We start from the raw sequence: 62,998 nt of genomic DNA on the forward strand, positions 1-62,998 counted from the left end.
TCTGTTGCGGGGTCTCAGTGAAGGCAACCCTTTTTCTTTGCTGTTACAGGCTGATTTAAAGCTGGGGCTCTCACCCTGGTCCTTGCCTGAGCTGTGCCACAGCCAAGCACCCCACTGATTCAGGTCCTGGCCAACTTCCCAATGTGGCTGTAGACCTGCCTCACCACCGTACACTTGGCTGGCAATCACTGATCCTGGTCACTACGTCCAAACCTGATTATGATCTATGATCCTGACTCAGTTTCCCAGCTTGACTTCAAACCTACTCTTTTCACTACAGACTTGCTTGGTGGTCTGGTTCCTGGGCTGAACCCAGCTACCTCATGGCACTGTCTGCCTCATTTGGTCCATTGCTGGAAAAGCCATGGCTTCTGCTGGCCTCCCTTCCCTGAGGGAACAGCTTTGCCCTTGCTGCACATTGGGATTGAGCTACAACAGTTGAAGTTAGCAACAAGCATTAGAAGAAAAACAAAACATGATGCTAGAGCTTTTTAAAAGTTCCTCATTTTTAGGGACTGGAATGCTGAAGTTGTGCAAACTTTGAAGTGCAAACTGCCACATCTACACCACTGACATGGATTTGCTGAAGTTTCCCCTCGTTTAGTGCTACCTACTCCCAGATAGGATACCTGAGTTACTCAGTCTAAAACCTCAGTCCACAGTAATATTGTTTCTCTCTTTCTGCTACAGACTGCTCAGAAGTTCACACATCAACGCTAGAAGATCTGCTGAGGTGTATTTTCCTTGACATCTTTGTCATTGCTCATTGATTTGCATACAATTAGCTGACTAGTGTTTAGTAAATTAATAACCATCATAATGCACAAAGAGGAACATTGTGTAGATCTGTGCATACAGTCCAGTTCCATTTGCAGTCCCCAGCACAGATCACCCTCAATCTCCTGCTGTAACGCCAAATGCCACCCTTTAGATCCCAGCAGTTCTCTCCTTGCAAAGCACCCTGTCACCCAGAAACCCAGTACCAGGGCAGTTTTGAGCATAAGGATAAATTCTACCCCCTTTAAATTTTGTCCTTGTCCTACATTTTCACTAAGGTAGGAGTCTGAAGTATGGGATAACTGAATTATGCTTACTTGACAAAGCTAAACAAGAATTTACAACCAGCAAAAAGTTTGCATTGAAACAGAGAAAGCTCTGTGTTCTTCAAGCACTCTCATGTATTTGTTTTGAAGGATCCTACTGTCTCCAGAACACGCAGTTTTTCCCCTATGATTCTGCATCGTTGAAGAGAAGTACCATCACTAGACATGAGAGTTAGCTAAAACCCAGAACTCAACAGGAAAACATATTTGAGACACCACATTTCACTTCCTTCTGCAGGCATGACATTCTTTTTTATAGAAAATAAAAACCAACCATTTTTATTGACTGTACTGTAGATATCTGTACAGAGTGTAAACTTTAATATTTCACCAGATATGTGAATACTTCTGGAGAAAGAGTTATCAAGCACCTTCCTTTCAACAAATTTTTGATATTTACAGTAAGACATACCTGATTAAGTGTATGAATAGAATGAATTAAAAGTTATGAGAAGTTATACAAAAAGATCTTTAAAATGTTTATATGTTTTGTTATTTTATGATAAATATACAATTAAAGAGGAGGATGTCACACAGTTAAGACTCAGAACTGGCTCTGTTTTAAACTGTCACTGTTGTGTCCGAAAAGGGAGTGAGGAAATGGGGATGTAGCTTACTGCTCTGATCATGACACAGTGAAATGTGCTTTGGCAGGAGCCTCACAAGCCCTGTTTTCTCTGCTACAGGTTGGTTTGCAGGCAAGCTTCTTTCCCAACACACAGTGGGGAAACCAAACTTCACTCCCAGATTTGTACTGCTAATTTGACACATGAGTATGCGTTTAGATTTTCCCTCTCCAAACTTACTGGTGATGATAAAAATATCAACTTCGCTTTGATTTTCTGAACACCTTTTTGCTGTTACTGAACACTGGCACATAAATAGGGCATCACTATCTTTTATTCTTTTAAGCACCAAACCAGAGGTGAGCTTTCTGAAAATCAGATTTTTAACTGCCATGGTATCTTTGGTCTACAAAAAGTCATGGCATGTTTTGCTAAAGAAGAAGGGTTGCTAAGAGAGAGTTCAGTGACCACTCTGAGGCTTATAGAATCAAATGTAGAAATACTATTTTAAAACCTCTCAGAAAACAAATGTGACTGTATCTCTTTAAAATCACTTGTCTCCCAATCAATCAACATCCATTCCTTGATGAACTATCAGCAATTGTTCAAAATATCTAATTCTTTTTAGTGAATTTTAGGGAACTACTCAGGAATCCACCTCAAACAGAAGAGAAAAAAATCTCTTAAAACCTAACAAAAGCTTCAAATATATCCACTAAGTAGTGTTGATTATCTATAACAAATTATGTGCTGTAGGAAAGGATCACATGAGCCAGGGTGAGAATGATAATCCTTACAACACATGGATAAAGTACTTCTGTAATACAAAAGTCAAAAGCTGAGATTCAAGTTTTTGAAGTGAAAGGACTGGTAGTGAGAAGGATGTGGCTGGGCATTAAATATGTGTTATTATTGGGTATTCCCCCTCATCTGTTCATCCTTTGGACCCCCTGATTTTTTCAGGGGGGCTAAGCACACCACTTCGGCAGATAACTGCAGAACTGCAGATAGCTGCATACTCCAAGGTACAACTCAGTATCAGGATTTGAGTAGTTCCACTCTCTTTACTCTGTTCTGTGTTTGTGACTTCAGTTTTGCCAAGAGACACATCCTCCTTCGCCTGGGCAGATGCAACTAAGGCCTCCACATTTACCTTTAAAAGCAAAGAGATAATATTACAAGGAATAACATGAAGCTGGACCCAACCTGTCTTGCTTAACTGCTACAAAACAGCCTCTGCCTCTGTGTGTGTGTGTGTGTGTCTGCATATGTGCGTTGTGGCTTGCTGTCAGCAGCATGGAGCACTTATCTTTAGGGCCTGATTGCATTGATAGGAGTGAATTGTTTACAGCACATTTCCAAAAGATGTCTGCTGCTCTAAAGCTTATTTTAATGTTCAGTTTCTTTCTATACAATCTACTCCAACCGTGTTGTCAGGGCAGCGGCAAGTACGGCCTCCTGGGGTAGCCAAGCAGAGGTGAGTACAACCACCATTATTCACTGTACAGTAGTTATGTCCTGGAAAAAAACAGAGATGCAAAACCTTAGAGAAAAATAAATGCAAACCCACAATAAAATCTGAAACAGACACATACAAGAGATGTTAAGATTTATGGCTACACTAGGGAAACAAGCCATAATGAGATTAGGAGTAAAAGAAAACTATGCTTTGGGGAGATAAGAGTCACCATATCCCTTGTGTCAACTTGACATTCACATCAAAGAAAGATTAAGATATCAGGACAGAATGAAAGAGGCAACATGAATCAACTGGGCTGTTCCTGAAATACCCTTTGTAAACTGGCCACATGGTCACAGATATTAGAATGAAGAAACAGTGAATGAGTAAATAGAGAAGTGCAACATGTGGGGACAAAGTCCAAAATGCTACAGAACATCATCCTCAGATACCAACCATACAAAAACAGAGGAATGATCCATGAAAACAAAAAAAAAAAAAATCAGGTGGTTGGAGAAATTTTAACATTAAAGAGTAAAATGAAAGAGAAGTCAGTGCCAAAAGTGGGGGTTCAGAGAGGAAAGGCATCCATCCAGAAAACCACTTGAAACAGACATATGACAAGAAAGAAATGACACCAAGGTTCTGAATATTATAGGTATAAGCATCTACTCAGAGCACACAATGTTGTTTAATTTTACACTGCCTACCAAAATGGATATGTGAATCAACTAGTAATAACAACATAACTGATTTCTTAATTATGACATTTGTATGTATTTTCAAACTCTGAGACAAAACTTCCACTAAATTAGTTTTTATTACATATATTAAGTAATTTGAAGAGAAACTATCCTAAGGAGGTTTTTTAGTCCTAAAGTAAAAATAGCACAACTCCTATGATTCCAGCCATGTTGTAATAAAAAACAGAAAATGCTTCTCCTGTGATTTGCTAAGAACAACACAACTGCACAATGATACTGCTTCAAAAAACTGAATTATATTTCAAGGGTATCAGCTTTCTCTCTCCTCTTTTCAATAGCGTATCTGAAAAACTTAACATTCAGCAGAGCAGAATGGCCAGCTCAGTCCAGCCACTCTACCACCTGCTGTTTTCTGAACATTCCATTTTGAAAAACACTGGATCTCATTAAGGACATCTGGAAGACCGTAGTATTTCTGTAGTTTAAACTTAGTAAGTGAATAAGGCCCTAGCCATAAATACAGCATTCCATTTAGAAGACGATATATTAGCATTTTTGACAGGTCAGATGCTCGTCCTAATCATACACGTGTCCTTTCACAAAGGACAGAAACGGTCCCTTCTCCCCCTCCAATTCTGGTTTCATGTGGCAACTACAACTGCTTTCATGAAAAAGAAATTAGGCAGCTTTTAATTTCTTACTAAACAGAAATCTAAGCACTAACCAGTTCTTCACTATCTAAACCAGTTGGCAGCTTATAAATGGGAGGTGCTACTAAGTTCATTTGGACAGCAAGGTGTTACACAGTTGTAAAAACTTGAGAATCATCTGGATTACCTCCTGGGCACTGAGCAAAGGCTGTGGTGATTCCATAGAGTCGTGAGCGCTTGTGAGGCTGGAAGTTATCATTTTCTAATGAAATTGTGCGATCCACTGCTACAACAGCATCCCTGCCATATGCAGAAGAAAATATACAGAAGTGAGATGAAGGTGAAAGTACTGGAGAAAACGAAACAGCACAACAAAAAACTCAAAAAAAAACCCAACAAAAAAACCAACCAACCAGTCAAAAAACCAAACAAAACCAAAAGCAGAGAAAATCTGAAGTTGCTTCTTTTTTACAATTAGGAAGAGATACCAGAAGTAAAATCCTCCAAGACATCACCTTTCCTGGGCAAACCTAGTATGTTACGACTTTCACTCTAGGAAGCTAAGAAATTTATCAGGGAGACACCTTAATAATTTCGAAGATACTTCCAGTGCAGGACAATGTCCCTGTACAGGAGGGATGCATGTGTTAGTAGTTTTGGCACATTTTTCACATTCTTCCCCTCTAACAAGTAATGTGGTATAGCAGACATTGCACCTATTAAGCATAACAATTATGGACAATGATGTGTTTCAGGTGGAGCCTGATCTCCAGAAGGAATACAGCTAGTCATAAACAATCCTTCCTTCCAAAGTATAAAAGGGCAGTCAAGTGACAGGCCTGTAGCACGCTGTTCCCCAACCTTGTTCTAGAATACCACTTCCCACTTGTTAGTTTCTAACTTGGAAATCCTCACACACAGTAATAGCTACTCCTGCTGCAATTGCTAGAGGCATTTGGGTAAGAGTTTGCTGACAGAGCCCACACAACCACTTACATCAAGGAACAATACTTATTTTAAAATGCAGGGACTGGGTTTTTTCCCTGAAGTTAAAGTAAACCTCAAAGTCTTGTTCGTATGGCAAGGTTTTAGAGAATTTGCAGTAAAGAAAGTGTCATCAAGATAGTGAACACTTTTTTTTTTCCTCATTTTTGATTGAGCATTCATATAATATAGGACACAGAGAGCCAAGAATGATGAATGTCTGCTCTCTACAATACAGCAGCTGCAAGAGAAACAAGTTACTGCCCACTCCTTCCCCAAAAATGTTCAGTGCTAAAAGTATTTTCTTCAAGGACAAATCACTGTGCTAAAAAATGAAAACTCAGTTAACTGGCAGCACCAATAGGTCAACTCTACATATCCACCCTGCATCAGCTATTGCCAGGAAAGCAACAAAACAGGAATGTGTGAGAGGTCAGGCATGAGAAATGCAGTATATACTTTGGTTTCTACCAGGGGAAAAAAAAAGAGTGAAGTACTCCACAATTTCTTTAGCAGATAATGTACCTTCTCCAGTCTGTATAGTATAAATTCTTCCCATAACTTGTAACACCAAAAGGATACTGAATCCCTTCAACAATCTTTCGTCGACCAAGCTGATTAGTGTTCATGCATTCCAGCCTCTTGGTACCTGGATGTAGTGAAACAATTAAGCCTTTGAATCAGAACAAGAGAGCTCTCATCAGGGATGAAAGACAAGCACAAGTATACAAGCATGAACAGGGTAGAAAGTCCTGGAAATCTTTCAGTGTGCTGTTTAATCAAAGCCTTCCTCCATGTCACATGTATGCATGTGCCAAAAATTGAATGGATAAGTACTCCGGTGCTAGTGCTACTCAGCACACCACTGAAGTTAAAGAAACACAGATGTCCCATGCAACCATGGCCAGTGCTCACAAGCTGAGATTCCTGCTACGGATACCAGCATCCCCAGGTTGCTGCGGAAGCTGACAGAAGGCCTCCTCCACTCTGGAGGGACACTGCAGCCTTTAACTAGTTCCACCTCCCCTGGAGGGGATTTTTTCAAAGTTTGCTTGGTGAGCATGTTCCCAAAATGTTTGCTAAGTTGGGCCATGAAGGTGACGCTGCAGGAAGAACATCCAACTCATAAATGCAGATAGGGTGCAAAAAGGTCTGGCAAAACTACTGCAGGCTGGGAAGACTGCTAACAAATGTAAACACCTGTAGGTTTCTCCTAAGTAATGGGTTTCAGAATTAGACAAAAAAGGAGAAGATGCAAATGTGAGAACAAGAAAGGAAGAGAGTGAAAGTAACTAGGGATAGCAGAAGGAGATACATTTGAAAGCTGGAGAAATTGTTTTACAGTGAAAAAGGGAGCTTGACCATTTTAGTTTATCCAAAACTTGAAAGGTGACTTGAAGTGTAAAAGCACCTCCACAGGAAGACATCTCTGTGAGTCTACAGGGTGAAAGACAGCAAGATGCCAAAAAAGATAAAAGTTACATGAGAATTAAAAGTATACTTCCCCTCCACGCTCTGGTAAGACACTGTCACAAAACTAACAATGGGCTTGTGGCAGAACTTTCATCTCTTTATCTTTTGGGTGCATTGCTTTTTCAAGACTTGCTTCAGTCAAATATAAGCCAGATTTTGCCTCAGGCCTTAGAACGATAGTGCCAGGATGGCATTCTGTAAGGCAGATTAGATAAATCTGTGGTTTTCCCCTAGTCTTAAATGAAGAACTTCTACAAAGCCCTAAGCACTACCTAAAAAAATAGCCACATACAAGTCATGCAGACATAGATCTGTTGCATTCCTAGAAAGTTTTGTGATCAGAACTGAAACCCTTCAGCTTGCACACAGTCACATGTGAATAGCAATGAATAAATCATTGAAGCCAAAAGCTATGGTTGTGCATAATTTCAGGACTGGACATGCTTACACTACTACTATTATGAAGAAACATTTTAGCCCCTCTTTACCTGCATCTACCCAGCACAGCATTGAGGAATAAGGATCAAATGTCAGTCCATTTGGTAACCCAAGATCATCTTTAACAAGAATTCTTCTGTTTGTGCCATCCATGTATGAAGTTTCAATTTTAGGAGCTTCTCTGTTCCAGTCAGTCCAGTACAAATTTCTTAGGAAGAAGAAAAAGGCAAGAGTTAAGACAGGGACTAATCTCAAAAGATTGTTGTAATTAAGAAAATGCTAAGAACACAAAAGTAACACACAGCCACTAAGTCATTTAAATAAATAAGAAGGGCCATATTACACTTCAATACAGAAGTCAAAAAAGTGTAGTAAAAATGTAACAAATATACTTCCATTAAAAACAATAGGAGCTAGCACAGACATGAGAAGAAATGCTTTCTCTGCATTGTTTAGCTTATGAACAAGATGCCAGCCAAAAAGACCTATATTGCAACAGTTCTGAGAGCCATTCAAAATGTACATCTACATTTTGAGTTCTGCATCTCCCCTCCCATCATGCCTGCTCAAGCTAAAGCAAGAGCATTTGGCATACATTTGAGATCCATTCAAAACAATATTTTTCTGTTTGGTGTACCAAATAAGCAACACACAATGGAATCAGAGTAGTTTATCCTCAGGGGAGATCCCCAGAGAGAGCCATTAACTCTCTGATGTTTTACTATTAATAGCCATTTTTTAGTGGTGGGTTTTTTTTTCCTTGGATGTACATTCTGTGCCTGAGAATTTGCATGGCCCCTCAATGGCACCTTTGTTGTTTACTCCTTAACATGCACACGATTTACTGTAAATGGAAGTCCCTCAGAGGAGTTCTGCATGGAGCACAGGTCTCTCCTCAGTCTGTTAAATAATCAAATAAATAAAATCGAGCTTTGCACATATCTCTTGCCAACAAATCCATACCCTCTCACAGGATCCACGACAATTGCTCTGGGGTTCACCAAACCAGTGTCAAAAAGGATGCGACGCTGGCGCCCATCCAGCCTGGCCACTTCTATTCTATCCAGCTGCGAGTCAGTCCAGAAGATGTTGCGACCTAGGTGATCTACAGCTATCCCTTCAGGGCTTCCCAAGTCTGCAGGAGAACAGAGAAAAACATTCCTAGGCACTATATTTATTCCCAGTACACTGTATCAACCTCATAAGGGTAACCTTTAACTAAAATAAGTTTTCTTCAATATTCTGGCTGAGGTTCAACAAAAGCTACTTTATACCACTTGGAAGAGGAACATGCATTTTACCTCAAAGTTTAAATACACAAAACTCTCACAAAGACATAGAATGAAAAGTTCCATACGGAACAAACTTGCCACACACAGAAACTCTACTCGAAGGGGCAGACATAGAAAGAGCTGATAACAGAGAAATGAACAGCAGATAGTGTCAGAATCTTATTCTACCCTCCTTAGAAGGCCATAAAATGGATTTTATAACCCTTAATATTTCTCCCTCTTTAGTACTGGCATACATGGCACCCCTCTGAAAACTGAATTTATGCTAAGTTTACCTGATGCAGCAATTAAACAAAATCAAACTCTAAACACTAGAGACAATGACATTAACTGATACAATCTAGATCTAGTTCTTTGTTTTTGCAGAGCAATTCTTCTTGGAACACATTTTAGTACTGTATGCGCACAGTTCTTCTTGGACAGTTAGTTGTTCCAAAAGCAACAGGAAATAGCAGATAATGACCTTAGTGCTTCAGCATTAGTAATTTCTAACTTGGATGCAAGATGCAGAAAAAATTTATAAAGTCTAATTCAGTCACTATGAGAATCTGCTCTGTTTTTTTCAAGGTTCCATTGAAAAAGAGCAGGCAGGCCATGGAATGTAAGGAAGCCAAAGACAAGTAAAAAAAAAAAAAAAAAAATTCAAATTCTGTTCAATTTCAGCTCCAAAAGAAAAGGAAAGAATTGTACATGGTCACTCCATGAAAGAGGCGAAGTGACCCTTTATACCACCCAGCTGTTGAAAAAAAGCACCTTTCAAATGCTGATCCACACACTGATGGAATGTGGCCTGTCAGCCTTCTTTTAATTCTTAAGTTTATTCACTGACAGCCATTAAACAAACAGTATGTGACACAAGCAACCTTCCTGGAGAAAAGGCATTTGGCCCAGAACATCGGGTAGGACTCTCTAAAATTTGCTCCTGTGATGTTGCTGTGAATAAGAGTTGCACAATAGTGTAAGCATCCTCTGCTCTCCCACTCAAGTGGATTACATTTACCAGTTAATCTCCACACATGACATTTTAGATTTATATTAATTGCTGAAGAGGTGGAAAGGAACAAACAAGATGTATCTCATTGTTTCTGACTCACAGCTCATGGTCAGAGGGGAGGGGCGGTGGCCAAGAAAGTAAGTGTTAATCAGGCATTTCTTTACTCCTCCTGAGCGCTCTTGGGCCCACTTTGACTCAGTTATACTGATTTCACATTACCAGCTTTATTCCTCTAAGTGCCTCTGTAGAGCTAAACCTGTTGTCTGCAAGAAACCACCTCACATATACTTGAGATCTTCAAGTGTTCCTACTCTTCTTGCTGATGGCAGAGTCTGCTGAGGGTGGCCTCATTTTGAGGTGGTGGTGGCAACAGTCCCCAGTCTCTGGGATCAGAAGATTACTGACTAAATGGTAATGGAGGAGCTCCCAGACTCTTTTAGGAAAAGAAGACAGTAGCAGGCAAAAGATTGGCTGTCACTGATTCCCAGGAGCCCCTGCTCCCTGACCAGTTTCCTTGTTTCAATTACCTTATGTCTGCTATGTTAGGAGATTTATAGAAGCCTAAAGCAAATGTCCCTTCTGTGTGGTTGATAATGAGCCAGAAAAAACTATTCCACATGGAGGGAGGGGTAAGAGAATGTTTAAAGGCTTCATTAATCACCCATCTTTCCAGAGGCACAAATATGTTTCTGCTGTATTGTCATCAGGCCTGATACAGTCACAGGCTCTGTCCCTGAGGGCAGATTTGTACAGCCATGCACAGCTGATAGGACTTTAAGCAAGTACAACAGAGGAAAGCTCTCCTTCCTAACCTGCTGCCACAGCTGCAGAGCCAAGAAAGCCTCCACAGCCTATACAGCTGCAGGGATAAAGGAGAACTGGATGGGACTCCTTAACTAAACAGCGTTTCTGCAAAGCAGCACAACTTGGATCACAAGAGCTTTAAAAAAACTCAACCAAAAATGCAGTACATTCCACAAAAATACACATGAACTGAAGAAAGCAGCTGGAGCTCACAGGAGGAAGAAGGCAAAGATCAAAACAAAACATGAGTCTTCTGATGGGGAGATATTTTCCTATTTCATGAAATTTAAAAGTTTCAATTTTGGCATGCCTAGCAGATATCCATTTGAATGCTGAATATTCAATATTATTTTGGTCTGAATCCTTATTGAAATGCCCATTAACCTAAAAAAATGAAGTGCAACATCTCTCCCAGTCTCTTCAGGAAAAGCATTCAGATCCTATGCAAACAACAGAACAGAATTCATGAGATATCTTCATATATACAATGTTTTTCATAGCAGATAAAACCCATAAGGTTTCCATGTGGCATTGAAGCATCTTGAATTATCTTAAATAATCAAAGTTAGCTGAAAGCCTTCACAAAAAATTTTCCAACATTTGATACGTTGCAAGAATTTTAATGCCTACACACTCTCATTAGACAGATTTATATCCATATAAAGTTTAAAATATAAAGTTTTTAGCAATAGTAATTTCCCCCATTTTTAAAAGTGCAGATTCTGAAAAAATTCACTAATAGTGCAAAGCAAAAATCTTTTTCCTGAAGAGTTTCTAAGTTGCATAGGCACGTGCTTGCACTACAGATTAGAGTCCCTTTCACATTAAATATTTTGGGATGAAAAAAGCCTTAAAAATTACCTCAGCCATCAAGTGGTACAGAAATATGAAGCTCCATAATTGCTGGAATGGTTAGGGATGGCCTTAAGCTGTCCCTTTTTCCTTCCTAGGACAATGGTAGGATCTAAGTCACCCCCATCTATCTGCTGTCCCTAAGAGCCTGAATGGAATATCCACAAACTGACTATTCCTAACCACAAAATCCAGGCAGTGATTCTCTACACACCCAAAGAAAACTAAACCAAAGTTATTGTAGAGTTTTATAACAGGTCGATCATTTTTCTAAAGTAATTTAATAAGTTTTTGTAACAATGGATGCAAAGGATTCAAGGCAAAGGTGATCTCTTCCAGTATCTTGACTTCAACGGTGTTCTAGGATCCTGAGGGCACAAGCAACTTGTGCCTCCAGCTATTTTTGCTGTTGTTTTTTTTTAATGACACCTCCCCCAACCATTCACTTTGTTCTCTAAACTTGTCTTCCCCTTAGCCCTTTCCACTCAATAAAAGGTTTTAATATCCAAGATGCGCGGGCTTGCACTTAACCCTTCTAATGAAAATGAACATGGACTGCAGTGATCAGCAGTCTTGAAGGAAAGAGTGTAAGAACAAGATATAAATGGTATAAGCACTAACTCCACAATACACTCTAGTCTAATTCTCAAATCCTTGAACAACTACAAAGGGTAAAAACCAAACAAGGTGGCTTTACTTTCCATGTTACAACTTGAGTGGAAGTCATGGAAAAGTCACAGCTGAAATGGTTTCTAACAACTTCTCAGCTGTTTGATCTCCAAGCCAAGGAAGAGAGAGCAGGAGTTCTCTCCAACCTCCATGCTCACCAGTCCCTTCTCAGTAAAGCAGGCAGCTGACAGGCAGAGATTAGGAGAAAAAAATACTGCATATAACTGTGGAATACTCACAGCTTTTTACCGGCTAGGCTCGTAGTTCAATGCCTTAGAAAGCCTCGGGCAGCCTAGAGAGGTAGCACGGGCAATCTGGCATTTCAGTAGCTCTGAAAGTGGCAAATGGTAGCTGCAAAGCTGATACCACCAGCAGAAGCAAAGAGGGAGAAATACAGCCTTCGGTTTGCCTAATTCCTGCAATTAGAAGCTTTCAAACAGAGACAGACTCACAGATGTTCGCAGCAGGATTGCAAAGCCAAAGAGGGCAGGTCCCCTCTTGGGTCCTTCTTCTATTTGGAGAAGGGAAAAGGGGAGGACTGGGGGCGGACCGGGGGTGACCGGCCAATCAGACACTGCTGCTAAAGAGTTTGAGTTACATTTGGTTTTGCCCGCGCTTGGAACAAAGGAGTTCAGAGCATACGGCAGAGGCAAGTCCTGGCTTGTCTTGGGGAGGGGGAAGGGAAGCTCGGAACAGGCAGCAACATGTAACAAATTCTCAGCTATCCAGCACCTACCTTGCTTGCCAGAACAAAAATCAGACACCCTCTGATGGTATTCCATGTTAATATATAAACACAACTCTTAGTCAGCTCAGGCAACACCTAGGAAGTACATATTACTAAATTCAAGTCTAATACCAATCCTAGGGAGTAGCAAGAGAAAGAATTTTGTGCTGTTACCTGTTTTGATTATGGTTGTTGGCTCCCCGCCATGCAGGCTGGCCCTGCTGATCGAAGGGCCACTGATGTCTGTCCAATATACCATCTTGTCCACACAGTCATAAGCAACTCCAATAACGACTTTGTCCTGTTGGACAACAAGCAAGTTAGATCAGCTTAGGATAAACAACAATTATTCATCAGCAGCACTAATTTATGGTTTTAAGTCTCAAGCCTGAAAAAACCAAAATTCTTGAGGAAAGGTGGGAAATGGGGAAGAGAGGCTGAGGAGATCATTGAGTGACAGTCACTGTCAAATATCTTAGAAAAATACTTTTAGTTTAAAGTCCCTTTTAACTAGCAGACATCATTCACCATTATTTCAAAGAAGCATTGGAAGTACTAGTACTGAATAGTTTGTCTGACTTCTACGACTTCACCTTACTGTGTTACCCCTTCACGTGCTTTTTTCCTGTCATTCTTTCCCTTTAAGGGGGAATAATGACTTCTATCAAATCTGACTTGCACTGACATTCAAGTCATGCATTATGGCTGCACTTCCTATGTAGCACCATTTGACTCAAGTTCCAGCAAAGGAAGGTTTTAAAAGAAAAGTTAGCTTAAACAAGTGCTACATAAATCACTCTGGTGGAAAGAATATTCTCAGCAACAAGAAACATTTATATGCAATTTTTCAGGCGGAAAGAAGATAGGACTGGAGTTTGAGTTTAGAGTTCAAACTCCCTCCTCCAGGCAAATCAACAAGATTTTCAGGGTAAAGCAATTGGTGTACATGGATTCCCAAGTTTATCACTGTTGCTGCTTTTGCAACACAACTTCTTAGGTGTTCCAAACCTGTGAATTAAAACAGATGGACTTATTCATCAGTGTACATTAGTTCTGTAGGTTGCAAAACAATTTAAACACCTCTAGTGTCACTTTGCAAATATACAACACAGACAACACAAAGCTAACACTGTTAGCAGAGACTGAAAGTTTCATTTTAATTGAAAGTTTCAAGGAAAAATTGCACCTTATCTCTTGGAAGTTCTTTCCTGAAGATACTTTTAATTAATTAATTGAAGCTAGATCAAGTAAATAATAAGACTAGGTGACAACTATTCAGAATAATGTCTCTTTCAGTCTTATTACACCATTTTTTACACAGCATTTTACTTTTTTTACATTATTGCAGCAGCACTTTACATAAGGGACAAAACCTTGATTTTGCCCTTACATCACAGCAATTTATGGTACTATTTACTGAAATGAATCTGTGTAATTTAGCCAGTATTTGATTTACTAAATACTCAGTATAATACACATTAAAAAAAAAAGAGGTCAGCACGCTACTTGATATTGCCATCTATTATAAATACAGTAACACTGGAATGAAAACAGAAACCCTAGGCCTCAGGCAAAACAAATGAATGTGATGAAACTGCCAGTGAAAAGGGCTGGCATGTAACACAGGTGGTGGAAAAGAGAGGTTCTCAGCACCAGGGATTCATTTTCTAGGGAAAAAGATCCTCAAGACGGTAGTAAGAAGCATGGGAAAAAGATCTACCACCCACCGGGCCTACACACGGGGAAAGAAGCAAAAAAAAAAAGAAAGAAAAATATATGTGTAGCCAAGAAATGCAGACAACTGACTGAAAAAAACCATGAATAGATTAAGATTTAGGAAAAAACTTTGAGGGACCAGGAATGGAAAAAATGGCCTCTCGGAATACTGCTATTGTAGGTCTCCTAAAATTTTATACCAGAGTCAGAAAGTCAGTAGAAGTGTGAATAGAGAGGAGTTTATATTAAGAGCTGCTGGAGGCATGTGAGATTAGATTTTGTGTTGCGAGCTATTGTGAGCCATTCTCTAAAGGGAAATAATTATTTTTTCTACAGGTTAGGTTTAAGATTTTTGACTAGTCAGGTCAGGAATTTCCAGTGACAAATTGATGGCATACTGAAATTTTAATGAAGAGTAAAAATTGAGTTTTCAACTTAAATTATCAACGTGTGTAGACAAACAGTGGTGTTCACTTTTGTCAGGAATCTTCTAAAAAATAAGGACTGAGTATACTAAGTTACTTACTGGGATATGCAAGAGTGCTTTTGCACCGTTTTTCTTCATATTGTTTCCCTCTAGTGGAACATGTTCGATTTTACCACTTTGGGCAAAGAGCAAGTGCGTTCCTGGCGGCAGAGGTACCGTATCTGGTCGAACAGAGGGCCCAATAACAACAGGAGGAGCAGCTGTGCTCAGACCTGGTTAACGGAGAAGGAAACAGATGGGGAAAAAATTAGCTATTACAGCACAACAAGGCTCTTTATTATTTGCAGAGACAATTACAGTCAGACTTCTTAGAAGGAAACAGCCCTATAAGCAGACACTAATAACTATAATCAGATGCAGAAAGCTTCTGAAATTTTCCCCTTGTCTGACAGAGAAGGAGCAATTGACATAATAGGTCTTTTCATGTTTGGCTCTGTAATTGCTCTTTCCTTCAATGTTTAGAAAAATCTGTCTTATTTTGCAGCTGAAGTGAGGAAGATGTAGGAAGGAACATCCTTCATTTCCTGAGGCAAGTCAGCTATTACAGCTCCCAGAGGGAGAGACTATCTGGGCTTCTCACTGTTTCAAGGCAAGGAAGAAACTAGAAGACATTCTCCTTATTCAGAAGCTTACCACAGCTGTCCAGATGCCCTGGCTGAAGGAAAAGTGTGTGTTGGAGTCACTGAAGGGCATGAGACATACTGCCACTGGGACAGCAGAAATCTTCACTGCTCCAAGTCAGTGCTGTATCTTAGGGAAGGACTAAGCCCCATATTTGGGAGACAGTGCACTCGGGTAGAGAGATACCCACAAGAAATATCTGCTTCAGCCACTTACATGGTGGTTGAACTCCTGGACCGCTTCTGGTGCCATCAATCTCATTTCCATCCCTATCCACACACCAACAATATCCATTGCTAGAATGGCACTGAGTGGGTAGGTAATTCCCATGCTCATCACACTGGGGAATGAAGTGACCAACTCTCACATCCCTTGGGAAGAAAGCACCTCCACTGCCAAGAGCTACTTCTCGTTCATGCTGGCATTTGGTCTTTTCTACTTCTGGGGAAAAAAACCAAGAGAACAAAACAAACCCCAGTGAATATTTCTGTCTTAGCTAATAACTACAGTCCATTAACAGTTAACATATGCTGACCACCTACACACAAGAATTCTTACCTCTAGTGGAACATGACACTGTTACAAACCTTGAAGGCATATGACTTCAGAACAGCTGCAATGAGTCTGCCCAATGTAAGTGTGATGCATTTGCCTTAAACTTATTTTATCTTTCACTGTCTAGTTTAAAAGAGAACAAACAGGTCCTCTGCATCTTCCTTCATTGAAGGGTCATAAACAGAAGCTGGAAAACACAGTTGTTCTCCTTGAGGCAGATGAACAAGAACATTCTGTCTGACTTTTGAACCTGATGTCTACTCATTGGCAATTATCCATGGGCCTTAAAATGTGACAAATTAGACAGACCCTACAGTGGCTGAAGGTTTTTTTGTAATGCTAAAAAATCGAGATTCCCTTCAAAGCCACAAGAGAATACCACAACATGAGGCAGAGGCCAAATTTCCTACAGATCTTAGGAAGTGAAGCAGCTCATTGCTATGATGTATATTAGGTTTTTAAAGTTCAGTTATGAAGTTTGAGCACTCATTTGATTCTTGTCTATCTAAGAAAGGAATTGCAGGGACAAGTTGTCTACTCCCTGGTGAAGCACAGAGAAACACAACGTGCACATTGGCTACACCACATGCATATATACTACTGTAGGAACAGTAATATATATATATTCTTTCCTACAGAAGAAAGAAACTTTTCAGATTATCAGGATATTCAGGGATCTGTCTCTTTATGTTTCAATTTTACAAATATACACCTTCTTACTATATTATCTATTATGCAGTAGGGAAAGTCATCTGGACCAATATATCTTCTAGAAGCCAAACAACATTATGAAATTGAAAGAATACAATAAAAATAATGTATTTCCTTCTCCAGACAAAGAAATCTGGCTTGGTTTTACCATACACTTGAGATCCCTGGGAGAGAAAGCTGTAATTATAGGAGAGTATGTTTTCCCTGTCAATGATTTCTACAGACATTTAGAAATATTTAGCACAAACTGTCTGCTGAAGAGTCTTTAACATTACACTTCCATTTAGTCCTTTCCTTGTTTTTACATTGCCTGGTGGACAGCATTAGTTTTGTGTGGCTCAGACTAGACCAACCCCAGCCAAGCAAAAAGATAATCCCATGCATCTACAGACTGTTGTGGTGTAAATCACACAAAATCAAAAAATAAATAATTTTATTATTATCTAAACTAGTTATGCAAGCAAAAGCTTTGGACAAGTTTCCTGCACCTGGACATAATTAGAGGAATATAAATGACTGGAGAACAGCTCTATGAACAACTGGAATACTTGGCATCAGTTTTAATGTGGGTGGTGGAGAGCCTTGAATCAACCTACAAAATCAGGCCCTGTGGGAAAGCTTCCATTATCTGTGTCAAATTTTTTTTCATGTATTCAGTGTACTGTGCAGTATGCAGGTAAAAGAAATGTTGGTTCCAGGAAACAGATGGTTTCGCCACAGATTTTTTTTTGATTTCTAAACTCTCATTGTGTGCACTGCTCACGGGAGAAAGCAGGGGGAACACAGAGTATTGGTAAACTACCCCTGCCCCCCCATTTTTGTCCAGTGGAGAAAAAAATTCATAATTGTATTCCTATCAGCTTTGAGAGACACTATTAACTCCTCAGTACGATATAAAAAACAAAGCTAGAAGCTGATCCTGTTCTTCTTCCCAACTCATAAAATTAGGGTATATACCAACAGGTTACAATTTTTCAATCAATATTCTATATGAATTATGGAAAAGAGGGTGTATACACTCCCAGATAGGACCCAGTGATTACACATAAAATATATTAGTGTTATTGGTAACTTGAAATAACAGTATCTGTTCTAATTTCAAGACAATGTTCACATTAATATCTTCAGATTTTATACAGGAATTCTGATTGTATTTTTGAAGAGAACTTATCTCGCAATGATCAAGACCAATCTCACAAATGGTCTGCTTATGCAGTCAGCAACACTAAAGTCAAGAGACTTGTCAAACAAAATTTTCAAAATTAGTATAATTTCTAGAAGGCAGAGCATATGATTGGTTCTTTATAAAAACCCATCAATGCTGAAATTTTACCTGCATAAAAGTATTTGCAAATACCCTATTGTCACTCATTTTTAGGAATAATTGTGTATTTTACTACTTCTTTGCTCATGAAAATCCCTTATATTACTGATCACTTTATTAACAGTATCAAGTACAATAAGTAATCTATGTTAAACAGACATTCTGAAAAGAAATAAATCCAGTGTTGCCATGTTCATCTGTGCTGACTCAATCACTTTAACCTGTCTTTCAACATTTTGTTTTGACTCCCTAATATGAATTTAACCAATATTAAAGCTTATAAACCAAACAAGTCACTAAACTAAAAGACAGTTCAACCAAGCACTTGGAATCCATTCTCCATTTTTTTCTCCTTATCTCTGAATCATGACCAGGATTACTATGCTTACAGTTTAGAGGCACCTGAAGAACCGTGAGCTGAAACCCAGTACAGTGTTGTAGCCTATGCAACAATGAAGGCACAATAATTCTGGATACAGATGACAGTGGGTTGGGATAAATAGTCTGCTTACACTGCTTATACTGCCATACCTTTTACTCACTGAGATTAAGAGAAGATGCTCTGATTTTTCAAGTTTTAAATTGCATTAATTAACTCTCTGAAATTAGTCTAGCTATGACAATGAGATTGAAAGATGAGATTGACACAACAAATAAAGCACATTTCTTGCCTTGATGAGCTAACAGCACAATTTAGATGAAAAGGGTAACAAGAAATGGCACTTATTTAGGTAGTACAAGGGCTACTTTGTAAGCCAGCATCCAGACACAAACCTAAGAGCCAGTAAATTTTCTTCATTACAGCAGCCTAAATGTGGTTTCTTAGTGATCCTGCCTTCAACATAAATACTGTAATATTTCATCCAGTCAAGACTCTTCAAAGATACAGAACAATTAACATTATGAGAGTCCTCTGATCTCATGATTGGCATGAAGCAAAAGTCCATTAAATATAACTGGTAGTGCCAAGAGCAAATAACACCTACCTGCTGTAACAGTGCCGTTACATCTACTACTGCACCTGATTGTATCAAATGGAAAACAAGCCGTGCCTATTTCAAGTCTCCATATCCAGGGATAACTAGCCCTGATTTTCAGGAGGTTCTTACCATTCTTGAAAACCACATTTGAAAGCCAAGGTAAATGATCATGTCAATGATGATAAAAATTATATACACCAGGATTAGTTCATTCTGCCAGAGATGAAACAACCAGTAAAGCAAGATCTAGGTAATCTTTGGTGGTGAAAGAAAGCAGAGGTGACATCAGCCTTTAAGAGCAGGATCAAGTCACAGTATTTTTCAGTGTATGCATTTAAACGTTACTGACCAGCACTTGCCGTAAAATTAAGTAAAACCCCTCTTCACTGGGTTTTGGTGCAGTTGATGCTTAACTGCTGAAGGTAATACTCTGACCTAATAGCTTTGTGTTTTCCTAGGGTGCTCTACTTATGCCCACAGGGCAGTATCATTTTTGAAACTAAGCACTTAATTTGGCAAACGATTAAAAACTGAAAGAAATAATCTGAGTCAGTAGTCAAATGTCATGAAGTAGTGGTATCTTTAGTAAATTCCCATATTACCTTAGTCTTGATTTTAAATTTCCTTATTAAGAAATTTAATTCCGTCATTTGGATTCCAGAGGAAGATACACAACTATAGGTTGCATCATTTGTGGAAGTGAAACAGACCACAAAACATGAGAAGGACAGGATGTAAATGTAAAGTTACACTTCTTCGAATACCCTGTGTAGACAAGCCTCTAAAGATAAGTCTATCTTTGAAACTACAACCCAAAAAAGCTATCAGCAGATCACAGCTCAGTTCTGTAGGGGTTGTGAGAGGATATAAATAAGAATTCAGCATATACACAGGGAATATACAGGCATTGAGAAGAATATGAGGCTGGACAGATGATTCAAGAAGTACTGTGTCCAGCTCTGGCAACCACAGTTCAAAAGAACAGTGAAAAATTGAATGAGTTTACAAAAAAATGCTCCTAAGATAGAAGCTGTAGAGCAGAACAAAGATCAAAGGTGCGATGAAGAATTTGTGTCCTGTGGAACAGAGTACAAGTCAGACTAGATACACAGAATGGTGCATCCTGAACTTCAGCAAAATATATGTCCTCCTTCAGAAGAATCAATTCATATTTGATGTGTTTTAAACTTTTTTTTCCCCCCAGTTGATTCATGAATTACCAGTAGCAATTTGGAATTTAAAAGTCACTGAAATATATTATGGAATTTGTAAAAATGAAAATGGAAGTAGCATGAATATAGAAATATGAGATGAAAACCATACATGTAACACGTTTCTCACATATGTGAAGAAAGAAACAGAATGGAGAAAAAACCAAACTAAAGCCATATACAAATATTCAAGGTATTTTTAGTCAAAGAGGAATGCTCTTGTAGCAACACTGCATTTATGGACTTCTCTTAAAAATGATGGAAGCCGAGTAAAAGGATGAGAAGCTGAGATGTACGGACTTCTCTTCTTCAAAGACTTATACTGACATTTTTAATTTCTGTCCTCAGATGCTGGAGAAAAAAAAAATTAAAAACCCAAATGAAAACGCTTCCCTTTTTTCCTTCATTTTCCTTTGTAACTCCTCACTTACAGTTTAGTCCTGGTAAGTGTGTTTCTCATGTGAAACCAGTTGCACACAGATGATCAGAGAATAGCTCTTAACAGTTCCTAGCTCCAAGAATCTAGGCTTGTTTCTGTTTAGTAAACAGTGTCTGGGGTCTGTAGGGGTAGAAACACTCAGACATCTGGTTTTTTTGAAATGGAAAAATGAAGCGTGAGGAAATAATGAAGTACAGACTTTCTTAATAGCTGGGAGCAGCAGGACATTCCAACATCATTAACTCTTTCATTATCCTGCTGGCCCACTCCTACAGACATTCCCTGTGTGTGACTCAAATCCATTTTTCTTGTGAGTCTGCTTGTTTCAAGAGTTGCCTTTGAGATTTAACAGTAGGTTTCACATAATAATAAAGACACCAAACAAGCAAGTAATTTAACACATGGGTTGGAACAGAGAACAGGAAAAAGAACTGAGTATTTGGGTGAATGAAACTTTCCATGCTGTTAACAACCAGGAAGAACTTCAGTTACTACACTGAAGCTTATTAGATCAAAACCTCAGTGGGTAAAAAGGGGAAGAAAGGGTCTCTAATTACAGCTGAATACAATACAGACTCCTCTGCAATCTCCATTCCAAAGCAACTCACTTTACAAATCGGGTGCTAGAGTAAACTAAATTACTTTTGTGAGGTTTCAGAAAGTATAGTGTATTTCTGTCTCCTGGCAATGATTAACTGATGGATCTATCCATTCTAGAGGCACTAAAGCTGTAGCAACAGATGACACCCCAAGGGCAGTTATTGTTCTATTAACTAAATTGTAAACATTGCCATTGCTGCAGACTGGCTGAGCAACAGATACTTTGCATTTCAGTCACAATTCAGCAAAAGTGAGACTTCTTATCTATACAGATTGTTTTTCTGCTCAGAACATTTAATGAGCAGAGATAATTGGTACAAGTGTTTCTAAAAGCCTGTCTTTTACTGCTAATACAAAACAGTATTAAAAAAAAATCAGTGAGGCATATATGAAGACTAACAAAACCTGGCAGATCTCTACCCACTAAAACAGTAGATACAAAACTCTTAAAAATATCTTAAAAATATTTTGTTACTACTGTTAAAATTGTGACACGGAAAAATCCCCGTTCAAGACAAAATTGTGTTGAGTACAGAAAGTGAAGAAGTGTACAGGATAAGTAGGAAATAAAGTTACTACCAAATAATACCATCTGCTTATCAGTTTAGGAGACACACTAACCACTGCATAAGAAAAGGTGTTAAGAATAACACAAAAAAAACCCCAATTAAGTAAATCATCACATATACTCAAAAGAAATTGTGTCCTTGTAATAAAGCTAATTGGTTGATTTCAAATATCAGTCTACCAAACCACCTGTTTCATCTACAAAGGGCATGTGGAAAACATGAAAGCAATGTTTTTGCCTCTATAATTCTGCCTGAAGAACTGGAAACTTTAAGGTTTGATTTGCTTCAAATTATTCACATCAATTTTCTCCTCTAGGAAAAATAATTCTGTTTTTAGCAGCTGGATAGTTAGCTAAATATTTTGACAAAAGTCATAAACACCAGGTAGTTCTTCATTCTTCTGGCACTAAAATGAAAATACACAGGGGTGATCATGCATGAAATGTTAGTTAAAAATTATATTAAAAGACTGACAAAGAGGCAGAAGCTAGGCCTCAAAATTAAACACTTCAAAACTTCCTACAATTTCCCTATGATATAAAAATCTACAAGCACTGGGTGATTTCACATGACGTGTTACTGTGCACATGGTGAAGTGCCATGTAAATATGATCTAAAAATAGAAACAACTTTGTGATTTTTTTTCTTTCCTCTGTACAATCCTTTGCCTTTTGGTTTTAAAAACTGAGCATCCAATTGTGGGGGGGAAAAAAAGTTAGAAATTCAGAATTAGGAAATATAGAGGCAAGATAAAAATATTTAAGTTTCAGGTAGTAATATCATGCCACACAGACAAGCACTTTTATGCAAGTACGTCCATTATTAAAAAAACCAAAAACAACCCAACCAAAACCTCCAAACCCTTTCTTTCCTTTTGGCCCTAGAATATTCTTGTTACTCTTGTCTGCACAGTTTAAGTTTCAGTCTGTTGAGAAATGCCCAACAGCAAGAATCCTAGGGGGAAGAAGAATTGGGTTTGAATAGACTGAGAAGGTAGGCTTTATTTCCTGGATGAAAGCATTCACCATTCTACAAAACCTGAGTGCTGACCCATAGGTTTGCCATGCTGTGGAATTAAAGTAAAACAAAAACGCTACTTTGAGCTCCAATGTTCCTTTCTTTCTTTTTTTTTTTTTTTTTTTAAAGCATATCTTCAAGATGAGTTTTATACTTCAAGCCTCAAAGTACAATAGAGAAGCAGAAGTGTGAGGGTAAAGAACTTTCTCCTGAATAGAGAATAACAGGATAAATACAGAAACAAGTAAGTGCCAGCTAGAAACTGTAGTCTTTCTAGACCACAGGCTGTATGTGGCATGTAGGCATCTAGATCACACTGCAGACAACAGCCTCATGACTTGGGTCTCATTTTTCACTTTTCTCCTGTAAGTATTGCATTCATTTGAATTGCCAACAATTCCTGATGTTTTATGGTATGTAATTACCAGGTATGCAAACCAAATCACCCCCACGGTCAAACCTTTACACAAGGCAACTTCAAAAGATAGTATCAGCTTGGGACTGAAAACTGCTGAGGACAGAACAACCAAAACGTAAAATGGAACATTGAACAGGACATCATGAAAATGTGATAGCAGTCAAGATACAAGTTTTGACAAAAGCTTGGTAAAGTCCTAAACTTGAAAGACTCAAGAAGAATAGAGACACCAGTGTGTCAGTAGACACTTTGTTTCAGAAGGGAACCAAATTAAGATATATATCCTCCAAATCCCAAATTATATTTCTGGTCCAACTTTCAAGAACTATAGAATTTTACCTCCTAACACACATCGGAAACCATCCCCACGATAACCTGCCTTACAGTGGCAGCTGAAGGACCCAGGAGTGTTGTAGCAGAAAGCATCTGGATGACAGTGGCCCTGTTGACATTCATCTACATCTGTAAAAGAAAAGATCAATCTCAGGTGACTGATGGACAAATCAGAGTGATGAAATAAAGTACAAACCTGCCGCATTTTCAGGCTCCTATTTTAGGGTATCTGATTAGACATACAGACAGCTCTTTGGAAGTATGTCTAGTACAGAAATGCAAAGGAGAAAAAAAAGGGGCTGGGGGGGGGGGGAAGCATGCCTGTATTTTAGGTTCTGTATCTCAGCATTCTCCTGTTCCAAAGGGTAATAGACATTATTAACTCGCACAGTATTTTAGACATATATATCCATATTTCCCAAAGAAAGTGCTTAACATAGCGAGAGAAGTAGGATTTGGCTAGCCATGTTTACAACATGTAGTTAGGTAAAGCTGCTCTCCCACTGCACTCAGACTGACATGAAACAGAACGTAAATTTTTTTACGTAGTCTGAGCATTTTGTGTCACCACCTTAGTAATCTAAATCAATACAGTGCAGACAGTCGCAGCAGACAAAGGTCTGCAGCTGCAACTACTGCAATTTGTGCATTTATCTCATCTTGGACCTTCTACAGACCAAATATTAAAGCGTGAATTCAAAAGTGAGGGGAGGAAAAGAGGAATGCTTAATTAAAAATCCTGCCTGAGGGATTTAAACTATGAAATTTCCTACTTGAAATGACAACTAAGTCATGACAAGGAGACAGCAAAGACCAGCCCAGCTGTGCAGTGAAGAGTATAAAAGCCCCACAATAAATGTTGCTACCCACCCTCACAGGCATGCCCATCTCCAGAGAAGCCAGGGAGGCAGGTGCAGATGTAGGCAGACCCTCCGGTGTACACACACTGAGCACGCTGAGGAATGTCACAGTTGTGTGTGCCCGTCTGGCAGTGGTTTACCACATACTCGACAGCTGCAGGTTAAATGTGCAAGAGAGGAGATGAAAATCTGAACTTTCCTTGACAAAGTCTAAGCCTCAGAGTAAGTTCATATGAGAGAACAACATCTGTGAAAGATTACAGAAGAGAAAGGAAACAAGGAACTGAGGGTTTTTTGCTCTGGGGGTTGGGATTTTTTTTTTCCCTAAAATCTCTCCTCTCACTGGTGTTAGATCTTATTAGTGTTTTACAATGAATTGATTGTCCTCAGCACCTCACAGGTGCTTGTTAATATAGAATGGGGCAGAAAGGCTACCATAGTGACAGATCCAAATATCCATACCAGCTTTGTTTATGAAAAGGAGTCCTGAATGAAGAAATGTAAGGCATCTCACAGAGCTACCTCACATGTTAGCTAAGCGGCCAGTTCACTGCACTGGGAATTATTTAGATGACCTGCTACACTAACCTAGCACTGACCCAGGGCTGCTGTCACTTGGCAGTAAATAGGAGCTGTGACTCACTCAGTGGGAGATAAACACATTTGTCAACTACTGGAGAGATCTGGAACCAGACCCTGCAGCTTTTCATAACTCTCTCATGCTGACAGCAGTGACTCTGAAGGCACTGCACTACTTTGCACACAAATTGTTTCAGGAAGCTGCTGGAGCTCTGACTATGCTTACCTGTTATGTCAGAGAACAGGAAAGGAAGCCATGGTACTTGAAATAGTAAGTGGTAAAATACTACAAAAATTTTGGGCCACAAAAATAGGGTGTCCAGTGTGTACAACTAGGAACAGACTTCCAGCTGCTGTAACAGAGGCTGCTGTAACACTGAGGCTCTCTTTACACAGTTTTTATAAGGAGTTGACAGAGGGCCAAGACAAGACTCTACAACCTTCCTTTCATCACAGTACAGACAGAAACTACCACAGTGTCAGCAGGGAAATAACAAAAATCTTCTATCAGAGCCATATCTGAAAACACTCATTTTTTCTGTTTCTCTGGAGGAAATGACATCATTGTTAGAATCATTAATACTTTTGTTTGATGGAGTAAGTTTTAGATGAAAAAATAATTCATTAAGAACAGCATTATAAATGCGTAAGGTAAGAGTTGGAGCTCAAAGGAAGTCCCCAGGTCCTCCGGTTTCTCATCCAACAAATAGGAGAACAGGATTTATTTACAACCCTCTACTAAAGCTACCCAGTGAATCACACAGCTGGTATGAAAAAAAAAGGCAGTTCCATAAAAGCTGAGTCAGAGCTGTTATCCCTGAGCAACTTGCAAAAGCACAGAGAGTTGCTATTGCCCCTTCTGGGGTTCAAATTGTCTGTAGGTTATAAAACCTTCTACTGTGAAAAGATTACCATGATATTTATTTTCAATCTGTTGGGAAACTAGGGTCTATCTTCCCTCTCTTCAGCCTTAAAAATGCAATTTGGTTTTGGTTGAAGGAAGGGATCAAACTGAATCCCTTCAAGCTGGGCAAGGAATTACTTAGCACTTGCTAAAAGGAGAACATCAGCTTCATGGGAAACTGGTAGAGTGAAGCTGGTGAGGTCATGGCTGGAGGGAAGAATGTTCTCTTTCAGGTCCAAGTCACAGAAGTGCAGTGTTGGACACAACAGAAGGAACATAAAGCTGCTCTTCCACATCTCACCCTATCCCTTCCAGTGGCCTGGGTAGAAGAAGCTGCTTTTTCTGCCTGTTCTGCAACAAAGGGAGACTTAGGGTTCACTGTGACTTAGGGAACAGACATGAATTGTAATTCCTACTGGAGCAGACAAATTTGGCTTGTGATGGAGTGTAATACACAGCATGCAAAGCCACAAATTCAGAGAAAGTAATGCAACTCTGCTGTAAGATGAAGGCTCCTCAGTCTTAGCTGAAGAACAGTCTTGGCTATAATGAGCAACAACCTGGATGCATTAGCTGATCAAAGCATAACTAAGCTTCCACCACAACAACAGTTGTAGTAACAACAGAAGCAAAAAATCCTCAACTGTTACTGCTTATTTCCAAAAAAAAGAGGAACTTCCAGCCATACTGCAAGTGTATGGCTTCCAGCCATACTGGAAGAGTGTGTATACGTTTTGTTGGTACAGAATTACTGTCAGGTTGCAAAGATAAAAATTCTAACAAAAAAAATCCAATCTCTATCCTATCCTGACAGCTGCAGCTCTAGAAGTAGAGTCATTACTCCTCTTATCTGGTATTTGTCATTATCCCTCTTCTATCTACCATTTGTGGATTCCTTTTTCCAAAAGGAATTTCTACAACTTGAGTGAGAAACGGGGCAAACAGGAAAAAGATAGTCCTTGTTAGGACAACCGTCGTCTAGCAAATACAGATTAACTCAAGCTTCCTCCAGTAAAAAGTTTTTAAATTACAGAAAAATAAACTAGTTCAGTGACAATTTCTGAATTTGATATGTAATGGTTCATTTAAAATCAACTAAAGAGCCAAATCGCAAAGATTTTAACAGTCAAATGATCTGCAGCTACAATTCCTTTTCATCATGATAAATTATCACTTCAGAATAAGTCTGCAATGGCCAAGACACACTGATTTAGAACTGTGCACTATCTTGTCCAAGGGATGAATCTGTAACTAAAATCTCATCTGTTAAGTTGAACTCTAGATTAGACATAAGAAACAAAACACAAACCCTCAAAAAGCCAAAAGCACAGCACTTAGAAAACACAGAAAAAGCCAGTAATCACAAGCTGCAGCACAAACTCCTGAATTCCACTCACATTAGAAGTCAGCACAGATCGGGAAGCATTGATTTCTGTCTCTGCTAGACACATCAGACCCCAAAGGCTGGCGGGCAATGCTTTTAAGAAACATGAAACTCACCAACACAAGTCCGCCCATCTGCTGCAAACTGGTATCCCTCGACACACTCGCAGCGGTAGGTTCCCGGCTGGTTGTTGCAGTCTGCATTGGTGCCACACAGCCCTGGCTGCTCTGAGCACTCATCAATATCTAGGATATTAAAAGGATTATGGTTATTACAAAGATGCATTTGATATGCATGCCAGAAAAACAGAAACTGGGGAACTCCTGACTAATAGCAGTCTTCTGCACTTAGGACATAGCTTGGACAGACCATACCTCTTAAGAGATATTAGTAACCTGAAAATAAGTTTGAGGTAACTGTGCCCTCAGCTAATCCGCACCAAAAAGAAGAAAACAAACCAGAAGAAGCTCTATCATGGAATAATAACGGGAAGGCACAGAAAATTGGAGAAGAAAGAGGAACCAAAAAAATCGCTGCCTTAGGTGATCAGAAGCAATGATAACTACTGGGGGAGCATGAACTCCAGGAAAGGCTTCCCATTTCATTATCCATATACATCTCTAATCCACTGCTGCACAACTCACAGCACTAGAGGACTGGAAGGGACAGTGTGATCCTGTTGTTTTCATTTGCAAGTTGATTAAAGGGTTGGAGTGGAAAAAGAGTTGTGCTTTGGGTTTAAAAAAACCCCAAAACTTGGTTAGGTAATAGGGATGACATATTTCATTAACACCCACTTTCACTGCTTTAAAACAAGTATTAGACCTGTGATTTGATTACAAGGCAAAACCCAAATACCCTAAGAATACAGAGCTAGACAGAACGGGGAAATACAAGTCTTCTTGAACAGAAAAGGGTTTTCAAAGCAGATCATGAAAAAGATGATTTCAATGACTTGCACAATGACTCTGTCCGCATGTGCATTTCCTATTTCTCATCTCCCCTGAGAACCTTTAAACTAGTTGACTCATTTTAACCAGAACTTGCATTATAGTAGGTTTCTCACAACTAAGTTCCCACATGTTTTATAAAAAGACAAACTGGGTGGGAAAGATGTTTTGCAAGCTAGGAAAACATACTCTTTCCAGACAGTCAAACTTGCTTACTTTGATTATTGAGATACATCAGGTAGCCCAGCAACCCTCTAACCTTAAAACCAGCCTCTCAGGGCAGTTCATTTTGCTGGAATGGCTAATCCTGAAGGTCAATATACCACAAGGAAAATAAGTTCTACATGAGCTTTCATTTCACAACAAATGGAAGCCTTCTGATACCATAGCAAACATTTCCATCTCCACGGAAGCCAATCGAACATTCACAGAAGAAACGATTTCCAGTTCCTGGACGGCACACGGCGTTGGTGTCACAGTTATGAGTACCAGTGTAGCAAGGATTCCGGTTAATATCTGCAGAACCATCTGGCAAGAGAGACCATATTTAGCCTTGATGACTCTGTCCAAGTAATAGCCCCCAGTTAAGGTCCAGAAGGAGGTTGCTTGTAATGCACATTAAACAAGGAAACATACTTTTGCATCAGGAAGAAAGGGACTTGCAGATGGATAAGCAGGACACCAATCTTAGATATGTATTTAATAGCACCAGTATTCCTTGTTACTTGTACAAAGGAGTACTGGGTTCAAAAAGAACCCCAAAAACCTCTCTGAAGAGCAAGACAAAGAAAATTCATCTTCCAGTCAATGACACTAGACTCAAAACATGATTCTTAACAGCTTGGTTTATTCATTTTAATTAGCAGAACTTTATTCTGTAACAAACAAAAGTGAGCACAGTCTGTTTTTATACTCATCTGGTGTGCATTTTCAAATTGTCTCTTTGCTTTCTTTCTGACGTTAGTGCAAGCTTGGATAGCTCATCCAAAAAAACACCTTTCATAAGCAGCCCACAATTCAAAGATAAAATGCCATGTTTCAAGATAAATTATAGAAACTCATCCATAGTAAATCGTATTCCACTCTTTTGCTCTCTTCTCTGACGATGCCAAAAAAAAAATTAATAGAGGAACTACAAATTAGGTAAACACCATACTCCACGCATACAAGTGGGAATAGATTCAAGGTGGTATATTGAGAGTATTTCAAGGAATTAGACAAAAACCCCAGTGAATTTCAAGAACAGAGCATCACTTAAATACTCTTTCTCAAGTAAAAATACAAATTCTCAACAGTTCCATTTCTCTTCTTCACTGGTGGATCCGGACTGCTGCTACCTTATGAAATTAATTAATCTTCTTAACAACCAGCTAGGACAGGCTATAAAAAATGGCTGACTGTTCTTAATTACTCACAAAAGAGAAAAAGCAAAATTTGCAATGGATACATACCACTGATGGGGCCGATGGAATTGCTCATGGCGTATCGCAGGATCTGCTCGTCTCTGTTGTACAGGACAAACACACTGTCCACTGAGAGCTGTTGAGTGGCAGGAGTGGAATAGTGGGAGTCATCATGGATGCACTCATCAAAGGAGATGGTCTGGCGCCACTGATAGGCACCCGTGTACGTGGAAGCAACTCCATCCCTTTCTGGTTCTGTCACTGTGTACTCCCTCGAGGAGGATGAAGTGATCACTGCAACATGACAGCAAACAGACTGATCAGAGCAGAGATCAAAAGCTCTCTGTCAAATGCTATCTGTAGACTTGGGATGCAGTCTGTGTAGTGCAAATAGGAATGTCAAAGGCAAGATGCTATAAAAATGGATGTATTTCCATGCAAAGGAATAAGCACTTGAGCACACTTACTCTGTTCTCAGGTATTACAGCTTTGAGAAATGAGTAATTTCATTTATTTTGACATGTTTTAAAAATTTAACTTTGTGGGTTTCCAAGTAATGAAAGGAAAATTCAACTCAGCAAACTCAGAGGTTCCTTTAGGTGGATTTATATAACACATCTCCAAGATAAGAACAAGAGCCACCTCACCAGCCTAAACTACACCCACTTTTAGTTCATTGTAGGCTATTAGCCTTGGATTTTAACAGAGCCCTGAAGAAGCTGCATGTCTGAGAGCTCCTGTATGCTCCACAACAGTTTTCTATATTGGGAAAAATTGTGAACAAAACTCTTCAAGAAAAGTATCTGGGCTTGTGGATCCTCCCACCAACAGAGAGGTCCTCAGAACACCACTATTCTTTGTTTGGATACCAGAACACACCTGTATCACTCCACTTGCAACAGCTGTCAAAATCTGGATTTCTGCTAAGTAGGAATCCATTAGATATGCCATGGGGCAGTAGAATAGCAGCTGTTTGAGTCCTGGTAAATCAAATCGGGCCTGAACGACACCTCCCTCCAGCCTGACTTTACCTGCATGGGAACAGCATTTCTGCCACGTAGGCAACTGTTCTATAGAGCAGATGCTGCCCAAACTCTGAAGTTGTTCAGCACAAAGCAGAAGCTTCCTGCTGCTTCCACTTCCTCCTCCTCCCAGTCCTTAACAACAGGCAAAGCACGAGGGGGTTCATCACTGGCTACCAAACCCAGACATTAGTGAATACAAGGCCATGATGATGCCACTACACCATTTTCAGTTATCTCTAGCAACCAAAAGTGCACCCTTGGAGCAAAGCGCAGTCTCTCCAGTATTCATGTGCACCAAAGGCTGCTTCCTCTGTACTGCTCTTTGACACCTGGGCTGGCTGGCCAGCAGCAACACTCCAACCTCACTTCTTTTCTTTCTGTTTTGAAACACCCATAATTTCATCCAGGAAGAGGAAAGCAAAATAAGTAAGCAAAACAAGATTGCCCTGTAAATAGTGAATGAAGAATTCTCTCAGGAGAATTTCTCTCAGGAAACCTAGGATCTGTGATAAAGGAATTGAGAGAGAGGAGAGAGAAGTATTGAAGAGACAATGTAGGAAACTGATAAGGGAATTAAGAGGTTCCTAATTTTCCAGTCAGTTGTTCAAATCCAGCTCAAATAATACTGATAAACGCTTGCAGAGTCATTGTAATGCAGTTTACATGAGACATAGTGGTAAATAATTGGTTTAGTCTGAGACAAGATCAAAGCTCACTTAATGACATTACCACAAAATTATATACACAGTACAGCTCCTACTAAAGGGTTGTGGACCTACAGAAAAAAACGTAGCAACTTGAACACTGCCATCAACAGCATGAAAACGAGGCCAACAAAAAGGGGAATTGAGAGTGTTTTTCAAACATCAGTTCAGAGAAAGTTAAACTTGTATTTTTTCAATGAAAAGATTAGAAATACTTTCATTGTCCCACTCAAAATCTGCCTTCTTTTGAAATCTTTTCCCAAGAGGCAAAAAGCAACTTTCTATAAGTCAAAGGGTCTAAATACACTTGCTAAAAAAGGAATAAAATAATGTTTTTCATATTGTCTTAGTCTCTGCTTTGTGCACTTTCTTATAATTTAATTCTTATGAAACCTTACCAGAACTGGACGTGTGGTAGAGCTCGGTGTATGGCTCTATATGGACTGAGGAACCAGATGGGATCTCAGGTATTCTGCCCTCCATTTCTGTGCTGATAGTAAGGTGACCATGCTCATCAATGCCACTAAATTTCTGCTTTACAACCAGCTTCTCATTGTTGCGGAGAAAAGTTACTTCTGTTTGCCGTGTAAACTCACCACCTAAAGAAAAAGAATTAGTTAATTCTAATTCTAATTACTAAACTAAATAGAGGTTTCTGATTCCTTCTATTCCAAATATTGATTCTAGTAGATAAAATATAAATTACCATTGTTGGCAAGTTTTGATTTAGTGCAATTGCTAATGTCTTGAGTTTCTAATGAAATAATTTTCAGAGATATACTGATAATATACTTGGATATTGCAAGAAAATTTTTTTAAGCAGTGAACATGATAAATAACAAATAAACCTGAGGGAGCAGGGTTAAATTAAATTTAAAAAGAAGTTCTGGCTAAGCTAATAGTAGTAGGCCTTATCCTACCATTTAAAAGGACAATTTAGAGAAAATTTCCATTAGGAGTACAGGGAGTTAAAAAAGAATTCAAAATCCAGTACATCTGTTTCCAAATCAAAAACAAGTGAAGTGTATGTTGTAAATTCCAGAACAAACTTCAAACATACCAAATCCAAGAAAATCCCAAACCAAAAAGTAGTCTTCAACTAAACTCATATTACATGTCCATAAAGGATCAAATTTTAAAAAGAAACACACGAACAAAACAGATTGAATTCACAGCTTGACTTCATTTGCACAACCAACCAGATTTGGCCTCAATCTCTTATGAAAAGCTCGGATTGTGAACAGGGGTTTCCCTCAAACAAGCTAACGGAGTCATTTGCATGTCATGCAGCAGCTGTTTCTGTAAAAGGTTTCAGACCCTCGTGAGGTCAGATTCTCATTTCTCTTTTGCTCTGTTGGTACAATCAGGCAATTAACATGTTAGACCTCTTGAAGATGTAGGAAAAGACTTTCTTAACAACTATGTACACTCTAGTAACAACTCCCCCCCCAAACAGATCTTTTTAATAATCTCTTTCTTGAACAGAAACTGGCCAAGCCAATCTTCTCTCTAACACACTTAGCTCTTGTACACTGACAGTAAATTAAAAGGTCCATTGCCTATATATTGTAAACAAGAAAAATGGTGAGAAATTTGATTACAAAAAACCAATTTGCAGCTCAGAATAGATGTGTGCTTTTACCCTATATTGCTTCTAAATATGCATCTATTTTCTATCAAGACAGAGGAAAGCATAGCAATTTTGAACATTATTTTAATTTAGAAGTTACCAGTAATGCTGAATCCATTTTTATATCCTTGCTGTTCCACAGCAAACATCCATCCTATGATACCTCCAATAGAGGCAAGAGGCAGTAGAGAATACCCCACAGTCTCCGGGATTGTGCTGATAGCAGTGTAGGCACGCCCTTGGTTCATCACAACATATGAGTGGAGATCAGTGTTCTCAAATACAACCGGAACAGGGTTATTTCCTACAAAGATTCTTCCTCTGACCTTCCCGTTGACTCTCTGAGGAGAACCTGGCAAATCAATACAATGCATCAGAACAAAATAACAGTTCTCTCATACTCTCCAGGGAACATGTTCAGAGTGTTCACAATGCTCAGTGTTTAAATAAATGGCAAACAAATACTCAGAATTCAACCAAGAAACTGCCATGTGTTCACTTGCTTATGTAGGTGCATGCATGTGTGTTGTCTTATGTGGATGGTTAAATGGCCAAATTTGCCTGAAGAGATGCCCTTTATCCTCATTAAAAGTTCTGTCCGAAAAGATAACTCCGTAACACTGTTACAGTATACCTGACAGTAAGTGGCAGACAGAAACTTCTTTTTAAGATCACACTTCATATCGATACACACTGAATGCAAATTTGCTCATTCCCTATTATAAGACTAACACCATTAGTCATTAGAATAATTGACCTATTATTCTAACCTATTACATTTCTTGGCCCTGAACCATTGGCCATGTTGAAGACCATCAGTGTTACACAGAAGTAGCTATTTTGGATTGCTAGTTTTCTGTATATAATTTCCTACATGGAAGTTTAAATTTGATTATCATCAGATCCTTCTTTCCTTTCTATGGAAAATCCAATTTTATGAACTGAAAACTAAGTATTAGGTTTTGCTTTCCTGGTTTATAAAAGCATAGTCTTGCAGTAAACTATTTGAGTTGTTGAAATGCATCTGTACTCTGAGGCAAATCACTATGAGGATTACAAGTGTATACATAAGAAATTCCTTTATGGATTTTACATGGGAACAAAGTTTAAATGGGTATTTAACAAAAATCTGGCAGATCAGCCCATTAGAAAAGCAGCTTTAGAGTCAGACAAAGAGGAGCCATGCTCTTTGGTTCGACGATCAAAGTTAATTTGTTCATCACTTTGAACTGTCCATTCTAGAGTGAGGACCATATCAGATTATAACACGTTGGAACTTCATGACTAATTCTAGGAAATACCACTGGATGTTATGCTTTCTTTTAAATGATGTCAGTTACAGAAGAGTTTATTTTTTCTAGAAAGTAACATTGAAATGAATAAAGCATGTAATTGACCACTCAAAATAATTTGCTTCACTCAAAAAACCACAGCATTTTAAAAAACAGAGCTCACTGATTAAAATACCTTTCACTATATCTTAGTGATAAGTCTTTCAAAAAGTCTTTAGCAGGACTTTTTTGGAGTTGAATGCAGGTCACCTCATTCAAGAATGCTGTACATAATTGTTGCTTATGTATCTAAATTTCAAGCCACTTACCTTCTGCTACACATTGTCTGCCATTTCCTTTGTAACCAGCAATACAACTGCAACAAAATCCGTTGGGATAATCCTTGCAAATAGCATGAACAGAGCACTGGTGACGGTTGTTAGCACAGGTCTGTTGGACATCTGTGTGGTAACGAAACACTGCAGAAAACGAGACCAGACATTTACACTTCATGTCATTACTGTGGTATTCACATATCCCTGGACTAGTTTAAAAGTGTCTCTGGACTCACTTGATCAGATTTTCATTTTCTCTTCAAGGGAAACAAACTATTGCGATTGATATTGGCTAACCTTGCAATATACAACTGTCTACTATTTCACAGAAAATATCAGGGCTTCTGCTGTTTAATTATTTAGTTAGAAAATAGTTTAGTTCTATTGACTTCAGCAGATCTATATTAATACAGATCAGTTGAAATTCTTGTCAAAACTAAACACACAGTAATTTTATCTTGTCCTTGTTTCCAAATCAAAACAAACAGGACACTTTCCAACTTTAGAAACAAAACAATCAGCACAGTACCCAGCACCATGCAGCAACTGATGCACCCTGCAATCCTAATTGTTTTATCCTGTTACTTAATGGAGATAGCAATTCTGACATCTGCTTCAAGAAACAATTAACATCTGGGCAGTCAGACACACTACTCCGAAATTTCTAGAAATGCTTTATCAGAACTTAGAATTGCTAATTCCACCTTTCTAAGACCTGAGGCCATGAAACCCTAGCCAAAAAATTTTATGACAGCTTCTATTCCCAACCTTTATTAAATCACCTGTATTCAGAAACACATCTGAGAAAGGCCTGTGAGCTTGACTAGGGTAGTTTACTAGACTGACAAGATCTGAATCTGAGGTGACATCCAAGTTAACTACCTCAATGAATAACACAAACTTATAACGTGAATGAAGATATGAAGATATGAAGCTAATGAGAAGGAAACATTATTTCTTTTGTAATTCAATTCCTTTCACACGTCTTTTTTTGCAGCGTATCCATGTTGGAAGCAGCTAAACTGTACAAAAGACCTTACCTATTCCAGTTTCATCAAATTCTTCCACATCTATGACTTGAGGTGGCTGTGGGGGGAACTGCTGGATCCGAAACTGGCGAGGTGGAGCTTTTGCTGTTGGGAAATTTTGAGGACTGTAAAAAGACTCAGTTGAAGGTGTTCCTGTTACATCTTGGTATGGAGTCAGAAAGTCTTCTGCAGCTAGCCGAGGAACACCGTACGTGACAAGGTGCTGATCCTCTTCAGTGCTGTCCGTACTACTTGTGACGTACTGCTGAGTTATTTCAGTGGAGCCATAGTCGGACATAAAGGGCTTAGAAGTCATCTCCTGGTCCTCTTCATTGGACTCTAGGCTCTCCAAAACATTGCTGATCTTGGCAGGCACAATACTGTCAGATGAGCTACCAATCTCAAACACCCAGACACCCTGCTTCCCAGCATTGCTGCTTCTGTCAAAGAGAAGCACATGCCAAATAAAGCAAGTTGTGTGGTATTTCCAGCCTACACACAATGTTACCCTTCACTGAGAAGCACCACGACAAAACTGCCTAATTGTCTTATCTACATTACACACTTACCTACAGGTACAGTTTATTCAGCTGTAAAACACCCTTGACAGTTTGGGTAACATTTTTTTTCTCCTCACCCACAGCTCTGTTGAGAATTTCTAGCTTTCTTGTCTCCAAAGCAGTGGGAACAGAGGGAGATTTTAGGGCCACAAAGATCTTGCTACCACTTACTAAAACTTTCTAACTCATTCCCTTTCCTGCTTGTTCACCCTTTCTTTCAAAACCACAAACAAACACACAGAAACAACCTGCCTAGGACCGACTATGAAGAATTGAAGTCTAAATGGTGCTGTTTATAGAAGAACTAAATAAAAAGGAATCCTACCAGTGACAATGGAACTAAGGACTTTTGTCAAATTACAATAAAGTCCTCAAAGTCCTCAAAAGAGTGGATATTTATCAGTACTCGATCTTGTGATTTCTCATGCGATGGCTAATGGGATCTTATTAGTTCTCATTGATTCATGCAAAAATTAAGAAAATCATGGAACTCTGGTGTTTTCTTGAGGTGTTTAAACAAAGAAAAAAGCATACTTGTACAGGTTTCTAATGGCGTCTTCATCATCAGCAATGACATTGTAGGATCCTGGTTTTTCCCAAAAGTAGTAGTTTGTAGAGGCTTGACTAAAGCCAACCACAGCAGGAATATTTTCATCACCATTCTTGGAGTATGTGCTATAGAACTGCAAGCTATCTTCTGGATAAAGGAAAATAGCATACGAACTGGAACCAGAAGAGGCTAAGACAGCCTGGAAAGTGTTTCTCTGTGGGAAAAAAATTAATACATATTTACTCACATAAAAATAGTCAAGAAAGAGTAATTATTTTCTTTTCAAACACAAAATGAAAATCAGAATTCTCATTGAGAAGAAAAACATTATCAAAAGTAAATTAAATCTGTAGGAAATAGAGAGGTTGCCCAAAATATAACAATTTTAAGTTCTGTAATGCTGTAGGATGCTATTTCATTTCCTTAAAATAACTGAAGTGATGTGCTAGACTAAATAAAAAATTCTGTAAACAGAATGTTTAAAGTAAAGTTCAAGTTTCATGTTGCTCAAGTCTTTTCCCATAGGAACACTTCTGCCTACTGTAGGAACCACTGGGACACCACCTCAGACATCAGCTGTTCATTGCTACCAGAGTGCAGAGGTGTTACTACGAACGCAATGCTTGTGTCGAGTTCAGCAAAATAAATTAGTTGTTGACATAAAAAGATTTGCTAAGTGGTGGTAATGTTCTCATCAGCTTTGATAATTATGGCATACTAAGTTACATATCCTTGCAGGATAGTACCTGAATGGTTTAAAAGGGGAAAATGATTTGTGAATAATAAAAAAATAACCTCTAATTTCTTAATTCAACACTAGCTACAAAACATTAGTTTTTGTGAATGCAATATCATCTGTTCAAAATGGTCTTAAGATCCTACTAGTCCATAGAGTTATCTGATTTTACATAGTTTGATGTCAAAATTACTTTAGTCTGTTGAAAAATGCAAGCCAGCAGGATTATATTGAATGGAGGGAGGTCAGGATATTCTAGTTCAGTTATTATCACAACACATTTAACATTCAAAGTAAGAGCCATTAGGAAACACAAAGAAATCGGCTACGTAGTTTCAAGCATTATCTTTTGATTTAATAAAGTATTATTAAAATAAAACTCATAAAAATTCTGGAAACTCCTATTTTGCTACAGCCTTTTCAACAATAATATACATTCTTAGCTCTGCAGAATTCATTTAAACACAAAGCACAGGTTGCAGTGCTACACTTCAGCTGAGCGTGTGTCCAACACGACTCAAACCTCTGATTAACATTCACCTTTTCTTCCAAAGCGTGATCTTCCCCTGGTGCCTGGAAAGGAGCCACAAGCTTCCAGGTAACAATAACAACACTGCTGGGATCAAAAGCACTCTCAGGAAAACCTCTTTTGACATAGTCTGATGCAAGTTGCAAGACATCAGAGGATGAATCTTCTCTGTAATACACATTTCCACGTCCATCTGTTGTGTCCAGGTCAGACATAAAAGGAGCAATAGCCCCAAAACTCACTGGGAATTGACCAAGATATTTTTCTTCACTTGAGGGTTCATTCACTGCAATAATCCCATTAGTGGTAACCTAATAAAAAGATGAGAATTGTAACACAAATACTGTTCATACAACTGTGTCCCACACATATGCTCCAGATCACAATATTTTAATTTCAAATCCAAAAGAAATGCAATAAAAAGTCAGGTTTGTAACTGAAAAGTAACCGTGTTTTTTTAAGCTTTTGTTTAGAATCCAATGTCGGGAGTCCTGAGATTTCAGTTGCCCAAAACCAAAGGTTGACTTCATGGATAGAATAGCCTTTTTCTCCTAGATCATGATTTTAGCTATTTAAATTTCAGACACCTATTGTCTCTTCTGACAAGGATATACATAACCTTCCCACCACTGCTTCAGAAGCTGACAGAACTTCTGAACAAAGAACTAATTTACATATAGACACCAACCCCAAAAAACTGCTCCATGCTTGAATATGGTAATAGCCTGGGTGAAAGTCTTTCGGGAAGTCATACAGATTTCTCTTTGCCTTCAGTTTTCACTTCACTACAGCCACCCTCCTAGGAAGTCCTCTGCTACTGTGCAAGGCTAACAACAACAAGCTGCTGCTCATTCTTAAGACATGCTGTGAGCACAGCTCTTACACCAGAGGCTATAGAGGCTAGGAAACAGAATTTCCATGGCAAATATAGGCTACCCTATAAATTCCTTTACAGCTGAGTGCCCAGACTGATAGAAAAATGGCTCTAATACTTGAAGGGGGGTGGGAGAAGGCATTTGCATAAATAAGTGAAACTCTTGATTTGAAAATGCATTGTACTGGCTCAGGGAGATTTAACCCATCAGCGAGATGGTGATTCACTGTCAGCCACCTCTGACTAAAACTGAGATAAATACATACATACAGGTAGGTGCTAGGGCACACCCAAGTGTGACAGCCAAACTCCACTGCCAAACCAGAGCTGGCTCTCATGGACACAAGCAGTGAGCAAGACTGCAGGTGTCAGGCCTTGAAGCAGTGCACAAAGTGCTCACACACAGCTTTTTGTCCTGGGCCCTTCCGCCAGCTGTGTTTGGCACTGTGTGAGTCAGCCACATACAAATCCACCTCCGAGTCTTGGACTACCTGATACCAGGACACATCTGACTACCTGCAGGCAGCCAGGCACTCACTCTAGAGCTGCTGCCACATACACAGGAGACTCAAAATGGGACAGAGGTCCCAGAACTGTCACTATAAACTATGAAACTGAAACTGCAATCTCCCACAGATTTATCTCACTCACAGGGATTCTTGTGAGTCCAAGAAGAACAAACTGCTGCTGCATCTTTTTACACAGTCAAGATATTATCAACGTGATAAAATCTTTACAAATGCCTAGAAGTGGGTCAGAATGGCCACTGACACAGACTGCAAGGCCATCTAGCCCAATGGCCTGTCCCCAGCTGTACCTGCTAGCTTAGAGAGTCAGCAAAACAAGAGGACATGCACCTACTTCTCCAACGAGCCTCCAGCTGCATCCACCTCAAGGGGTTCCCTGTGCTTTGACTGTTTTTCATCCTCAGCGGATCTCTTTTGCATATTTTTTAAGTCTTCCCTTAACACATATAAACTCTCTGCATCCACAAAATCCCTTAAAAAGGAACTCCATGGATTTGTGACTCATACCCTCAGGTCTCTCCTACTTTTGTTTGCTTTCAGTCTGGCTTCCAGCTTCATTTGATGGCCCTAATTTTCATATTCTGTCCCAATAAAATATTTTGTATTGGGACCTACAAAAATCCTACCCAGTCTCTCCCACTATATAATTTCTCCTTCAGAATTAAGAGCCCCAGCCTACCCATGCACTGCCTAAGAGCTGTTCTCTGTCTTTGATCACTCTCATTGTCTTTGAATATTTCTTTACCCTTTTCCACTATATAAATTTGTAATAAAGGAGGCCAGTAGGAGGCCACACATATTCTTCACAGAGAAACTGTGGTCTGTGCAAGCCCATCAAGGATGCTGGCTACATGTGCCTTGGCAACATCTTTAAAATCTGGACCACCACTGCTGCTACATACAGTAAATCAGAAAAAGTGTAGTATGAGAACTCATGACACAATTCACTCCTCCATACAGAAGAAACACCTATACCTTGAATTCTCCTATGGCAGAGGGTCAGAGCATGTTCCCTGCCACAGGCCAGTGGTCTGTCAGCTTGGTGTATAACTGGATAATGCTTAGCATGAACAATTAGCTAAACTTAGCAAATAGTTCCTATATCAGAATTTATTTTAAAAGTGGCTTGACATACGCTGATTGTATTGTCTGCAGTTGTATAAATTCATTAGCAGCTAGCGTGTAAAATACTAAAAAAATTAAGGTTGTGTTAAAAAAAAGGCAAGTTGGCTTTATGCACAAATAGTATATCTAAGACAAACAAGCAGTAAATAACCTGTGCAAACACGATGGGAAAGCAGGTGATTTTAGAAAGGGGGAGAAGAAGCTGAATGTTGTGATGATTTTTACTCTAATCATTCATGACTTAACAGTGGCCACAGATCCTAAGGTGAACTATGAATCTGAGGAGTAAGAACTAAAAAGACAGCAGGGGTTACCTCAGTACAGACCCTACAACTGGAGTCAGACATGCAAGAGAAATCTAGTCCAGAAAGGTTCCCAGAACTCCTACAACATTGGAACACTAGAAAATGCCTCATATCCCTCTAAAGCAAAGCTAAAACATGACCTGAAAATTAAAACCCACCAATTATACTATACCACTGGAAGACTGGATGGAGGATGGTGGACATTACAGTCTGTTTGCTAAGGCCTTTTAGTAAAGAGAGGCACTCCCTCTTTAAAGTAATAAATTTAGAGCATATTAAAATTTTTCTCTTCCTTCTGCTTTCTTAAACTTTTTGCACATAAGCAGCCCTACTCCCACCTAAATCTTCTTGTGAGCGATGAGTGGTGTTTGAAGTATTTTAAACAAATTCCATGCTCTTCATCAGATTTGGTGTGTGTAGACTTTGTGGCTTCGTGATCCCCTATTTATGGCAGAGACTAAACATTAAGAGAAAATACAATCAGGACTAGCTTTTACTGCAGAATAAAGCAGAAGCCAGAAGAAATGGCCCTCCTCTTTTCACGTCTTAGTGACATGCATCTGGCTATTCCTTTCCTCTTTGTTAAAAACTTTTATGTAAGAAGTAATTTTATTAAGGAGATACAAAATGCCAACCCCATTTTTTAAAATAGTTTTAAAGTGAGACGGTTCTGTTTTAAATGTTAAGGGAATGTTTCTAGAACCCAGAAAACATTTGCAAGCCATTACATGAAAATAAATAAATAAGCTGCTCACTTTGTGCAGTGATTTTTAGGGCAAGAGGAGAAACTCACCAATAATGAAAATATGTTTTTAGCTTTGAGATTTAACAATGCATTTATATTGGCAAGGACAGTGAATACTCATTTAACTTCACCTTGTTTCTTTCAAGGTCATAGACATAGGTTAAGTGTGAATCCCAAAATAAAGAGAAGTAATTCAGGGTAAGTACTGGGTTTCATCAAAGCATCATTCCTGTCAAAACGGAAAGGGGGTAAAAGAGGCCTCAGGTGGGCGTTGTCTGAAGACCAGCTTTACAGTACATCTTTCCTTTTAGGGTATAACACTATTTAAATTGACAGGAACTAACATAGATGTATTTTTAGCATGTTAAACTTCTGGATTACACACATAGTTAACATACATTTGTGGTTTGTAGCAGAACAAATTACATACACACACACACAATTATAGGTCCACCTTGAAAACCATGTGAGAAGAGGAATGCAAAGTAAGGAAGTACTTCTATTAAAAGAAAAAGTGTATCTCTTGTGTACAACAAAAAATGAAAGTTTCTAACAAATGTGGTACTTTTTCCCTGTTCAATGATTAGGCATTTTACAGGCTTGAATATTTCTGCGTAAAAGAGTTTAGAAAATTTGAATTTACCTTTATAATGAAGTGACGGTTGTCTTAAAGCAGCAAAGCTTCCCAATACAAACATGACCAACCATTAATTTAAGAACTTAAAAAAAGTAAGGATTAAAAAAATTGAACCAAGCTTGCATTAAAGGATTCTCACTTCTTTCCTAAATGGAGGTAACCCCTAATCCTTCCATTTTTCCACACCAGTGAGCATTAGCGTAAACAAAAAAGCTTTAATAAAACTGTGCTATTAAAACGAATAGAATAGTATGGGTTAGTGATAGAGTTCAATGTTATAAATCTTACATACTAAAGTACCATATTGAAGATTACAATATGTGAAAGTCTGTTTCCACTTATATGAAATAAAATGCTCTCTTCTGTCTATGAAAATAGGTTTTGTTGCCAGGGATTTTATGACAAGTTGATACTAAACAATCGCATCACAGAACTCCTCGCCTTTCTATTCATGTGTACAGCTAACTCAAACAAATCAGCTTCTCAGCTGTTAAAAAAGATAGAAAGAGAACCCACATAAAATTGCTACATAAAATTATAATGTGTACTAAATGTTAATTGTATCAGCTTGATAATATTTACTACCAACTAGCAATACTTTGGTAACTCCAGCTTGCCAAGCAAGATCGTAGAGCTTCATAAATACTCATTGCAAATATGCAATAAAAATGTGTAATGTGAAGGTGCATTTAAAACTGCTCAGTACCTTTCCTTAACAGGTATACTTCTCCTTTCTCTACCCCCATGCAGTTTGTACTGTGCTTCTGTTCTGCAATACTTGCACCAGATTCAGTGCAAGAAAAAGCCTCTGCACAGACTGATACTGAAATGCCATTCATTAAAACTGCTCATCCTTAGTACTGAGTAATGCTGGCAGAGCCCTGGATGTGATTCAGAAATAGACTCTATATGGGTATTCGTTCAGGCAAAAACTAATTAGAACTGTTCCTGATTGAGAGCGTGAGCAAGTAACAGGATCATTAAACTAAAGAAACCCAGACTGGTTAATCAATTTACTGCTCTTTGAAAACTCTGTCCCTTCTCTGTCACTTACCTGACATGCTCCTTGTTATCTTTGCTTCTCAGTGGCTACAGCCCACTATCTTTCAAGAATATGTTTGTGCTTTAAAAAGTGTATTTTTTACTTGGGTTGACTAATCAGTGACCAAATTAGAGTACAGAAGGCAAGACAATGAACTAAGGGTCAAACTGAAGTCTGAATTCTACTTAATACTTCATCTCCATCAGCCTCAGTGAACAACGTCCATTTTCCACACAAGCATAACCTGAATCCCTCAAAATTTTGGATTTCAGGATTTGTCTAGGTAGTGGCAGTATGGACAATGAAAAGGAGCGTAACTTAAGTGTCAGCACTAATACAACTCAGTGTAGCACAAGCAAGTTATGTCTTCAGTAAATACCCATAAAACAGACTCAAGTGCATGGGAACTACGTCAAATTTTGAATCACTGCGGTCACATGGAGCTCTAGTTTCCCAAGCGTCTCCAGGTAGGTTAATCCACTGAGTTGCATCTTAGATCCACGATACCAAACCACACTGCTTTATCTGGACAGGGAGGTGAGATTTAGTCTACCAGATTAATGCCCTAAACACACTGTGCCTTCCCTACCAAGAGCTTTCTAAACGTGCTACTCAGCATTTTCAATTGCCAGCCTGGACGGGGCTTCAGGGGAAAAGAGGCAGTGGTAAAGCGTGCAGTACTCTTGCAGTGATCTGAAGACAAGCTGCCATTTTAAACAGTTTTTCTTATGGATGCTTTTGAGCAGCTCTGCTCCAGTCAGTCTGTTTTCAATCCCACCTTCAAACACTAAACACCCTCCATCAGCCATAAAAATGCACGCACAACTCTCAGCAGATTCAGCTGAGACACGCACAGATGGCTGAGATGTGCCTGCAACCCAAAGCCTGCAATTCCTATGGATATGGACTTCCTCTGCCCAAGGGACTCTTAAAGCAATGAACACCTGGAAGTGCCCAAGACATCAAGAAACAGAAAGCTCTCCCAGCTCTCAGAGGTGCAAGCCTTAGACATGTCAGGCTGCTGGTTAGACACCCCGTTTCAGTTTTGTGACTCTGGCATGCCGAAACACACAAAACAGATCGCAACGAGGATGTTTCTGAGCTGAACACATTCTGTGTATGAATGCAGAAAACGCCTGGAGATGGCATTCACTCTGGCTAATTGACTGCATTTTCTTTACGCTCCTACTATCTGTTGTATTGTCTCCCAGCAGAGGCTGCGCACTTCGAAGAATCTGCACCGGTCACAGTGTGAGAAGGGAATTAACACGGCCCCGATACCTGACCTGAACAGGACTGGAACAATTAAGATCTTTGGACCGACCTCTGGCCTCGGCGCTCACACAACCCACACGGAACCCACAAGCACCAGCACGCACCCACTCAAAGCTCCCCGGGGAGTTCCCAGGAGCAGTTCCGACCCTCCGGCAGCCAAAAGGGGCCCCACACTCACATAGAGGGAGCGGACGGCCTCGCCGTAGAAGCGCAGCGCTGTGCTCAGCTCCAGCGCCGCCGAGTGCACGTCGTCCCCGGGCTCCAGCGCGGCATCGCCGCGGTCCTCGCCGTGCGGCAGCAGCGCCAGCCGCTCTGCGGGCAGCGCCAGGACGGGCAGCGCCAGGGTCAGCAGCGCCCAGCGCGGACAGCTCGGCGGGGCGCGCATCCCGACGGCTCCCGGCGCCAGCGGCAGCGCCGTCCCGCCGCTATAAGCGCGGGCAGCGGGGCCGGCGGGCGGGGGGGCCGCGGCCAATGGCTGCGCGGGGCGGGCGGGAACAGCGGCCCCGGGACCCCCTGCGGCCGCTCCCACAGCCCCGAGCGGGGCTCAGCCAGCGGGGCTCAGCCAGCGGGGCTCAGCCAGGGGGGCTCAGCCAGCGGGGCTCAGCCAGGGGGGTCGCTCCCGGGCCGGGGCTGCGCCCGCGGGGGCAAAGCGGCGTCCGCGCAGCGCCGGGGCATCGACTCTCGGCAGCGCTCTGGCAGCGCTGGGACGGGGACGCTCAGCCGCTTGTGGGACGCGAAACTCGCGAAGATAAATCGGTGCGGGGTCGTAGGCATCCGGCAAATACTTTCAAAGCACCACGGCTCTCTGCCAGGGCCAGTGGGGTTTCTGCGTTAGTTTGGAAAAATGTGTGCTCAAAGTCACTCCAGCAGCTGCTACCTCCCAACAGACAGCACACCAAGACCAAATACCAAAATCAACATGAAACAGAAATATGAATCCCTAAGCTGTCTTCTGAAATAATTTTGATACCAGGTTCTTATTGTCGGGGGAAATGGATAAATACATTGGAATGTGTTCCATAAGTTAACACCATCCACATCACAATTGCACTTGGTTGTAAAATAAAACTAAAAAATAAATAAATTTGCAAATGAAAGATTACTGATGATATGAAATACAGAGAAAAGAAATACGGAACATATAAATATATTACTTCTGACTGTGTCTTCTTGTTTTGTAGTGTAGTCTTGCTCTCTCAGAACACTCAGAAACAACTGAAGTATGGTTATATTTCATATATTTTTCCTAAAGCTTCCAAGCGAGGACAGCGGTGTTTAAGGATTAAATCTTGGCCAGTAAAGTGTATGCTGTGATATTTCCACAGAATGTTTACAGCAGAAAATCACCCAAGGAAAGGCAGCCGAAATGCTACCCACATACTTTTTGCATGGCTTTTTACTTTTCTTTAAATGCCTGTTCTGGGGTTTTTTTCCCTTGTAAGAAAACATAATTTTGCATTTGTCAAATTGCAAGAGCACAAGACATTCCTGGGTAGAGCTATAACCATGCCAGCCTAAAAGAGAAACACATCTAATCACCATTAGCGCTAGCAACTATTTACTGTTGGGTTCTATATGTCAGTGAAAAGAGCCACTGAGACAAAGCAGCGTGGAGGTCTGGGAGGAAGACAAGTCTGCTCTCCTTGAGTTCTTGCTGTCCTTTCACCTGCAACTTCCCTCCATATTTTCAGACCCTATAAGACAGTAACTGGTGGATTTGTGGAATCTGTGGCTTTATATATATCCAGGAATATGTGGCTAACAACTGCTAGAAGAGCAGCCTCTTGGCTGGATCACCACCATATCTGAGCACAGATATACCAACAAAGATGACTCAATATCCAGCCAAGGTATCTTTCTCCTCATTTGACAAACCAGTACTTAACCACAAGCCAACTGTAACTTCTTACCCACGTTAAATGTGCACACTGGCATACCACCAGCTGCGTTCATCACAAAATCATCCTGTTACAAACCTGCCCCCTGCCCCAGCATAAGCCCATTTCCAAATGTGCAGAACCTAAAGCTTCTTGTGCTTGGGCAATGCAGCTCCGTAGCAGAGAGAAAGCCTAAATTCATATACCTCAAGGACCTCATAGACACATTCACAACAAGAGCATAATTTCTGTTAGGCTTGATGTTTTCCACAGCCACATTTACTACAACAGACAGGCTCAACAAAATGAAGATATGAGCAAAACAAGAAGAAAACTCTGAGGGGGTAAATTTTTCCTGTAGATTCACATGATTTCCTAGTATTATGTCCAGAATTTGGAGGACAAGGACCACTGGGAAGCTAGAAACATAGTGTAGTAAATTTGAAATAGATCTGACGGCTCAAGAGTTAAATATCTTCGTCAGCATGCTTAAAACACGGGGTAGTAGCCATGTTGTCCATTAGTCAGGATATTGAGATTGTTATTGTTTAGTCTGTATCTACCTTAAGAGGATTGCAATGTTTCTGTTGTAGCTAAACAAGTTTACCTTGTATGTAGCTCCCACTGTGAGGAGTATTAAGAATTTTCAGTTCTAAGACAAGAAAATAAGTTTCCCGTTGCTCTTTCTAGCATCTTCAATAACGACCTAAAAAGGGGATGGAAAAGCATGTTTACTTATGTTGTAATTAACTGGGAGATATTAATTGCAAACTCCAACCAGAATGGAGAATGAAAAAGACTTCAGCAAGATTTAAGAAGGGAAGGAAAGTGTTTAGATGCAAACTGGAATGTCACAATTGAGAAAGACCTTCCAGAAGTTCTTTCATAGCTGGTAAATATCAAGAACTCCACATTTTCATTGGATATTAAATCAGATAGGACAGCAGTTTACAAAGCAATAGTATCCCCTGAGCAGCCACTGAGATCCTGTACAACAAATGAGCTGGGTTTATTTTGTTACAAGGAAGTAACATTTTCTAAAGGCATGTAATGACGCTGCTTTTCCAGAAACTGCTTGTGAGATCATGGGAGGTGTCACAGAAAATTCACCACTGCAGAGAATTCAGACTGAAACCATCAAAAAGGTCAGGGAACAAAAGGAAGTGACGTACAAGAAATTGCTAAAGAACTGAACATGCCTACTTGATTAAATGATAATGGGGAGATTTGATTAAGATCATGCATCAAAGATATGGAGCATCTTCAACACAAGTATCTGAAGACTGCTACCAAACAGATGGAGGAATTAAATGGGTGAGTTTGAGGATCACAGGTAATTAGGACATTGACAAAGAAATAAGTCATATGTCAGAAAATGCTTCCTTACTGTGGGGTCTATTTTCAGATAAATCATGGATTAGGCATAGTGGAAGCAGAATTATAGAAAGCTTTGAGAAGTCAACAATGGGTTGATCAGATTACTAAACAATAGACCTTAATGAATAATTCTGCATTTAACAATGAATTGAGACAGTCCAACATATTTGACTTGAGTTTCTATGCACATAGAGTGCTAAAATAGCTCTCACACACATATATTTGAAAATTTCACTGCGTAAATGTGAGGAGATTTGGAAAAGGGGGTACAGATATGGAGAAGCCTGACCTTCTCAAGCCCCTCCCCAGGTTTCATTAACAGAGAAAACGGAGCTACTGTTCCCTTTGCTGGCATGACTGGAGTAAGGAAAGTAAAGCACTCAGCCTCTCATGATGATGTTGTGCTGTCCAATGACAAAAAAAGCATTTTAGCGGGTGGATCAAAGGATGGAGTAACCATGTGGTAATAAACTGAAGTATTTGGGATACTGGCAGGAAAGAATAGGACTGAGGTCTGCTGAGAAGGGGCATTTTTTAGAGAGACAAGGTCATGGGAATCAGGCAGTCACAAGCAAAGGCAAGGCTCACAGGAGGATCATGGAGTGCACATCATAAATTTAAATCACTCTCTCCTAGAATTGAATGTTCATTGTTCACTAGAGTGGGACAGGATGAGATCCCTTCTGTAACTCTACATGAGCTAGTATCACTGTGGAGGACACATAACTCTGGAGCAACTTCAAACAAAATATGTATTTTGCAGCAGAGCTCTCTACAGAAAAGAACTAATTCTGAGGAATTCTTAGATTCTTTTGAGAAGAGATGCACATGAATGGTGATATTCTATGTTGGCCTCTGCATTAGTGCAGAGTATAGAGGATACAGAGATATTGCAGAGATATAGAAGATGCAGAGATATTGCAGGGCAACAACAGGGCAGCAATATTGCAGGACGACCTCCTTAGAAACTCATATCCCATTCTGGAGAACAGCTGAGCAAGAAAGAGGATGTGTCAACGCTTGGCCAGTGACCTGGTCAGTACAGGACAGATTGCTGCTGTGATATAATAGTACACAGCAGCAGCAGATTACTGCCCTGGAGCAGGGCAAGAAGCATGGGAAAAACAGAAGCTCTCAGACCCTTCCTAGGTCTGGTGCTAGGAGACACTTTATATTTCTGGGGTTGTCTTAATTTATTGCTATCTCTCATTATTAGAGCTGGTAACTATATTAACAGGGGACCAAAAAAAACCTCACAGAGAAAGTTATGCTTATACAGAGTCATGAACGTTTCTTTTCATCCCAGTTTAAAATTTAGGAAAAATTAGATGGAGAACAGAAGAATATAAGCATCATGTAAAATGGCTAGATTAAAAATAATCCTTCCATCTGCCATGTAGCCACATGAAAAATATTACACTTTATATATATATATTCAAAATATCCTTCTTACATCCTAATGCTTGTTCTCTTTTAAGAACAGATTCTCTAATTCAGTAAGAATTCTAGAGCTTCTCTGTAGTAAGAGAGAGCTGTAACAGGGCAAGAGGATATATAATTAGTCTTCTATTTAAATATTCATTTCAGCACTACCTACTGCATCTATGCCAACTCTTGCTGTTTTGTTATTATCTAAAAGTTTTAGCTTTGTGCCATAAAAGTCTCCAAACAGACAATAAAAAAATTATTTCAGAGTTTTAAAAAACACAGTGAAGACAGAGAGACAAAATGTATAATCATTTTCTCATACACACAAAAACCAGTTACAATATGAAGGAGCATTGTTTTTTAAACAATGGGAATGGGATGTGGAAAACCAATTTGAATGGGACAGGAAGACAGCTGTGGAAAAGGTATCATTTACCTCTTATCTTCTCCAAGACTAAAGAAATAATTACTGTGACCCACTGATAATTGTGTCAGATTTCAGAACAAAGATATTACACAATGGAAAAATACATATCCTAGTAGTCTGGTGAAGAGATGGTATTTAATGCATCTCAAGTTAAACCATCACTTCAGATTGAATGTGCACCCAAACCAAAAGCAATGATAAACGTTGTATTCTCTTTTATGTGGCATCCAGATTTTGACTGTGAATTTCAGGTGTAGATGTAAGACACACAAAAAGATGTCACATTGAGTCTCAACAGCAAAGCAGATGACAATCAGAAAGAAAAGAGAGGCCAAGCACTGATCTGATGCTTGTGGTGGCTAGAAATTCGCTAACAATGGTTATATTCTCAACTTCTCTACAAATATTCAAAAGGGCTAACAAAGTCTGAAATGCTGACACAGTCTTTCCTGTGACAGCCAAGCTACTCTCTCACATCAGCCCCTTGTGTCTGCAGAGCACCCAGCCACCCTCACAGAGGCTGGCTCTGCTGGGATTCTCTGCCTGCTAGAATAATATATCTTGCAACAATTGTCATTTAGAAAGAGTATATGGTTTCTCAGATAAGTCTAAATGATCACAACAGTTCAGAGAAGACACTTAACCCATTTTCCCCCATGATTATTGAATGATATCTTTTACAAGGAAAAAGTCTTATGCATGAGACTGATTTTCCTGGAGTGGAATCCATTGCCTAAATTAGTGAAATTCACTCAGGAGAATCTATCATTACCTTGAGTGACTGTGAGTAAAACAGAGAAAAGGATTTTCACTTGGGATAGGGCATGCAGTGGTGCAGCGAAGACCAACAATTTCAATTACTATTTTTACAAAAGGACCAGATAAGGGAAGAAATATTTAATAAATATAACATCTATTCTCATAGACTGTATGGTCTCAAAATTAGGTTGTGCTTTATCTTTACATGTATATATATTTGTGAAAGCCCTGCAGAGAGGAAGGATAAACTTCCCTGTAAGTCCATGCTTGGCTAGATTGAACAATAGGTATTAATATCTCCTTCAGTGAGGTTACTTGTAAATATTTTCATTTTTGGACAAGGTCTACTAGGAAAGAAAATTTCTCCATCCAAAAAAGAGGATGCAAACATTTCCTGATGTCTCCTGTTCAAAGTTGGCTACGCCAAATGATTTTTGCCTTCAGGAATCTACTCAGCACACCCCAAAGTTTCTGAGAGGGGGTGGATATGTGTGCTTAAAGGCAAAATTTGCCTGAGGATGGCTGAATCATAACTTTAAATTCCAAGAACATTGTCAACAGGCAAAATTTTGGAGTGACAATTCTGCTGATCACACAAAATGGTAGTAAAAACTGGTGGATATCAATTCAGTGGTTTCATGGTTAATTTTTTAATTTATTTTTCTTCTTTTTTTTCTTCTTCATAAGTTTTCCAGTATCTTGGATTGAAACTTTAGCTATGAGGTGCTATAAATGTAATAATTTATTCTTAGATTAGACAGATGTAAGTTCAAGAACTGATGTACATTTTCAATCTGAGGACCTAATTTGTGTGCTTGAGGCAAGTTATGTTTAAAATGTTGGACATAATGTGTGTAGCTGGCTGTAACACACCATATGTTTTAATGCTGAAAGAAGATTTTTTGCTCCTTTTTTTTTAACTGAGTAAAACCAGTGAACTTTACCCTGACTTGAAACAGTCCAGATTCAAAAAAACCCCAGGAGTAATTCCATGAATTACAGCTATTTATTCTTTCTGACCCAAGGACTTACATTGCTGTTCACTTCACTTGGAATCTGCAGAGTAATAAAAACAATGCCCTATTACCGCAGGCCTGTTCCTATGGTATATCACCGTGTCCTGCAGCCATAGGGAGGAGGAGGAGAGAAGATCCAGCAGGCAGGAATTGTGCAGAAAGATTGATTTATTTAATTATTTTACAAACCTTTTATAGACTTTTTTCTTCATAGTCCAATTGGACAATGGATCAGCCACCCCTTGGGGGTGATTGGCCAAAATCCTAAAACATCCTTTATCAAAAATATTTTTCTACTATACCATAAACTAGACTTTTCAAGGTTGTAGGTGGCTTGGTTGTTTACATTCCCTACTACCTCTTCTGTGAGAGAGAAAAGTCTCTCACGGACTTAGAAAATAACAAAAAATCCTCACTAACAGCATTTTTGTACCTACAATGCCCCACTCATTTCTTCCCAAATTTAAACTTTAAACAAGTTTAGTGTTTTACCCTAGGATGTAACACTAGTTTTGTCACAGAGCAACAATAAAACACAGGGATCTGCACTGAAATGACTCGGCACAGAAACAAACACATTGCCCCTGAGAAAAAAGAGGCAGGATTTGCAAACACTAGGATTGAGGCAATAACTTACTCACTGGATAAGTGACAGGGTAAGAGCAAGAAAAGTCTCTTCTACAAGAGGTTGCTGGAAACAAATGCCTTGTGTAGTCTACACTTGCAGTTGAGAGAGGGACAGAGGGTGATCCCTGAAGCCAAGTAGCAAGGACTGGATTGTGTCCAAACTACTGACTCTAGACCTCATCAGAGTGTCCACACTGCAAAGCATTTAACCCACAATCTCTGCTTGGCTACTGTAGCCCTAGGACACTTTTTTTCATTCTTCCCCCTCTTTCCCCATCCCTGTTCTGAGTGTCTGAAATAAAATGAGCCATTACAGAGACCAGCAGTGGTTTAGTTAAAGCACAAAGCTAAGGGTACATGTCACATACCAAAGCCTGTGACATGAGGGTATGTGCAGGTATTTGAAGTCGCAAAGCCTTTAAGCCAGCTCTGGAAGATCAGAAAGGGCTAAAACAAAGTCTGGTCGTGGCTTGTGACTGCTTTTTGAGCGTGGTCCTTGGAGCAAACTGTCACCAGACCGCTCCTGTGTTTTGTCATGGAAAGAGCCTTTTGGAGCAGGCAAGAGATCAGCTAACACTCGGGCAGCTCGGATATTCAGGCGTTCCGTGCATGAGGGACATCCTTGGCCCTCTCTCACTTAGGAATACGAATGTACCTGCGTACCTGAAGTCAGAGGCAGGTTTCTAAGCTTGTCAAGGGGGAGAGGCAACAAGTTTTACAACTTTAAAAGCTACACTTGCAAATGAAAGGTTACCAAAGCCTTTCCAGGTAATTACTTGTTCTTACTCTCCAATCACTATTGGACCTCTAACTAAATGACCTCACTTGTCCTGCCTTCTCTCCCTTGAGCTCTCTGAACCCACTGTAAACATCCTTCTCCTTTACCTTTTCCCCCACAAGCGCCTTTAACACCATACTGGTCTGCATCCTAGTTTCCTTCTTTATCTTTTTTCAAAAGAGTCTTTTTATTAACCTTTTGGGATCTTAGGGCTGACCTTCTTTATGGCTCATTGACCAGTTCTCATTCCTTGAGTTCTTTCCCAGAGAAACTCACGTCTGTTTCCCTTTAATTGCAAATCTTTTATTATTCCCTCAAACTTCCTGCATGAAAAACGTTTGAATGTTTTCCAGCAGCACAGATCTTTCAAAGTTACACAGTTGCACAGTTCTGCCAGCATGGGTTATACTTATTTACAAGTGAGGCCTCTAAACTTGAGGGAATAACTTAGGAAAGAAAAGGTATTATCCAAAACAAAACTATCTATATCTGGTCCTTATTTCTCTATTTTTTCTTGAAATATATAATAATTGTTATTTATGGATTTTATGTATTTAATGCATTTGACCCTCAAAACACTTATCCTATCCAGCTACACATCCATCTTTAGAGCCATTAAATACAACATGAAGTTGTTATTTAGACACCCCTATTTACCGTGTGTACACAGCTTGTACAGTCTGAAAAAAAATTGGAGATTAAATTATTGAAAACAAATAATGGGGGAAAAATATGTATTATGTTGGACCCAAGTTTTAACAAAATTATTGATTTTTTGGCCGATATTAGCCTTTTTATCATCTGAGGAGAGAGTCTAACTCCTGAAGAATGATCCGTAGCACTTGAACAAACAAGAGGATTGTGTTCTTCCTGAGGGAAGTCTGCTGTCCTTTGCTTCTTCCATTTTAGTAAATAAAATTCAATTATTTAAGTACTCAGAACAGGACTTTGTCTTACCTAAAATGTATTTTTTTTCTGTGGCTTATTCCCTGCAACAGTGCTAAAACATAAAGCAGCTTTTCATATAGCAATCATGGTACAATATTAGCAAAAATCATGATGTGTTAGTTTCAACAGCACTTTCCATTTGTCAGATTTCTGCTCTGGTAATTTCAACAGCACTTTCCATTTGTCAGATTTCTGCTCTGTCAAATTTCAAAACCTTTCCTGATGATTTAAGAAACATGTATTGTTATTCCACTTCCCAAAGAGAAAAGTTAAGGCACTAAAGAAATACAGCTTGTCCACCTGCAAATCAGAAGACCCATAGAAACTCAGTGGAGATTTCCTAGCAACCAGAAGCAGCTTTCTAAAGTGGAGCAGATCATGTTTCTTCTCAAAAAAATCAAATTTCAACTAATTACCGTCTCTATGGGTGAAGAGTGTGAAATTGTGTAGTTATTCCTAAAGCTCACAAGCCTCAGGAAAAGCTCACCAACTTGAGATACTCTGGAGGCTACCACATGGCAGAAATTAAGTAAAAAAACATCCCAAAGAAAAATTAGGAGTTAGATTTTGAGAGCGAATATGTAACAAAGGATTCTGCTGCTGGCTGCCAAATTCAGCCCCATTGGGGAGGATATGACTGACAAATTACAGCTCAGTAAGCAGAAAAAGATACAAACACTTATGCAACAACTTTCATTCTGTGTGGTGAAGGAATTAAAAGGTTGGTCTTAAGTATCTGCAAGCTGTTTCTGTTCTCCATAAATTGTGCCATTACTTTGAAAACAGGATGTATGCTTCAGAGTAAAGTAAAACAAACAGATTGGCCTAACACAACAGCATAAAATCACCCCTGACAGTGCAGTATTGTTCAAAAAGTTCTTATGCAAAGACGGCAAAATACAAAGGTAGGACAAGTAGAGAGGAAATTCTATTTGGTATGATTCTTGCCTGAATAAAACCTTACCTTTAAAATTTCCAGAGCATTGTGTCCATTTTACGTGGCAAACTATGACCAGGACTAACTTAATTTTCTTCCTTGCTGATGCTCCTTTCCAGATATTCATCAACATGCCCTGCATGTTTCATGCATCTAAGTGTTCTCTGAAACTTGGGAACATTTCTGCCTGAGTATTTGCAATCTTGGGACTTATATTCAATAGCATATATGTTATATATACGGAAGAACTTAGAAGTACATTAGCCTTATTATTTCACTGGCACTAATGGTAATAATTTTTCTAGTTTCTATGATTTCTGAACATTCCCTACAGTGTACTATAGTTTTCAGACTGACTTAAACAGAAATCCCCCCCAGACTGCTCAGCCTTGCCTAGGGTCAAGACATTTGTAATTTCCAAATAGCCTATCTTCTCTGAACATGTTTTTCCCCTCTTGGTACCAGACATAAATATTTGTTGCATGTGCTGCTTCAGCAGAGTAACAACTCAGTTACTGTTCCAGTATCTGAACCAGCTGCTCTCAGCTGCTCCTGCTGTGGCAGAGCCAGACCCAGGACTAAGAGGAAGCCCGTTGGACTTCCACTGGCCTCAGTAATCCATATTTTCAGGGTGTCTTTTTTCAGTTGAGAAGGAATAACCAGGGGGAGAAAATCCTGAATTTCAAAAAGGAGTCAGATGAGAGAAGGATGGTGGGAAAGCAAAGGAGAACTCGAGTCTTTTGAGTGAGATACAAATATGAGCCCTGTCACAATCAGCATCTGCTTGTACAACTTTCCCTGATGACTTCAAGAAGGGAGCTGGTAACGAAGAAGAGCACAACTTGGGCTATCCAGTCCTGCAGGCAAAGAAGCAAGAGGTGAACTGCAGCCTGCACCATGTGTGCACTCTCAGCCATACCAAATGAATCCCAGGGTCTGCTGATTCTGCCGGCCTTGGCACCCTGCAGGATAAAATGGATCTCCTTTTTAACAGAAGACCTCTCTTATCTCCAGCAGTGCTCAGCTAAGACAAGTCAGTTCTCTAAATGAGCATCTGCTAGTTTTGAATAAAAGAGAAATGCTGCCACTCAGTAATAAGGAAGGATGCTTGAAGAAAGGAAATGAATGGGCAGGCCTGTCTTGCTAAGCACAAGAAGGGCACTGGTACTGGTGCAAGGAGCAAAAACTGGATGAAGTTAGTTCCAACCAAAAAGACACCAGCACACAAGAGACACTAAGAGGATTAAACACTGTATTTAGAAGTTATCCCTTGTTGAGCTTGACTCCTGCTTCCTATGTCTAACAGTTTATTTCTGTCTTCAGACTTTATTCAGTGAGTGTTAAAGACTTTTTGGTATTGCAAGCTGTCACTTTAGGACAGTTGGCAAACTGCAGCTATAGCAAAGCAGACACTGAGGGCTCCAGCAGGTTTTTCCCTGGCAGAGGTCTCTTACCTGTGAAGCCAACCAGTAAAGATTCAAGCATAAGGTATTCAACATGAATGGAATACCATACAGGACACTTTTAATACTGCATGCTTTGCAGCCTCTAAAAGGTGACTTTTCAAAGTTGGCATCAGGATAGCTTGTGAACAGCCAAGAATCTACAATATCACAGGGGAAATAAAAGTTCACCACAAAGGATGCACTATGCAGCCAAAATCTGGAGGAGACTGAGTGGAAATCTCATTGTGATTTCCATCAACATCCTCATGAGGGAAAGCAGAGGAGCAGGTACCAATCTCTTCACTCTGGTGATCAGTGACAGCATGCAAGGAAACAGGATGAAGCTGAGTCAGGGAAGGTTGAAGTTGCATATCAGGAAAAACTTTTTCACCCGGAGGGTGGTTGGGCACTGGAACAGGCTCCCCACGGGAGTGGTCACAGCACCAAGCCTGACAGAGTCAAAGAAGTGTTTGAACAATGCTCTCAAGCACATGATGTGATTAGTGGGATTTCCTGTGCAGGGCCAGGAACTGGACTCGATGATCTTGATGGGTCCTTTTAAACTCAGCATGTTCTATGGCTTTATGCTAAAGGATGTGAACCTCTGTTGTGCAGTTCCACAAAGATATTTCAAAATAGAAACCGACAAACTGAACCCCCTGCCATGACAGACTGAGTCCAGTGGCTGTGTCTGCCAATGTGTCAAGCCTCACACTTTGAAAATGAGACGAACCACAGTCTCCTACCACCCAGATGTTTGGAGTGCTCCGCGGCAGGCTCCCTCTCAAAGGAGGCTGTTCCCCTCACACTCCCCCACCTCCGTCCGTCGGAGACGGTGCTCACTATCAATCATTATTAACCATTTCACAGATTCTCGAGGCTGTGAGCGGCGGGAGCTCGCACAGGCCGTGCTGGGAGGGGAGGCGCAGGACCCCACGCTGGCACACGGCACTCCCAGCACAGTGTTGCCCTCGGCTAGTTGGCTTTTTTTTTCCCCCACGGTGCTCGGGCGCATAACAGTAACACCAGCACCCTCCGCTGGCCCCTGCCGTGAAGACACCTGCAGGGAAGGGGCTGATCGGAGCTGCAGATAGACCTGTTATGTTAAATCTAGAGAAACACACCTTTTTACTAAAGCTATTAATAGGTCATGCCCTCTGTAAGCGGCCCCCAGCTGCCTCCAGCCACTACACACACACACGGCATAAAAGCAATAGCGGGGACTTTAAAGCTTATGCACAGAAAGAGCACTTAGTTTTAGTGTTAATTACAAGACTCATAAACAATGTTGTAATATATGAACATATGTATTCTCCAAACAGACTGATCTTAATTAGAACTTCAGTTAAATTACCAATCTTATTTTGGAGCTTGTAATTAAAAGTTAAACTATTTAAATTTTATTTGTTTTATTTAATTATTTAAATTATCATAAATTATCGCCATGTTTTTTCCTCCAAGATTTCTGGACGGTAGGTATGTGTGCAATTGAAACAAAAAACCCAAAAAAGGGCACAACCTAAGCCAGTGCACCTGAGAGAGAGTGTCTGAGTGCATGGTAGCTTGCAGAAAAAAGTCTTTTAGAAGTAGTGACTGATTAAGCATATTCAACGTATTTTAACTTGGTTTTGTTTTCTTTGAAGATCACCTGTACATTAATGATTTAAAAACTATTATTCTGTGTAGTTACAGAAACTCTTTCTTTTTATTGAGGTGTCCAATAGTAGTAAAACCATAAAGGTCCGTGTTGAAAATAATGGTCTACCTAAGTCAGTTCATAAACTGGTGACATATTTATTTGGGGGTGTGGGAGGGATATTTGCTTTCTGTTTAGCATTCATGCAGAGTAGCAGTAATTCCAAGAGCTGGCTGATATGGATATTTGATTCTGCTTACTCTTACCAGTTGCATAACCAAAACCACCTAGACTGAAACTGGGAAAGGTCATTCATAATATCTTACTGTAACTACATGGATTTGGGTATTTATATGGAATTTAAATGGATAGACAGCATTTGAAATATCCTCTCCAAGTTCATGTGAGTAGCTAGACACTGAATACATATGCAGTGACTAGAGTAATTCAAATTCCTGGACTCACTAACCATGTGTAAGGATTCTCATTGGATTAGATCTTTGGCCAATATATCATAGAAACATGAGTGAAATCAATATATAAAGTGACTTCAACAAAGAAAGGAATCATATTTAATAGACAGAAATATGTCCCTAAGTGAGGGGATAAAATCAACATTATGTGTCTCTGCTGGAAAAAAACAAGTGGTGGCACTGTTAGTAAAGTTACTTACTCCACTTCTGGTAGTGCTCAACTTCTTTCTAACAATTTGGCAGTGTGTGGGTTCCTAGGAGTTAAAAAATGCACTGATTTAGTATTAGCAAGGCAAATTTTTTAACAAATCCTCATAAATTTCTTGAATGTAAAAAAGATTAAAAACAATGTTGACACTAATAAAAGCAAAGAATGTATAATGAAAGCTAACACACTCACTCAGACTGCTAAGTTTGTATCAGTGAAATCCCCCTGAAAAGATAGAATTTGTTACTACCGAGTGTTCAGGATTTTCACCTGCTTTGCATATCTAGCTATCTATCTCAAAATTTGATAGAATTTATATCTCCTCAGTAATCTCAGTGTTTTATGGTGAATTTAAAATGGCTGATAATTTTCCGTGGGCTCTATCTTGCAGGCGAAAGCACAGAAAGCACATTTTGGTTTTTTTTCCAAAATATATCTCATTCCTTCTAACATTAAATTAATTTTTTATATACTGCTGTAAGGCTTTCATAAAAAGCCTTTATGAAAAAGGCTCTGTGCAAAATAACTGGCTTCATGTTTTCATTTTTTTTTTTAAATAGAAATCACTTCCTTTTACAAAGTTCTTTAAACTTAAAAAATAAAAATAATTTAGATTTAATGTGTATTCTGAAAATACTTGGAAGACAGAATTTTTCTTGTGTTATTCACTGAGCTCCATGGGGGAAACTGATCATGCCTCCTCCCTACTGTCTTTTGACTACCAAATCACACTCTTTTTTTAATGCAAACATTCTCTGACATTACTATTTTGCTTCCCCTTCTTAAAAATTATTGATACACACAATAAAATAGGTAGGTAGATAGAACAGATTTTATACAGTTGTTACCAAATTTCTTTTTTTTTTTTTCTTTCTTTCTTTCTTTCTCTTTCTTTCTTTCTTTCTTTCTTTCTTTCTTTCTTTCTTTCTTTCTTTCTTTCTTTCTTTCTTTCTTTCTTTCTTTCTTTCTTTCTTTCTTTCTTTCTTTCTTTCTTTCTTTCTTTCTTTCTTTCTTTCTTTCTTTCTTTCTTTCTTTCTTTCTGTCTTTCTTTCTCTCTCTCTCTCTCTTTTTCTTTCTTTCTCTCTCTCTTTTCCTTCCTTCCTCCCTTCCTTCCTTCCTTCCTTCCTTGCTTCCTTCCTTCATCTCCTTCATGTCTTTAAACTTTTCAAACACAGGACACACAGCACTGTGCAATAAATGATCAAGTGCCATATAGCTTGTAGGACTACAATTTTATACTTGTGCTTCTCAAAAGCCCCAATACTTAGCAGGATATATGTTGGGACAAGCAGTCCCAAGAAGGACTGCCAATTGCTTAAAATCACTTTTGATTTTAGCTGTCATTGGTTCTGTTGACTGAGGCCTCTTTAGTACATCTCTTGCATTTAAAACTATAAATTAGGTTATGCAAATCTGAAAACATTTCATACCAATTAATAAGACTTAAATTCAGCTGCTCAGTTTCTTTCATTAAGGTAGTTTGAAATTCTGTATATTTTTTCTATTCATTATTCAAGCGGCTGTACCAGCTTTGCCTAGCTGAGATTGTCATTACTTCTTAAAAAAAATGGGATAACAAAATGTGAAAAATAGCCCAGAACCCAGCAGTTTCTGATGAAACGTTCTCTGCAATGACATAGTTAAGATGGAGCAAATACAGCTGCACACAGGAATACACCTCTTAAAACATTTTAATAGCAAAAACGATTGAAGTAATTTTACTGAAAAGTTATCCATTCTTTAAGAGGATTGGAGACCTGCCATTGTACTATACTGGAGTTTACTCCAAAATAAACTACAGTCAGCACAGCTGGAGGTGATAGAAGTATGTCCAAGCTAAATTCTTCCCTGCCCTCCATCCCAGCTGTTAAATCTTTCTATTCCTTTTCCTTTCACAGCATGTACCACTGGATAGTTTCTAACCTCTCCTCTCTGCAGAGTTCCTCAGCTCTCCTCACCCTGTATTTAAAAAGAGCTGATATAATTTGATGCAAACCCTTATTTTACCAAAACTCAGCTCACATATATGTTAAACCTTACAACCAACCATACGTTTTAGCAACTCTGGTTCCTCCTGCAACACTTGTTGCATTACTATTTTGTCCTCTGAAGTAAGGATCCTGGAGGAAAAACAATCACTGGAGGTAAAACTACCAAGCACTTGCAAAGGTGTCCAAATAAAACTTGCAGTGACAATCTTAATTCCATCATGTCCTAATATTTAAATAGTTAATACCTTGTTACTTGGTGCTTAGACATTATAAATTATTACCTAATTATAACTTAAATTATATTTAGCAACATATTAAGGGACAATATTTATATAGCTATATAATGTGTTTTTCTTTTATAATTATGATTTATTATAAATTTATTGTCAAATATTATTATTAAGAAATTATAATTGTAATTTTTCTGGTTTTGGCTGGGATAGAGTAAATTTTCTTCTTAGCTGATACAGTGCTGTGTTTTGGATTTAGTATAATAATGTTGATTATTTGCTTGCTGGGGTTAAGCCACAACAGTGGCTAAGATGCTTATTTAATATAATAAACTTACATAGACACGGGTTTATGGAAAGAAATGAAAAAAACCCCAGAGTTTTTGCTATCCATATGATGGTGTCATCAAACAACTTGCTTGTGAGAATTTTACAAAAATCCTCCAAAGGTTACAAAATGGCACTTACTGTCTCCAAGCAGATTTTCTCTTTAATGTCATTCCTGTAAAAACATCTGCAACTCTGTTTCTTCGAACTTTCTCTTTTGCTTTTTTTTCCCTTTTCATTATTTTATTTTTTTACACTTTTACAGTTCTCTGCTCCACTAGGACAATTTATTCAGCTGGGCCATTTGAAGAGTAATGCACTTAATGTTCTGCACGATAAAACAAACATAAACAGCTGGCATGATTATTGCATTAGTGAAAAGATCATCTTTTATTTTACTGTGTTAAAAGCAAAAGCAGTTCCATTTATGAACATACAATATAACCTTGGCACTTTCCCCCCAATAAAACCAACATTTTGTTAAGCCAGATACTATTATTTTTCACATAAATGTATTTTAATGACGTTAAGGAGGAGGAGATAAAGCTCAATCGGTTTCTGCCACTGAGGCACAGTTCACAAACAAGTAAAACCCTGCAGAATAAATCAGGACAATGCTGGTTACTGCTTTGCAACAGGGATAAAGGAAAAGCTGCTGGTCGGGACAGGAAACCTCCTGGCTAAATGCAGCTGGCTGAGGGACATGAATCTACGCAACAGCCTCTGTTTCTCTTCCAGGGGAGCTTTATAGAGAAAACAGGCATCTTCACAGGCAGGCACTGCGGAAAAGCAGATACCCTCAGGATACACAGAGCTGGAGGGGAAAGCAAGCAGCCGCAATCTCTGTGTCCATCTCAGGTGAGCAGAAGAAAGAGAAGCAAAAAGAGAAAGAGAAACAAAAAAATCCCAAACAAAACCCCAAAGCCAAACCAAAAAACCCCACCCTAACAAACGAGCAGCTGATAAAGCCATTCCCGTTTCTCATTTCCCACGAGGGGTCGCGGTGGCGCCGGAGGGACAGCCCGCGGTGGCGGTGGCTCTGCCCGCCCCGCTGTGAGGGAAGGGCCGCGCAGGGCCCGCCCCGCCGCTCCCCGCAGTCCCTGTCCCGCTCCTGGCGCCGGGACTGCCCTCGGGCCGCCACCTCCGCCCGTGTCCCCGCGCCCACGGGCCACACGGGCCGGCTCCCGGAGCGGGGGGACTCTGAGCCAGCCCTCCCTGTCCCTTCCTATTGGCAGACGGTGGCTTGAGGCGAGGAGCTCCGTGCTGCCTTCAGCTCCTCTCTGCTGACAGAGAGGCGCCTCGGAGCGGGTGGGGACGCAGCACGATCTGGGGGCAGCAGATGGCACCTTGCTGGCAGATAAGGTGCCAGCTCTGTCCCGTTCCTTTCACGGAACCTGGAGGTGCTACCGGAGTGCTCTGCCCTCAGGTGTGGACTGACAGCTTGAACAAGACCCCTGGCAGCGGGAAGGTACCAGCACAAACATGCGTGTGTGAACATGGGATACGACATCCAAAGGATGCATGTGTAGGGCAAGGAAGGGCACTTGTTGGCTCAATCTGACTTGTCAAATGTTGAATGCAAATTTGCAAGAAAGGTTTGTTTACTACTTGATTTTAGCGCAGGAAATACAAATGTATCTCAGGGCTTTTTAGATGTGGTTAAGTACAGATTCACTAATGATCAAAGAAAGCTCATCTTGTAGGAATGCATTGCTGAGCTGTGAAATTGACACGTATCTCAGGAATTCTGTTCCTCTGCCCAGTTATATCACCTTGCAGTCCAAGACGAGATCCTTTGCTTCCAGCTACAGGGGCTGTCCCTCTCCACCCTGTTTTATAT

The 62,998-nt window shown here is 39.6% G+C and overlaps 1 protein-coding gene across 1 annotated transcript; it reads right to left on the reverse strand.

Annotated features, from left to right (window-relative positions):
* Positions 1-1,414: 1,414 nt before the first annotated feature.
* NID1 (nidogen 1) lies at positions 1,415-45,059 on the reverse strand (the record flags this gene model as incomplete). The annotated part of the gene is made up of 20 exons (XM_082276671.1): positions 1,415-3,187; positions 4,670-4,782; positions 5,992-6,115; positions 7,428-7,585; positions 8,341-8,512; positions 12,890-13,016; positions 14,958-15,130; positions 15,756-15,980; positions 23,703-23,825; positions 24,567-24,710; positions 27,540-27,668; positions 28,758-28,901; positions 29,825-30,070; positions 31,904-32,104; positions 33,236-33,487; positions 34,736-34,885; positions 35,782-36,209; positions 36,864-37,093; positions 38,156-38,455; positions 44,853-45,059. 20 exons carry the CDS (start codon positions 45,057-45,059, stop codon positions 3,066-3,068), a joined length of 3,768 nt encoding a protein of 1,255 aa, XP_082132797.1. The 3' UTR covers positions 1,415-3,065.
* Positions 45,060-62,998: the final 17,939 nt, after the last annotated feature.

The sequence above is a fragment of the Coloeus monedula genome, assembly GCF_965178545.1.
Source record: "Coloeus monedula genome assembly, chromosome: 2".
NCBI lineage: Eukaryota > Metazoa > Chordata > Aves > Passeriformes > Corvidae > Coloeus > Coloeus monedula.